This window comes from Anomaloglossus baeobatrachus, chromosome 1 (assembly GCF_048569485.1).
Source record: "Anomaloglossus baeobatrachus isolate aAnoBae1 chromosome 1, aAnoBae1.hap1, whole genome shotgun sequence".
In the NCBI taxonomy this organism is placed as follows: domain Eukaryota; kingdom Metazoa; phylum Chordata; class Amphibia; order Anura; family Aromobatidae; genus Anomaloglossus; species Anomaloglossus baeobatrachus.
The window spans coordinates 590,296,193-590,368,281 of NC_134353.1; the positions used below are offsets into that span (position 1 = coordinate 590,296,193).

The following is a 72,089-nucleotide window of genomic DNA, read 5'->3' on the forward strand; positions in this document are numbered from 1 at the left end:
ATCACCAACGCGGCAGGCATGGGACCATGGGGGACAGAGATCAACAAGGGCGCATGGTAGCAGGCGAAATGTTGAGGAAGGTGCAGGAGAACATGAAGCAATGGAGGACGAACTGTCCATGGACATGGAAGACTCAGCGGATGAGGGAGACCTTGGTCAAATTTCTGTTGAAAGAGGTTGGGGGGAGATGTCAGAGGAAGAAATAACGGTTAGCACGTCTATGAAACAAACACAGCGTGGACGTGGTCCGCATGGCTGCGCAAGACACATGAGCGCCTTCTTGCTGCACTACCTCCAACATGACCCTCGTATTGTCAAAATTAGAAGTGATGATGACTACTGGCTTGCCACACTATTAGATCCCCGGTACAAGTCCAAATTTTGTGACATAATTCCAGCCATAGAAAGGGATGCACGTATGCAGGAGTATCAGTAAAAGCTGTTACTCGTTCTTAGCTCGGCTTTTCCACCAAACAACCGTGGTGCAGAGAGTGAATCTCCCAGTTGTAACTTGACAAACATGGGACGGTCTCGTCATCTTCAACAGTCTACCCGTACCAGTAGCACCGTATCTGGTGCTGGTAACAGCAATTTTATTGAATCTTTTCATAATTTTTTTAGACCATCCTTTGCAAGGCCACCAGAGACAACAAGTCTGAAACATAGTCAACGGCTGGAGAGGATGATACAGGAGTATCTGCAAATGAACATCGATGCCATGACTTTGCAAATGGAGCCTTGCTCATTTTGGGCTTCAAATCTTGAAAAATGGCCAGAGCTCTCCACTTACGCCTTGGAGATTTTGTTGTGTCCAGCTGCCAGCATTGTCTCTGAATGTGTCTTCAGTGCTGCTGGGTGTGTGCTGACAGATAAGCGCACGCGTCTGTCCAGTGACAATGTGGACAGACTAACGTTCATCAAAATGAACAAGTCATGGATCCACAAGGAATTTTCTACCCCTGTGTCATCCTGGGGAGAGTAAATGCTTGTGGATTTTGAATGTGCTTGATGCAAATCTAGCTGTGAAGTGTACAACTGGGGCACAACTGCTGCCACTGAAGGGGTGGGTGTGTGTGTGGCTCAATTTTTGGAAAAAAACGGAGACTCCGCTTGGAGTAACCCTTGCTTACATTGTTTTTAAAAATGATCCAAGATGAACAGAGCTGGGATCAGGAAAGACTTAGCTACCTACCCTGGTATAATCCTGAGGACGGTTAAGGATGGCATATTTTTGAATGTGCTTGATGCAAATCTAGCTGTGAAGTGTACAACTGGGGCACAAGTGCTGCCACTGAAGGGGTGGGTGTGTGTGTGGCCCAATTTTTGGAAAAAAGGGAGACTCCGCTTGGAGTAACCTTGCGGTGTCTTACATGATTTTAGAAGGGAATGCCATGCCTATATCTGTGTCTCCTCCTCTTTTTCCTTGTCCAGCTGTTTTGTTTTCGCATGAGTATATGTCCTTGTCACTTTCCCATGTGTTTGTGTTGTGAGATGTTTGATACCTTTTGGACACCTTTGAGGGTGTTTTCTAGGTGTTTTTATGTGTTTGTGATTGCCTCCCATTGTGTCCTATTCGGTTCGAGTGGTTCGCCGAACCGGTTCGCCGAACCGAACTCGAACGAGACCTCCGTTTGGTGAAGCGAACTCGAGCCGAACCGCGACCAGTTCGCTCATCTCTAGTCTATTATCTCATTGGCTACAGACTGGTCACATGACTATGATGCGTCATGCTAGGACCTGTCATTGCCTCTCTCCTGTACACGGTGCACATTTGTGTATCGCCGTATACCGGCGACATGCTCTAGCACACGGTCGACTCCCCGTTCTGCTTCCCCATTCCCTTATTGACCGGCTGACACAGCCGGTCAATAACGGAGATCACCGTTGCCATAGCTTCCACACGCAGCGGCACCGGAATCATGTGATCGGAGCAGCGTTCCTATGGCAACCCGTCGCTTACAGCCGGGAGCCTGTGGTCACTCTCACAGAGTGATTTCTGCATGGAGCACAGCGTCCTTTCTCCCATGCTGTCTGATGGAGCAGAGCTGCATGTGTTGAAGGAGAAAGAAGACAGAAGAGCAGGATCGTGGAGGGCTGAGAGCGGGTAACAAAGATGGAGTCTCTAAGTGTGTCTGTGTATTTATTTCTATTAAAGTATTTTTTTTCTTTGTGGCGTTTTTTTTTTCCCTTTATTGGAGATTCTTAATGACCGGGTCAAACTAGCCTGACATTAAGAATCTCTGGCTTAATACTAGCTAGTAAAACAAAGCTAGTATTAACTCATGATTACCCAGCAAGCCACCCGGCTTCATAGCTGCTGGAAGAGTTGGATACAGCGCCAGATGATGGCGCTTCTATGAGAGCGCCATTTTCTGGGGCGGCTGCGGACTGCAATTCGCAGCAGAGGCACCCACAAACCTCAGGCTAACCTGTGCTGCGAATTCCAATCCCCAGCTGCCTAGTTGTACCCGGCTGGACACAAAAATGCAGCGAAGCCCACGTCGTTTTTTTTTTTAATTTCATAAAATTCATGAATTAATTAAAAAAGGGCTTCCCTATATTTTTAGTTCCCAGCCGGGTACAAATAGGCAGCTGGGGGTTGGGGGCAGCCGTACCTGCCTGCTGTGCCTGGCTAGCATACAAAAATATGGCGAAGCACACATCATTTTTTTTGTAGTTTTTTGCCAAAAAAAATAAAAAATGCTTCCCTGGATTTTCCATTGCCAGTGAAGGTAACACCAAGCAGTGGGGGTTAGCAGCCAGTAGCTGCTTGGATTACCCTTAGCTAGCAATACAAAAAATGCAGCGGGAGCCCATATATATATATATTTATTTATTTATTTATTTAAATAACTAAAAACAAAAAGGGCTTCCCTGTATTTTGATTGCCTGACATCACAGTGCTGTAAAAATAAATCTTTAAAAAAAATGACGTAGTGATCCGCGGTATTTTTGATTTTCAGCGCAGTTAAAGCAGACAGCTACAGGTTGCCACCCCCATCTGCTTGGTGTTACCTTGGCTGGGATTCAAAATACAGGGAAGCCCATTAATTTTTTTATTTAAAAAATAGTTAAAAAAAATGACATTGGGTCCCCCCATTTTTGATAGCCAGCTAGGGTAAAGCAGAAAGCTGTAGCCTGAAAACCACAGCTGGCAGCTTTACCGTGGTTGGGGATCCAATGTGGAGGTCACCCCAGGCTCTTTTTTATAATTATTTTATAAATATTAATAATTACAAAAAAAAGTAGGGACCCCCCAAATTGGATCCCCAGCCAAGGTAAAGCGGACAGCTGTGGTCTGGTATTCTCAGGGTGGGAAGGTCCATAGTTATTGGGCCTTCACAGCCTAAAAATAGCAGGCCGCAGCCGCCCCAGAAGTGGCGCATCCATTAGATGCGCCAATCCTGGTGCTTCGCCCCAGCTCATCCCGTGCCCTGGTGCAGTGGAATACGGGGTAATATATGGGGTTAATACCAGATGTGTAATGTCACCTGGCATCTAGCCCTGGGGTTGGGGAGGTCAGGCGTCTATCAGATACCTGACATCACCAACCCAGTTAGTAATAAAAAAAAAAATAGACGACAAACACATTTTTATTTGAAAAAACACTCCTCAACACATTCCCTCTTTCACCAATTTATTAGAAAGAAAAGCAAATCCAGGTCTGCTGTAATCCAAGGGGTTCCCATGACGATCCATACCATACTCACTGTCCCAGTCAATGAAGAGCAGGATGTTCCCCATTGGCTGGGAGAGCAATGAAGTGACCTAAGTAAACATCAATAGGTCAGCCCAGGTCACTGCAGGGCATGAGAAGTGGTGCTGTCAAGAGCGAGGTATATTACCTGCGGTGATGATCTCCTACACTGCTGATACTGCACACTGACTTCAATGACCACCGACTTCACAGCCAAGTATCGCAAGAGCCTGTGACGTCACCGCTAGAGACAATCTCGGGCCGCAGTGAGAGATGTGAAGTGGCAGCCATGAAGGACAGTGACAGCGCTGAGGTCGGGAGAGCGGGACTTCATCACCGCAGATAAGCTGAGCAGGGTAATGTGTGCGGAGTGCCAGGTGGGTGGAGCTAAGCGGGGTAATGTGTGCAGAGTGCCAGGTGGGTGGAGCTAAGTGGGGTAATGTGTGCGGAGTGCGAGGTCGGCGGAGCCGAGCGGGGTAATGTGTGCGGAGTGTGAGGTGGGTGGAGAGAATCGGGGTAATGTGTGTGGAGTGTCAGGTGGGTGGAGCCAAGCGGGGTAATGTGTGCGGAGTGTGAGGTGGGTGGAGCCAAGCAGGGTAATGTGTGCAGAGGGCCAGATGGGTGGAGCTAAGTGGGGTAATGTGTGCAGAGTGCCAGGTGGGTGGAGCTAAGCAGGGTAATGTGTGCAGAGTTCCAGGTGGATGGAGCCAAGCGGGGTAATGTGTGCAGAGTGCCAGGTGGGTTTAGCCAAGCGGGGTAATGTGTGCGGAGTACCAGGTGGGTGGAGCCAAGCGGGGTAATGTGTGTGGAGTGCGAGGTGGGTGGAGCTAAGTGGGGTAATGTGTGCAGAGTGCCAGGTAGGTGGAGCCAAGCAGGGTAATGTGTGCAGAGTGCAAGGTGGGTGGAGCCAAGCGGGGCCATGTGTGCGGGCGGCGGAGTGCAAAGTAGGTGTAGCCTAGCGGGGCCATGTGTGCGGGCGGCGTAGTGCGAAGTGGGTGTAGCCTAGCGGGGCCATGTGTGCGGGCGGCGGAGTGCGAAGTGGGTGGAGCCTAGCGGGGCAATGTGGCGTTGAAGACGTCAGTGCCGGGGACTGCATGGCTGGATACAGGTGAGTGTGAGTGTGTGTGTGTGTGTGTGTATACATGCCGAGTGCCGGAGGGGGGCGGAGCCGAGCGGGGAAGTGTCGGCTCCCTGCACACGTAACCAGGGTAAATATCGGGTTACTAACCAAAGCTTTGCTTGGATACCCGATATTTATCTTGGTTACCAGCTTACCGCAGGCTGCCAGCAATGGCTCCCTGCACACTGTAGCTGTAAAAAGCCACTCTTTTGCTGATAGAACCGTTCTCGAACGTAACTCGAACTGCCGAACTTTTAGCAAAAAGCTCGAGTTCGAGTTCTAACTAGAACACCCCCCAAAATCACTCGAACCACGAACTGGAGAACCACGAACCACGAACCGCACTCAACTCTACTCTCAAGGACAGTATAGTCAAGATATAGCTGGCACTAATGCAAGAGTCCATTCAGCAATTATAGGTGGGGAGTGAATAAGAATGGCTCTCTTATGGCATGTGATTAAAGAAAATAAACACGCAGTCCAGCAGAGACTTAAGGCTACTTTACACGCTGCGATATCGGTCCCGATATCGCTAGTGTGGGTACCCGCCCCCATCTGTTGTGCGACACGGGCAAATCGCTGCCCATGCCGCACAACATCGCGCAGACACGTCACACATACTTACCTGCCCGGCGACGTCACTGTGACCGACGAACTGCCTCCTTTCTAAGGGGGCGGTCCGTGCGGCGTCACAGCGACGTCACAGAGCCCAATAGAAGCGGAGGGGCGGAGATGAGTGGCCGGAACATCCCGCCCACCTCCTTCCTTCTTCATAGCGGCCGGGAGGCAGGTAAGGAGAGCTTCCTCATTCCTGCGGTGTCACACATAGCGATGTGTGCTGCCGCAGGAGCGCTGAACTACATCGGTACTGCTGCAGTAACGATAATCGAGAATGGACCCCCATGTCACCGATGAGCGATTTTGTACGTTTTTGCAACGATGCAAAATCGCTCATCGGTGTCACACACAGCAACATCGCTAAAGCGGCCGGATGTGCGTCACAAATTCCGTGACCCCAATGACTCCGCATTAGCGATGTCGCAGCGTGTAAAGCCCCCTTAAGGCTATGTGCTCATGCTGCGGAAAATGCGCGGAATTTGCGGCGGATTTTTTGCGGAAATTCCGCGGATATTTCAAACATCTGCAGCACAGCTACTCCCCAGCCATTTCTATGGCATTTGGGAACTGCTGTGCCGAAACTGCTTTTTTTTCCGCAGTGGAAATAATGCGGATTTCCCTGCGGAAAAATCAGGAGCATGGTAATTATTCCTGCGGACTTCTCCACAGGGTCCCATATACTTACCTGCCTTGATAGAAGACAACGATGTCACTTTCTCCGTCCGGTGCACAGGAGCGCGGTGGATCCAGGTACAGGAAGTAAGAGGTGGACGGGCCTGCACGAGTTCCGGTCATGTGACAGCCGGAGCTAGTGCAGGCCCGCCCACCTCCAGCACAGTGCACCAGACACTGACAGAGTGACCTGGCCACCGTAAAGCGAGGTGCTGCATGATGGAGGTAAGTAATATGAACGCCCTGATCACTGCAGCACTTGTTCTGCATTGAGGATGCAGTGCCGAAGCCATGGTACTGTATCCTCAATGCAGAATGACCGCACCATATCCGCAGGACATTCCGCTGTACATCCGCAGCATGGAAACAGACAGAAGTTTTGCTGCGGATTTCTGGGAGCACCTGCGGAATGTCCTGCGGATATAACCGCAGAGCACTGTCCCCGTGGGCACATAGCCTTAGGCGGGCTTTGCACACTACGACATCGCAGGTCAAATTGAAAGTGACGCACATCCGGCATCGCATGCGACATCGTAGTGTGTAAAGTCTAGATGATACGATTAATGAGCGCAAAATCGTCGTAATCGTATCATCGGTGCAGCGCCGGCGTAATCCATAATTACGCTGACGCGACGGTCTGATGTTGTTCCTTGCTCCTGCGGCAGCACACATCGCTGTGTGTGAAGCCGCAGGAGCGAGGAACATCTCCTACCGGCGTCAACGCGGCTTCCATAGGATATACGGAAGGAAGGAGGTGGGCGGGATGTTTACATCCTGCTCATCTCCGCCCCTCCGCCGCTATTGGCCGCCTGCCGTGTGACGTCGCTATGACGCCGCACGACCCGTCCCCTTAGGAAGGAGGCGGGTCGCCGGCCAGAGCGACGGTCGCAGGGCAGGTGAGTGCATGTGAAGCTGGCGTAGCGATAATTTTTGCTAAGCCAGCTATCACATAATATCGTACCTGCGACGGGGGCGGGGACTATCGCGTGCGACATCGCAGCATCGGCTTGCGATGTCGCAATGTGCAAAGCCGCCCTAACTCTTCCTAGCCTGCCTATGAACTACAGGTCTGTGAGTCGAAGCCCAACTCACCCTGTGCTGATCACAAACATCAGAGAAGGCAGAGTGCAAGAATCTGAAGTTTTTGCAAATCTTGACGCTGCCATGACAGTCGACGATGCCTGCAAAAACCTTCTTGTGACAGTATGCTATAAATTACAACCTGACCTAACATGCCCCAATAGCTAAATGTGTTATTACAGAGTTCCCCAACTTCAGTTCTAAAGGCCCACCAACAGTTCATGTTTTCAGGATTTCCTTAGTATTGCACAGCTTATAATTTAATCACATGCACAGGTGTTGATTCCAACACTTGTGCATTGCTAAGGAAATCCTAAAAACATGCATTGTTGGTGGGCCTTGAGGACTGGAGTGGGGGAACTCTGTGTCATTAGGTTGATTCTCAAATGAAAGGTCACACTGGTTCAAATCAAGGAGCAGCCATGAAATATATTTCTCAAAAAAGAGAAACAGCATAATCCAGCTAATCGATCGAAGTTTCTCTGTCAAGAACACTGCCAAACTGCATCATATGAGTTCCATTGAAGTTGTAAAAATACAAAATGAAGCCCATCAATCCATTCAAAAGGTAGTAGGTGGATATCCAGGCAAAATATTGATGTCAACAAGTTGGCTCATCAGAAGCTCTACCAGTAACAATGCAGTGACATGACAAGAATCTGAGAAGATTGAAACTCAAGAAATTGAGTTTTATTGCCTAAATCACAGTGCTTCATATTAGTCAAATGGAGATAAACTTGGAGAAAGTAATAACACATCAACTGAAGTTTATGTAGCCACTAGTGATGGGCCAGCGTGCTTGCCACTGCTTGATACTCAATTGAGCATCGGGATGCTTGGGCACACTCGATACTCGATTGTGTATTCATGGTGCTTGAGTCCCTGTCCCACATGTTTTGCATCTGTTTTTCAGCCACTAACCATGCAGGGATTGCTTCACAATCATAGTAATGTGGTAACCATGATTGCTAGTAGCATTATTGTGATTGGATGGAAGCATTGCATTATCAATTCTATATCAAACCCAGTGACACTCGGCTCGGCTCACACTACCATGGAAAAAGTGTAGGGAGAGCTGCTGTAGAAGGAATAGTGCATTAGCGTGATTATTGCCTTACAGTCCTAATTCTATTCTAATCAATAGTAATATCACTCTTAGCTGAATTTAATGCAGGGCTAACTGCTGGAGAAGGGATAGTCTATTAGAGACATCTAAGCAGGGATGATTACCTTATAGTCCTTGCTACTTCAAAGTAAAACCAAAAGTCCTTTAAAGGGCTAAGTGTAATCTATTCTATTCTCTAATAATACTGCTGTTAGCTGCATTTAGTGTAGGGAGAACTGCTGTAGAAAAGATAGTGTATTAGGAGCATCTAGGCAGAAATGATTGCCTTATAGTACTTGTTGCTGCAACATAAAAGCAAAGTCCTTTTCAGAGCTAAGTATAATCTATTCTAGTCCATATTATTATTGGTCTTATCTGCATACCTAATTTAAAATGATAGAAAAAGAAAATAAACCAGCTCACCCATCAGGAGATTCCTTTAGTCAGAACGGTGCACGGAAATTTAGGTAGTTAGACCTCACTACGGACAAGGTTAAGGAAAGAAAAAGTATCCAGCATCCAGTTCCGGTTGATATTAAAAAAAATGTCTTTATTCAAAAATCATTTAAAATTCCATTGTTCCTTATTTATAAAAAAACGCATCCTAGCAGTGTCTTTGGAGACACGTTTCGGACGAGTACGTCCTTAGACTGAAGCAACACTATACAAACTGAATTACCACTATAAAGAGAAGAACAGGAAGTGATGAAACAATCAAAATTTGTAACATTCACATGATTCCAGGAAGGGTGGGATAATTATAGGACATTTGCAATCTCATTTCTAACATTCATGCACGTCGGCATTCTAGTTTTAAGTAAAAACATCCATTTAGCATCCCGGCGAAGTAAAATTTCCCCCAAATCACCACCCCATTTTAGTAGAATAATTTTCTCGGCTGCATTAACCCTCAAAAATTCCAGATTGCCTCCATGTTGGTTCTGAAAATGTTTGGATACAGCTGACAGACTGTGTGTAGTAGTGTGACTGACATCATAAACGTGTTCGGATATGCGGCGTCTCAGTGTGCGCGATGTACTACCGATGTACTACCTACATATTGAATTTTCCATTAAGTGCAGGTTACAACATAAATTACACCACTGGATTCGCAATTTATTAATGTTTGAATTTTGTATTCCTGTTCAGACACACATGAGACAGCCTTAGGCCCCCTTCACACGCACGTGAAAAACATGTGCGTGTCTTACGTTCCGTTTTTAGGGTCCGTGTTCCGTATTTTGTGTCCGTTTCTCCAGTACGTGTGATATCCCTGTGATTGCGTATGCTAGCCGTGTGTGCGTTTGGAATGTCCGTGTGTGCGTGAGATACGTAAGTGACATGTCCGTGTGTTGCCCGTGTGAAATGTTCCGTGTGTGATGCACAATGACGTTGCTACATGCCGGCTGACAGCAGACAGCGAAGAGAATTAACTCGGGTGAACTTTACCTGACTTCATTGTCATCCCGCTGCTCTGTCTGTGTGTCGCGTACTGATTAGCGGTTACCCGTGAAGGACTCACCGGTGACCGCTAATCCCCTGAGTGACTGAAGTGAGCAGCGCGATTAGCGCTGCCGTCACTCAGGTTACCCGCGGCCAGCTGTAGTCCTCCACCGCAACTCACCTGTGACTTCATCGCTGTCACTCAGGCGACTTGCTGTCACAGTTGGAGGATCCAGCGGTGGCCGCGAGTAAGCTAAGTGACATCATCGCTGATTGCGCTACTCACTTCAGTTGCGGTCTGGAGCTGACAGGAGCGGCGGTGTTCTACTGCAGCTCTTGTCAGCTTCATGTAGCAGAGCTGAAAGCGTCGCAGGACCTCCATGGATTACGCCGGACCTGGAGGCGTTTTCAGGGCTTAATAAAGTGGTGAGCGAGGGTGTTTTTTTTTTTTATTATTTCAAATAAAGGATTTTTCATTGTGTGTGTTTATTTTCTTTAACTTACAGGTTAATCATGGAAGGTATCTCGGGGAGACGCCTGTCATGATTAATCTTGGACTTAGTGGCAGCTATCGGCTGCTGCCATTAACTCCTTATTACCCCGTTTGCCACCGCACCAGGGCAATTCGGAATGAGCCGGGTACAGTCCCGGGACTGTCGCATCTAATAGATGCGGCAATTCCGGGCGGCTGCAGGCTGATATTGTTAGGCTGAGGGGCTCCCCATAACGTGGAGCTCCCCATCCTGAGAATACCAGCCTTCAGCCATGTGGCTTTACCCTGGCTGGTATTAAAACTGGGGGGGAACGCACGACATTTTTTCTTAATTATTTATTTATTTTTTTACTGCTCGATATTGACACGCCCCCCGGCGGCTGTGATTGGTTGCAGTGAGACAGCTGTCACTCAGCATGGGGGCGTGTCTCACTGCAACCAATCATAGGTGCCGGTGGGCAGGGAAAGCAGGGAATGCGAGATTGAATAATGAGCAGCCGCCTTTTTCAAAATAGTAAAATCCGCCGGAGTTTTTTTAACAGCTGTGCAGTGCCGCGCCAGTGATCGGGGAACGGTTAGTATGAGAGAGGGGGGAGACTGACCAACAGACTGAAAGAGGGACAGACAAGAGAGAGAGACCGCCCGACAGACAGAGAGAGAGACCGACCGACGGACTGAGGGAGATTGACTGACAAACACAGAAAAAAAAGCTTGACCAACATCGCTTCAAAAAACCACAAAATATACACGGACCATACGGAGATGCATCTGTGTCATGTACGTGTGCTCACGGACCCATAGACTTTCATTGGGTGCGTGTGTGCGTGTTCCATGCGGGAAACGGACATGCATTCATGTAATACGGATACACATACGTATCACGCACACAGACACACAGACCTTATGAAAAAAGGCACGCGTAACTCCAAACATTGAATAACATTGGAGTACATGTGTTCGTGTCTCCGGTACATACGGAAACGGACCAAAAACGTACCGGAGACACGTGCCTTTGAAGGGGGCCTTAGTTGTATTAATCATGAATTTGCAGAGCCCGCAATTTTTTTGTCCACATTTGAAAGAACCCACAGTAGGCAACCAATCTTGTGGATTTTTATTGCTTCTGTTCTTAATACCTTTATTTTGGTGGTCGCTAGGGGCAACCATGTTAGCAATAGTGTTATTCCGTTTGAAAACAAACTTGACACCATTTTTTAGAATGTTCCTAAGTGTATCGTCTACATACAGGATTGGGAGATATTTTTTAATAATACTGACGATTCTATAGTAATCACTACTGAAATCAGTTGAGAAAATCAAAGATGAGCGATTTTTTAAGAGAGTTGGAACAACTTTTTTTGTTTGTAAATATTGTTCTCTAGTCTTCTCATCTGTTTTTTTCCTTTGCTTCAGCAATTGTTTTTGGCAAATAACCCCTTCTTTTAAATCCTCCACCTATGATTTTACATAGTTTTTCATATGCGTTTTGCGATGTACATGTTCTTTTTGCTCTAATGAATTCTCCCGTAGGGATGTTATTTATGACATGTCGTGAGTGGCAACTTGTCGCATAAAGTAACGCATTCCCTGCTGTAGATTTTCTATAGATGTCACAATCTACTACTCCATTTATCAAATTAGCGTTCAGATTGACATCCAAGAATGGAATAGTTTGTGCGTTAAATTGATATGTACCGCCTCGGGGCTCGGCCGGCTTACGAGCCACTTGGATCCGTGCTCGTCGGTGGGTGTCTCGAGCTCCTCCCGGACCCGGGGGTCACGTTGCTCTGAAGGGAAGCTGGCGCTACATGTAGGGATTTAGGTGGGGAAGGTTCACGGCCGAGGCTGTGGTGTTTAGGGATGTAAGTTCGTGACGCAACCCACGGGTTGTGGTGAATCTGGACACCACCACTGCCGTTAACTAGGTTCCCCTGGGGACGGTGTTATGCAGCCTGGTGTTGACCGCTCCATGGGCAGGGGTGATGGTCCCGGGGTAGTCTCTGGTAAACCAAAAAGGATGGTGGTCAGTGCCCGCAGCCGGCTGCGCTTTGCACCTTGCTCAGGTTGGTGGTTCCCGCCTTTCTCCTGCACCTCTGTGGTAGAACTTGACTACCTATGCTTCAGCTCCCCGGCTTTATGTGTGTCGGGGAACCCATTTGCCCGCAGGCGCTGGCCCGTGGGATCTCTCTGCCTGTGCGGTGGCTTTCTATCCCCCTCGGTGGGCTGTTGCCGTCTTTCGGGCCTTGGGATAGGAAAGGACCTAAGGTCCAGACCTCAATCAATGAATTTGACATGGTCCAGTGGCTTCTGGACCTCGTTCTGGGTCTGAGTACCCCTCCTGGTGCTCCGTGCTCCGGTTTCCAGTTGGTTCCCCGATTCGGTACTGGTGGGCCACTACCCTGTCCCGATCCCTTACGGTTCCACCAGCCATCTTCCCGGCTCCTGCAGGAGACAACCACCATCTGCCTCCTGGTTACAGGGTATCCAGGCTCCTACCCAGATCCCTGACAGACGTTGACACACTGCTACTGCTCTCCTTCACCTCCACAACTGATCTGCTTGTGTTTTTCCCGCCTCAGGCTATCCGAACTCCTCGGAGGGCATGGCCAACTGCCTGGCTCCGCCCCTGGGTGTGAACATCAAGACTTGAGAGGGGTGACTCAGGGTTCTTAGGTTGGCTGGTTACACCTTTTTAGGGGCTAGTGTTTGTGCAGGGGGTCTACCTGTGACTACCTGGCTAGTCCAGGGCGTCACAGATGCGTGAAATGCATGTTACAGGGATTGTTGTTTAAGTATGCAACACAATTTTCAATATTTTCAACTTTTCCATCTAATTTAAAATGTGCTAGGCTTTTGGTAAGGGAGGGTGAAGTAGATGTCCTCCTGATGGTGGTGCACCCAGAGGCCCTGGCCTGCGGGCCAGGGAAAACTGTGCCCAAAAAAAACACAAAGGGCAAATTGTTTACAACAAACACACTCATTATCTAGACCGAGTTTCCTCTCCCACTTTGCTGGAAGGCATGGGACACCACTGTTGAAGCCAGAACAGTGTGAACAGGTTGTGGGTTGGATGGCAAATAATGCTTTCAAACTATTTCCTGCACAACACAGTCTTCCACATGGTCTAGCCTCACTAGCACAGAATTTGGACCACATATTCCTCACCATGATCTTCCTTACTATTACCATGGTGAGTCCCAGAAGACAAGTGATCTCACGCTTCGACACTCCAAAGAGCTGTTTACATTTCCATTTATTACTACTGACCTCTCACTGTGCACGTTTGAAGAGGAACATGAGGAGATTGTGTGCAGTGCTGCCCAAATATTTGACTAGTTATTGTCAGGATAACACGATGGTGGGGAACGGTAATTACTGTCTCAAGAGGCTGATGATGATGAGACACAGTTCACAACAAGTCATATTAAGTCTGCAAATCAAAAGGAGGAACAGAGTGTTGAAGTGGAAGATGTGATGGTGGATGACGAAGTCACTGACCCAACCTAAGAAGTTGGCATGTAGAGCAAGGACAGCATTGGCATATCAGTGGTAAGCTAGAAGCACTGCAGCACTGCCTCAGTGAAGCAGCAACAGGCTCCTATGAAACAAATTTCTTTAGGTGACAAACAGTACACCGCCACAGAGTTGTTGAAAAGTCTAACAGACCAGACAGATCTGTGGCTCTCATTGCTGAACCTACAACCATACATGATCGTGTGTGATAATAGCTATAATCTGGTGGCAGCTCAGAAGCTTGGCAGCTCCCTTACATACCTTGCTTGGGCCACGTGCTCAACTTTATGGCTCAGCAGTTTCTGAAAACCTACCCAGATTTGCCTGAGCTATTTGTGAATGTATGACGAGTGTGTGCCCATTTCCATTAGTCAGTTACAGCTGTCACTGGTCTGGCAATGCTGCAGTCATGCTTGCAAGTGCCAGTTCATGGATTAGTCTGTGATGTGCCTATGCGCTTAAACTCAACATTACAAATGTCGTTCATGATTTCTTCTTTTTTCGTGTCCTCCATCTCTTCCTCCACCATATCAACAGGGTGATTGTGCAACCCCTCCTCTTAATTTTCATGGATGTGTATGATGCCCTTATTCATAATTATTAAGGGCATTCATCAAAAAAGACTCTTACACACATATATATATACATATATATATATATATATATATATATATTGTAGCGGGGTGGGGGTCCCCCAGGACGACAAAGAGGCAGTGACCCAAAAAGTCCAATTAACATTAGTTTATTTACCGCTGCCGCACAGGAATATACGTCTTTCAGGATACATCCAGGCTATACAGTCCATAGGTTACCACGTCACACAGGTACCCGCTGCCGTAGAAGTCGGTCTTACTGTACCCCGTACTGCTTTTCAGGGAGCCCCACAGACCTGTGTTATCACACCACACGGGTCTGAACTCCTCTCAGCTTTTTGCTCTGCAGCTTACAAAAGCAGCTCTGCCCCACCCAGGCCTTTGCAAAGAGCTTTTAAACGAGAACTGCGGCCATGAGCCACCTGCATAACCCGGCCTGGAGGTTACTGGACTGACCACTATGTAGGGTTCTAATATGTTTCTATACGCATTCTGGGAGATACGTACCGTCCGTCACATATCAATGGACCCACTATCTCACAATATATATATATATATATATATATAGGTATACCCCCCCAGGCTTTCTTAGTCTAGCAGTCCCACTCCTTAATGATTGGAAAAAAATGTTTTTCCGAGGCTCTAATCGATGTATTTTCCAGGGTGTATTGGTGTATCGCAGTCTAAATTTTGGCAGCTCTTGCACTTAGTGCATCAGCTTTCCCCGTACAGGAGTCCCACTCCTTAATAATAAGAAAAATTGTTTTCTGAGGCCCTCCTCTCTGTGTTTTCCAGGGTGTATTGCAGTCCCTCCTTTACATTTTTGCTCTGACAACATTGTTCCCAGCAGCGACCTGAGAGTCAGAGATGCATCCAGGTATCTTCCTGATGCTGTTTCCATTCAATTTGAGTACTGTTTCCATCCATTTCAGCAATTTTACTGCCCCCGAAAGACCTCCTGTTGTTCACTAGGGACTGTGTCACTGCTAGTTTAAAATCTCTTCTACCTACAAACTTTCTTATGACACCCCATGCAGCACTACAGCCTCTATATCGCAAGCATAAGGCTTTAGACTCTTTAAACATGTTTGCAGTGTATAGCATAGGAATATGTAAAAATATATACCATATCCCAATGTGTGTCAAACATTGCATTGTCTACTGACCCCATTATAAAAATAAAAATAAAAAACATTTTGGCAAGATGCTTCTGTATTGTACAGGTAATATTATAGTTTACCATGCTGTTTAATGTCAAATCATAACAACATGTGTCAAAATATCACATGTTTTGCATGTGTTGTTTAAATGACACACTTTGCTTCCTTCAAATGCAATGTTATCATTGGTCTACTGTGTTACCATAGGTAGCCCTACTATGTTAAGGCCACTTTAGATGCTGCAATATTGGTACCGATATCGCTAGCGTGGGTACCCGCCCCCATCTGTTGTGCGACACGGGCAAATCGCTGCCCGTGCCGCACAACATCGCCCAAACCTGTCACACATACTTACCTGCCCGGCGACGTCGCTGTGACCGGCGAACTGCCTCCTTTCTAAGGGGGCGGTTCGTTCAGCATCACAGCGACGTCACAGCTGCGTCACTGAACCACCGCCCAATAGAAGCGGAGGGGCGGAGATGAGCGGGACGTAACATCCCACCCACCTCCATCCTTCCGCATAGCAGCCGGGAGGCAGGTAAGGAGAGCTTCCTCGTTCCTGCGGTGTTACACGGAGCGATGTGTGCTGCAGTAACGATTTTTGAGAATTTACCCCCATGTCACCGATGAGCAATTTTGCACGTTTTTGCAACGATGCAAAATCGCTCATAGGTGTCACACGCAACGGCATCGCTAATGCGGCCGGATGTGCGTCAAAAATTCCGTGACCCCAACGAGTTCGCATTAGCGATGTCATAGCGTGTAAAGCCCCCTTTACTGTAGGAAAATACATTTCATCAAGCACCAATGTCACAGGGAGAGAAATATGCCAAAAAAATGGGGATTACGGCATTAAATATTCCTCCTAAAAATCTATTATGTGGAATCTACTCCCTCAGACTATAACAACAACATCAACAAATTGGAGTAACATATCCACTGAACATTTTTTGTTTTTATTAAAAAATACAGAAATGAATCAAGTATAGACAGCAATAATGTGGATGAATTAAGTATAGACAGCAATAATGTGGTAAGGTTTTTACATAGAGGAAGTGTCAGACGTAAATCCCACTGGTAGGGGAGGGGAATCTAGGGAGGAAGAAATCATCTAAACTATGGGACAAAGGGTAAGCGACATAATTAAGACACTAAGTGAGAGGTAACATTAATTAGATTATTCCAATATGTATTCATATTATAGTAAAGAGACATAAAAAAATCCCAATCAGTGAATATACAAAGAATCACAGTAGAAGCTTATCCATGGTGGATGAGAGAGTCCTCCCAGAGACCCCTAGTACGAGGCAGGGACATGTATGATATCTTCAAAGTATCCCACCAAGCAGGTGTGCGTCTCCTAATATAGCTAATACTGTATATACTCAATGGGAAAGTAAAGTTAATATGATTAGTATGAAATATACCTACCATTTCTATGAATGTGTGAAAATTTGTCATTGATTGCTTGCTACATGATTCATTTTATTGTTTTACAGAAAGAGCGTTATTTTCTTTATGAACATCAACTTTACTGTTATTTTTTAATTTCTTTGCAGTTGCCTATTATTTTTTGGGAGACCAACTCTCGTTTGAGTTGGTTGCTCTTCTCATTGTCTCCACTCTTTTAGTTTTATGGACATTATATAGAAAACGGAAAATGTCCCTGCCAGGTCCTTGGTCATTGCCTATTTTTGGAATTTTTTTTCAGATTGGAGGACAAGCCCATATATCTCTTACAGAAATGCGGAACACATATGGAGATGTTTTCCTGATTAAATTAGGCATGATGCCAGTTGTGGTTGTCAGTGGTTTTGAGACAGTAAAAAAAGTTCTTGGTAAACAAGGAGAACATTTTGCCAACAGACCCAACATGTATTCTTTTTCACTACTGGCTGATGGAAAAAGTATGACATTTTCAGAAAAGTATGGTGAAACCTGGAAAATTCATAAGAAGATTATGAGAAACGCTTTGAGAACTCTGTCCAACTTAGAAGCTGATTCCATGAATTGCCCTTGTCGTCTTGAAGAATATGTTTGCGCTGAAGCTGCAGACTTAGTTGACACAATGAAAGAAATGTCTAAAGAACATGGTAGCTTCAACCCATCCCCATTAATTGTTTTGACAGTTGCTAATGTAGTATGTGCCCTATGCTTTGGTAAAAGGTATAACCATAATGACAATGAATTTCTTCACATCATTGAGGTGAATAATGACGTTCAGGCAGTCTCAGGAGCAGGACTTTTGGCAGATTTTATTCCAGTATTCAAGTATTTACCATCATCAAGTTTAAACGAACTGAAAAAATTCACACGGTCATTTAATAATTTTATAGCTAAATCTGTACAGGATCACTATCGATCTCATGATGAGGTAAGGAACTAACAATAAGGATGTTTTGGTTTTTTTTCATTTGAAAGTGATATGTAATCTTTATGTATATCATAAGTTCTTAATGTTCTTGTAAATATATGTCAAATGTAAGGCAAATAATAGAACTTTATATTTTCCTTTTCAATACCTATGCATTGAATAAAGACAAGATATGTAACTCAAAACTATGAAGTTTTTAGTTACATACTTATGCATTGGAAATTAGCTTTTAGACATCATTCATTGTTTTTTTCAGTCTGATAGAAAAGAACCATTCTTCATTAGTGTGCTGAATTTACTTTTTAGTTACATTTTACCCACTTGTCTGCCTTCCTTATCCTGGGAATAAAGGGTGCCATACAGAGTATTGTAGGCCTGAATCTGAATGTGTCAACAGTAGAGGCGGCCAAACCCGCAGATGTTCGAGTTCGGCAGGTCCAGCCGGACATTAAAAAAAATAGTCTCGTTCGGGACCGGACTTCAACCCAAACATTAGCCCAGATGCCGAACCCCATAAGTCTATGGGGACTTGAACTTGTGTGCTGTAAATGGTGCTAATAAGCTAGGGGCTGCAAAAGGAAGCAAAATGGGGATTAGAGCAGGACAGTTATACTTACCGAGTCTTCGTGTGGATGCCACACTAGTTTCCACTCCTTAGCTCTCATACATATTCACTGCTTCCCCCGCCCACCCTCTGTGACAGTGTATGTGATTGGTTGTAGTCAGACTACCAGCGTGCCAAGGTCTGTGATTGGTTGTCGAGTGTACAAATAAATAAATAATTGGAAAAAATATGTAAAGTACCCCCGTATTTTTATGTGCACGTAATGCAGACAGCTATAGGCTGCAGCCCCCAGCTGTGTGCATATCTTTGCTGTGTATAAAAATATGAGGGACCCCATGTGGCTTTTTTAAAATTATTTAAATAAATAATAAAAAAAAGGCGTGCGTTCTCCTCCAATTTTGATATCCAGTCAGGGTAAAGTTAACAGCTGGAGGCTGGTAATCTCAGGCTGGAGAGGCCCATAGTTATTGGGCCCCACACCCAGCCAAAAAATAGCAGCCTGCATTTGATGCAACGCTTTACTTTATGGCGCTTTACCCTGATCATCCCGATTGCCCTGGTGCAGTGGTAATCAGGGTGATATAAGGGGTTAATGACAGCTGTGATTTGTCAAGGAATCACAACTGTCATCAACCCTGAGGTTAGTAATGAGGAGGGGTCTTTGAAACCACCAGTACGAACCCTGTAAGTAAAAAAAAATAAACACAAAACACAGAAAAATCCTTTATTTAAAAAAAAAATAATAAATACCCAATTTCTCCAATTTATTAACCTCCAAAACACCCTTGCAGGTCCGACGTAATCCACATGGGGTTCAGTACGATCCCAGCACTGCTACATCAGAGATTGCAGTGTGTGGTCCCATTAGAAAACGTAAGCGTTCACTGCGGTATCAGGGACACACTGAATGAGACACAGCTGTGAGTGATGTCACAAAGTTAACCTGAGGTCACAGCTGGAGGTTCTCACGGTACCCCAGCTTTGACCTTAGGTGAACTATTCTCTGGTGAAATCATTGAACTCAGTGACCTCACTTCAGCTGAAATAATTGAACTCAAAGCCGGATTAATGGATTAGCCATTGTGTATTTAGTTGCAGACATTTTTGCACTAAATCTGCATCTCCTGGCAAAAATAACACACCTATACCACATCAATAATGCATGCTGTTTCGCTAAATTTTTTGACAGAAGATGCAGTTTTTGTGCAAAAATGTCTGCAACTAAATACTCAATGTGCACACAATGGCTAATCTGGTAATCCGGCATTGAGTTCAATGCTTTCACCTGAGGTCACAGCTGACAGTTCCCACAGTACTTTAGCTGTGACCTCAGGTGAACCGACCTCTGATGAACTCATTGAGCTCAGTGACCTCACCTCAGGGTAAGTCATTGAACTCATTGCTTGATTACCGGATTAGGCAATGTATACAAATTGAGTATTTGGGTACAGACATTTCTGCACCAAATCTGCATTTCCTGGCAAATATATGCACTGATACTGCAGGCATTTTGATGCAGTTTTGGTTTATATTTTTGCCAGCAAATACAGATTTGCTGCAGAAATATCTGCAACCAAGTACTCAATGTGCACACATTGCCTAGTCCAGTAATCTGGCTTTGAGTTCAATTACTTCAGCTGAAGTGAGGACACTAAGTTCAATGAGTGCCCCAAAGGTCAGTTCACCTGAGGTCATACCTGTGGTACCATGAGAACCTCCAGCCATGACCTCAGGGAAATTTATTGATGTTACCGGTGACAGCTGTGGCTCCATCAGTGTGTCCCTGATGCCTCAATATTCAGTCACGTTTTCTTATGTAGTAAGTAATAATTACAGGGTCACTTCTTAGAAATAGGTGCTTGAGGGTAAAAAAGTGAACCTCGACTAGAGCAACACCAACGTTTCGGCGTTTATGCCTTTCTCAAGGTTGTTGCAGAAAAACAAGACTGCGTGGGTCACTTTGGACGACCATATCAGAGAGGAGGATGCGAGGTTTCTTCACATTTTGTAGAACGCACTTGCAGTGATGGTGAAGTGATGAGACAGAGTGGAGATCTGAAAGAGCGCCTGCAGGGATGCCCAGGGAGCACGGTATGAGTGGTAGTGACGGCAGCAGCGGCGATGCACTGCAATCTCAGATATAGCCAAGCTGGTATCATCGTTGAACCTTGTTTGAATACGCAAAGGACTATTATAGCAAAATCATTACTTTGCAGTGGCGTTCTGGGGGTTAATAATTTGGAGCGGAAGGGTGTTGTTTTGTTTTTTTTTTTAAATAAAGGATTTTTCTCTTTGTTTTGTGTTTTTATTTTTCCTTGAAGAGTTAGTTACTGGGGGTCTGACAAGCCTCTCCCTATTAATAATCTCAGGATTGATTACAGCTGTGGTTTTTTGACAAACACTGATTTTATCAAAACTACCACATGCAGTCTAAGGGTAAGTTTACACAGTGCGTTTTTCGCGGCATTTTTGCGCAGTTTTCGGGTGCGTTTTTGCTCAGAAAACTTCATGACTTTGCTTCCCCAGCAAAGTCTATGGGTTTTCATTTTTGCTGTCTGCACACAGCGTTTTTTTTCAGCTGCGTTTTTGTGGTGCCACAAAAACGCAGCATGTCAATTATTCCCGCGTTTTTCACTGCGCTTTTCATCCATTGAGTGCAATGGGATGTTGAAAGACGCAATGAGAAACGCAAATAGGTGCGTTTTGGTGCGTTTTAGTGCGTTTCTAAGACCAAAAACGCAGCTATAAACGCAGGAGGTGGGTAGTAAAGTGACATGTACAGGAAGAGGATTCCTTCTGTCAGTAAACACAGAAACGTGAATCCTCCCGGTACCGTCACCGCTGCCTCCACCTCCCGTCCTGTGCATGTATGCTGCCGTGCGGCGCCATGTCTGGGCGGGTGGTGGAAGCGACTGCAAAATCAAAAGTGAACAGCAAAAAAAAAAAAAAAAGTTATACTCACCTGTCTGCAGACTCCCGGTGCCATGCCGCTCCCATCTCCTCCCGTCCCACCGCTAAGGGTGTGTGCAGTGTACCCGGGTACGTATGCCTGCAGTATGCAGGACCTGGCGATGGATCACCTGATGCAGTCACCTGACGCATCAGCTGATCGTAAGTCTCGGGCTGACGCCAGCGGCCGGCTGGTTTAACCTGTCATCGGATACATCAGGAGACTTCATCCCTGATTACCGGCAGCTCCTGCAACGATCGGACGGGATCAGACTCCACTGCAGGAGCTGCCGGTAATCAGCACATAAGTGAGTATTTTTCTTTTTTTTTTTTTCTTTTGCACCGATGCATCTGCTGATTGTATAAACGGCTTTTATACAATCAGCTGATGTGTGATGTGATTCAGGCACTTGATCCTGACACATTATCTGATCGCTTTGCCTTCCAGCAAACCGATCAGATGATATTGGATCTGGATTGGACGGCGCGGGACCCTTGACCCAGGATTACTGCGGAGGGGATGTTCTTTATTTCAATAAAGATGGAGTCACTAATTGTGTTGTGTTTTATTTCTAATAAAAATATTTTTCTGTGTTGTAGTTTTTTTATCTTTACTAGAAATTCATGGTGGCCATGTCTAATATTGGCGTGACACCATGAATTTCGGGCTTAGGGCCAGCTGATAATATACAGCTAGCCCTAACCCCATTATTACCCAGTGAGCCACCCGGCATCAGGGCAGCTGGAGGAGAGTTGGATACAGCGCCAGAAGATGGCGCTTCTATGGGGTGGCTGCGGACTGCAATTCACAGCGGGGGTGCCCAGAAAGCATGGGCACCCTGCACTGTGGATTCCAATCCCCAGCTGCCTAGTTGTACCCGGCTGGACACAAAAATTAGGCGAAGCTCACGTCATTTTTTTTTTAAATTATTTCATGAAATTCATGAAATAATTAAAAAAAAAGGGCTTCTCTATATTTTTGGTTCCCAGTCGGGTACAAATAGGCAGCTGGGGGTTGGGGGCAGCCCGTACCTGCCTGACGTACCCGGCTAGCATACAAAAATATGGCGAAGCCCACGTCATTTTTTTTGTTTGGGGGGGGCAAAGAAATCCTGCATACAGTCCTGGAAGGAGGATGCTGAGCCTTGTAGTTCGACAGCTGCTGTCTGCTCTCCTGCATACACTATTGGATGGAGGATGCTGAGCCTTGTAGTTCGACAGCTGTTGTCTGCTCTCCTGCATGCACTATTGGATGGAGGATGCTGAGCCTTGTAGTTCTGCTCCCCCTGACTCTCCCTCCAGCATACAGTCCTGGATGGAGCATGCTGAGCCTTGTAGTTCTGCAGCTGCTGTCTGGTCTCCTGCATACACTATTGGATGGAGTATGCTGAGCCTTGTAGTTCTGCAGCTGTCTGCTCTCCTGCATACACTAGTGGAGAATGAAGAACATATTGAAGAAGGAAATTACATCAGACCTTTTTTTTTGTTCACTGATAAAAAACGCATAAAGACGCAGTGAGCAAAAAAGCAGCAAAACGCAGCAAAAACGCACCAAATCGCGGCAAAACGCGCGCGTTTTTTGCTGCGTTTTTTTGACGCGGGTGCGTTTTTGTGCGGTTTTTGCAGCAAAAAACGCACAAAAACACAGCGGCAAAAAAACGCAGTGTGTGAACCTAGCCTAATAAGTGACATATTGCTGAAATCATGGTCTTTGTCTCTGCATTATCCTGCTATCAGATTAGGTGGAAAAAACATGGCTACAGATTCCTATTAAAACAGTGAAAATGCATAATTTACTCATTGAAAGCCTGTGTACAACAACCTACAGCACGGGCGTACATAAACTTCATGTGGACCCATAGCAAGTGTCTGAATTCTCCCTCTAAAAAAATTATAAAGATATATATTCAGCTGAGTAGGCTGTCATATCATCCAACTTTTATAAACAGGAAGAGAGATGTATTGCTGCACTTACACAAGAATTATGCCCCTATATAAGCCCCTTAGTGCTTTCACTCACAAAAGTGCTTTCATAGCCATTATAAATTTTATGCTCTCAAAAACTGCCCCTCACATAGTGTAATACCCCCATAGCAGCCAGTATGATGTTCTATACAGCCCTCCCCTAAGTAAGATGTCCCTTGAGCCCCCAGTCAGTATGATGACCCCACAGACCCACACACAGAATGATATCCCCCACAGTCCTCCACACAGTATGATGCCCCCTCAGTTCATCACCCACTCAGTATGATGTCCCCACAGTCCATCACCCCACTCAGTATGATGTCCCCTACAGCCTCCACTCAGTACTGACAGTGTTATTTACAGCTACTGACATTAAAAAAACTCTACTGACCTCACCCCATTTCCCTAGCACGGTGCTTAAGTTGGCTATTAGCTTCCTAATCTACTATTCTGTTCAATGGTATCTGTGTACTGAGGATGCAGATACCACTGAAATTATGATAATGGGAGGGCAGATGGGCAGGTGCCAAGAGACACTGGGCCCCCCAGGTTTACAGGCCCCATAGTGACTGCATGGCCTGCCACTATGGGCAGTACAGTAAAGACCTACAGAGTTTTCTTGTGGCACAATACCAATGAGTGCAGATAAAACAATAGGTTAAATAGTGAAAACAGTCTGGTTAAAGCTTATTAAGAGCGGCCATGATTTGCATGGGACTTTTATAACCTATGATTAATATCCTGTAACTGGTAGACATGTCGGGTAGTAGGGCAACATTCAGACAACTTCAGTAGCAGCTGCTTGTTACTTACTCAGTTTCACTCTGGAGCTAACTACACAGTCACATCTACACTGTGATGTCCGAATGGGCTGAAGAATGGGTGTGTCGAATAAATGTTGGGAGATTTTCCCAGTGTTGAGCGCTGGTTGAGCAGTGGTTTTACAGCTGACACATAGTAAATACCACATTTTAAATATAGTTTATTCCTGGGATTTATTTATTTTTATGCTTTTCCTAGAACAACATCAGAGATATAACAGATGCCCTTATTAAATTGTGCAATGACAGAAACAACATTGATAAAAATTATAAACTAAGCAATGAGCAGACTATATCCACAGTGAATGACATCTTTGGTGCAGGTACAGTCTTACATTTTGTGTGCTTGTCCCCCTTATTAATAATAGTGTTCCCTACTGTCTCCATAATATTTCATACTTTACATTATATGTTCTTAACTATCATTAATCTTTATGTCTTTATACAAGAACTGGTAGATTGGTGCACCTCTGAGGGAGTTTACCATGAATGGTGTTGTAATAACTGTTAGCAAAAAGGGGTCTATACTGTATACTATTCTTTATCCGCTGGCCTTCTTTTCTTTATATCCACTACTGCACCTCAATACTACAAATGTGTAACCACTCATCTTCTCAGGATGACAGCTAATTTTCTTGAATTTCAGTAATCTATACTGCTAGATTATTAGAGAACTCCATCATTCTTACTGGATAAAAGTAATACAGTTTTTATTTATATGTAATAATACAATTTTTGTTTTATTGTCTGACGAATGTTATTTTTAATTTTAGGCTTTGACACTATCTCTTCTGCATTACTGTGGTGTATGTTGTATTTGTTAAAGTTTCCAGAAATGCAAGAAAAAATTCAGAAGGAAATTGGTAAGGCAATTACATAACTGTAATTTTAATGTAAGATTTTTGATTATGTGTTAGCACCTAATACAACACTTACTAAAACATATTCAACACAGTTGTATAATCAATAAAGTGAAGACTTTCAGATTTAATTTGAGGTATTCACATCCAAATTAATGGTCTTTAACATGTAGCTGCCTACATTTGGTGCCTTATAAAAGGGGCAGCTACATATTACAGTGAACCTGTTACCAGTTTTGTCCCTTATGACCTGCGGCCACCACCAGTAAGCTCTTATGTAGAGCATTCTAGATTGCTGTATATAAGAGCTCAGGCTGTTTTTATAACGTAAAAAAGACCTTTCAGTATACTCACATGTGGGACAGTTAGGTCCGATGGATGTCACTGGTCTTGATCTGGTGTCTCCTCTCTTCAGGCAATGGCCGATCTCCTTCCCAGTTCTGTGTGGATGACATGTCTTATGTAATCCACACAGTGTAATCCATTGCGCTCCTGCGCATGCGCACATCTTTCTGCCCTGCTGAGGGCAGATCAAAGTATTGTACTTTACAATTATATTTTAGTATTGTGGGCAATCTTTGACCTTTTCCCGTAACTGTGCATTACAGTACTTTGCTCTGCCCTCAACAGGGTAGAGAGAAGTGCATGTGCGCAGAAGCGCATTAAAAGTCTGTGTGGATGACATAGGATGCATCATCCACACAAAGCAAGAAGGAGGACAACAATCGCAAGAAGAGAGGAGGCACTGGACCGAGACCATCGACGCCAATCGGACCCGCCCGGCAGGTGAGTATAATAAAAGGTCTTTTTATGTCATACAAAGCGGCCTGGGCTATTACATACAGCACTCCAGAATGCTGTATTTAAGAGCTTATTGTTAATGCCTGGGACATGAAATTAGCTGGGTAATATTAAAATATAACTTTTATTAATATTATTTTAAAAGTACGGGGAAAAGAGACATGGACATACACAATAATAAAAAATAGAGAACCCTCCCAAAATGAGAGGATACAAAACCGATACCCTGATGTTAATTGTTGGGTAACAATAAAAGAAGCAGTGAAGATAATGTCAAAACGCTGATGTCCCCAATCACTAAGGTATAATATCTCTAAGGTCAACAATAACAGACCAAAAATCAGGGTAAACAATAGCACAGAAAAAAACAAAAAAGGTGATAATACACACCATATTGTACATGCTGATGGTCTCTAGGTCAGACTGTTGTTATACTAATAAACGCTTCTATATAAACCTGAGAGGATAAAGATATGGTATTTAAATCTAACAACTATAGTTAGAAAATGCATGAAGGCATCAAAATGCAAAAACAAAATATGGAACAGTCTCACCGGTGTTGCAGTTGTGGTCTAGTGAAATTAGACATAAAGTGATTGCTGGATCTCTGAGGGGGAGCTATAATAAATAACTACACCATACCCCTTAATGATGATCCGCAAGTAGTGTGCTCAGGAGTCTCCCTACGCATTTCGTATAGGACTCATCAAGGGAGCTTCACTAGAGCAGAGCACATAGAACACCTCCTAACTAGGGCTGTTTTCTCAGGAACAGATCAGTTCCGCGACAAACACATAACCAGATGGAGAATTACAGGTTGTAAACTTGTCCTCCAGATCACTTATCTATTGAAATGTGTTTACTTCGGAAAGGACTTTCATTTGTCCCTACCTCTGACTTTGATGTGTTTGATATGCTGAAAGATTTGCATTTATTTGCAAGAAAATTAAGATGGCATAAATTTCACAACAAGAACATAAACACACTAGTCGAGAATTGGGTGTACCTGACGATCTCTTACCAGACATCCACCTCCTGTATCACCTTTTGGATATTAATCCCAATCTGTTGGTAGAGAGTCCTTTCACCTCCCTCAAGAGTAAGAGCACATGGATATCTCTGCTATTGATGCATTTGTGGGGTTGGTTACAAAGGACTTTGAGAAACTGGGGCACAGCAAATCACACAAACATAATCTTTTAAGTGAGGAAATGCAGGCCTTACAATCGCTTGCAGGGCCGGCGTCAGCACCCGGCAAACCCGGGCAAATGCCGGGGCCCTGGAGAGCCGGGGGGGCCCACTCGGCCTCATCAGTTCTCCTGTCCCTTGGCCGGGGCCCACTCGCCTTTACAGTTCTGCTGCCCCCGGCCGAGTTCCGGGGACCGCAGTCCTCGGCAGCAATCTGCGGCGCCGTCACTTTAAGGCGCGCAGACATCCTGGTTTGAATTTCATCTGTGGGCGGAGCTACCGCCTTCTCAGTCCCACAGATGAAGGAGGCGAGCTTCTGTCCGGCGCTGTGTGGGCCCCCTCTCCACCGTGACCTAATCGGGTAAGTGCCCTCCCCGCCTCCCCATTATGGGCCCCGGTGAGCTGCTTCTAACCCCCCAGATGTATGCCCTGGCCCCTGCCAATCCCCCCCGCCGATTCCGCGGGTGCTGTACCCACCGAGCCGCGGGTGTGGGCCCCACAGAGCAGCAGAGTTGTGTGCATTTGTCTGAATGTAGCAGAGTTGTGTGTTTGTCTGTATGTAGCAGAGTTGTATGTGTTTGTCTGTATGTAGCAGAGTTGTATGTGTTTGTCTGTATGTAGCAGAGTTGTGTGTGTTTGTCTGTATGTAGCAGAGTTGTATGTGTTTGTATGTAGCAGAGTTGTGTGTGTTTGTCTGTATGTAGCAGAGTTGTATGTGTTTGTCTGTATGTAGCAGAGTTGTATGTGTTTGTCTGTATGTAGCAGAGTTGTGTGTGTTTGTCTGTATGTAGCAGAGTTGTGTGTGTTTGTCTGTATGTAGCAGAGTTGTATGTGTTTGTATGTAGCAGAGTTGTATGTGTTTGTCTGTATGTAGCAGAGTTGAGTGTGTTTGTCTGTATGTAGCAGAGTTGTATGTGTTTGTCTGTATGTAGCAGAGTTGTATGTGTTTGTATGTAGCAGAGTTGTGTGTGTTTGTCTGTATGTAGCAGAGTTGTATGTGTTTGTCTGTATGTAGCAGAGTTGTACGTGTTTGTCTGAATGTAGCAGAGTTGTATGTGTTTGTCTGTATGTAGTAGAGTTGTGTGTGTTTGTCTGTATGTAGCAGAGTTGTGTATGTGTTTGTCTGTATGTAGCAGAGTTGTATGTGTTTGTATGTAGCAGAGTTGTGTGTGTTTGTCTGTATGTAGCAGAGTTGTATGTGTTTGTCTGTATGTAGCAGAGTTGTACGTGTTTGTCTGTATGTAGCAGAGTTGTATGTGTTTGTCTGTATGTAGCAGAGTTGTATGTGTTTGTCTGTATGTAGCAGAGTTGTATGTGTTTGTCTGTATGTAGCAGAGTTGTGTGTGTTTGTCTGTATGTAGCAGAGTTGTATGTGTTTGTCTGTATGTAGCAGAGTTGAGTGTGTTTGTCTGTATGTAGCAGAGTTGTATGTGTTTGTCTGTATGTAGCAGAGTTGTATGTGTTTGTCTGTATGTAGTAGAGTTGTGTGTGTTTGTCTGTATGTAGCAGAGTTGTATGGGTTTGTCTGTATGTAGCAGAGTTGTGTATGTGTTTGTCTGTATGTAGCAGAGTTGTGTATGTGTTTGTCTGTATGTAGCAGAGTTGTGTATGTGTTTGTCTGTATGTAGCAGAGTTGTGTGTGTTTGTCTGTATGTAGCAGAGTTGTGTATGTGTTTGTCTGTATGTAGCAGAGTTGTATGTGTTTGTATGTAGCAGAGTTGTGTGTTTGTCTGTATGTAGTAGAGTTGTGTGTGTTTGTCTGTATGTAGCAGAGTTGTGTGTTTGTCTGTATGTAGCAGAGTTGTGTGTGTTTGTCTATATGTAGCAGAGTTGTATGTGTTTGTCTGTATGTAGCAGAGTTGTGTGTGTTTGTATGTAGCAGAGTTGTGTGTGTTTGTCTGTATGTAGCAGAGTTGTGTATGTGTTTGTCTGTATGTAGCAGAGTTGTATGTGTTTGTATGTAGCAGAGTTGTGTGTTTGTCTGTATGTAGTAGAGTTGTGTGTGTTTGTCTGTATGTAGCAGAGTTGTGTGTTTGTCTGTATGTAGCAGAGTTGTGTGTGTTTGTCTATATGTAGCAGAGTTGTATGTGTTTGTCTGTATGTAGCAGAGTTGTGTGTGTTTGTATGTAGCAGAGTTGTGTGTGTTTGTCTGTATGTAGCAGAGTTGTGTGTGTTTGTCTGTATGTAGCAGAGTTGTGTGTGTTTGTCTGTATGTAGCAGAGTTGTGTGTGTTTGTATGTAGCAGAGTTGTGTGTGTGTTTGTCTGTACGTAGCAGAGTTGTGTGTGTTTGTCTGTATGTAGCAGAGTTGTATGTGTTTGTCTGTATGTAGCAGAGTTGTATGTGTTTGTCTGTATGTAGCAGAGTTGTATGTGTTTGTCTGTATGTAGCAGAGTTGTATGTGTTTGTCTGTATGTAGTAGAGTTGTGTGTGTTTGTCTGTATGTAGCAGAGTTGTGTATGTGTTTGTCTGTATGTAGCAGAGTTGTGTATGTGTTTGTCTGTATGTAGCAGGGTTGTGTATGTGTTTGTCTGTATGTAGCAGAGTTGTATGTGTTTGTATGTAGCAGAGTTGTGTGTGTTTGTCTGTATGTAGCAGAGTTGTATGTGTTTGTCTGTATGTAGCAGAGTTGTATGTGTTTGTCTGTATGTAGCAGAGTTGTATGTGTTTGTCTGTATGTAGCAGAGTTGTATGTGTTTGTCTGTATGTAGTAGAGTTGTGTGTGTTTGTCTGTATGTAGCAGAGTTGTGTATGTGTTTGTCTGTATGTAGCAGAGTTGTGTATGTGTTTGTCTGTATGTAGCAGGGTTGTGTATGTGTTTGTCTGTATGTAGCAGAGTTGTGTGTGTTTGTCTGTATGTAGCAGAGTTGTGTATGTGTTTGTCTGTATGTAGCAGAGTTGTGTATGTGTTTGTCTGTATGTAGCAGAGTTGTATGTGTTTGTATGTAGCAGAGTTGTGTGTTTGTCTGTATGTAGTAGAGTTGTGTGTGTTTGTCTGTATGTAGCAGAGTTGTGTGTTTGTCTGTATGTAGCAGAGTTGTGTGTGTTTGTCTGTATGTAGCAGAGTTGTGTGTGTTTGTATGTAGCAGAGTTGTGTGTGTGTTTGTCTGTACGTAGCAGAGTTGTGTGTGTTTGTCTGTATGTAGCAGAGTTGTGTGTGTTTGTATGTAGTAGAGTTGTATGTGTTTGTCTGTATGTAGCAGAGTTGTATGTGTTTGTCTGTATGTAGCAGAGTTGTATGTGTTTGTCTGTATGTAGTAGAGTTGTGTGTGTTTGTCTGTATGTAGCAGAGTTGTGTATGTGTTTGTCTGTATGTAGCAGAGTTGTGTATGTGTTTGTCTGTATGTAGCAGAGTTGTGTGTGTTTGTCTGTATGTAGCAGAGTTGTGTGTGTTTGTCTGTATGTAGCAGAGTTGTGTATGTGTTTGTCTGTATGTAGCAGAGTTGTATGTGTTTGTATGTAGCAGAGTTGTGTGTTTGTCTGTATGTAGTAGAGTTGTGTGTGTTTGTCTGTATGTAGCAGAGTTGTGTGTTTGTCTGTATGTAGCAGAGTTGTATGTGTTTGTCTGTATGTAGCAGAGTTGAGTGTGTTTGTCTGTATGTAGTAGAGTTGTATGTGTTTGTCTGTATGTAGCAGAGTTGTATGTGTTTGTCTGTATGTAGTAGAGTTGTGTGTGTTTGTCTGTATGTAGCAGAGTTGTATGGGTTTGTCTGTATGTAGCAGAGTTGTGTATGTGTTTGTCTGTATGTAGCAGAGTTGTGTATGTGTTTGTCTGTATGTAGCAGAGTTGTGTATGTGTTTGTCTGTATGTAGCAGAGTTGTGTGTGTTTGTCTGTATGTAGCAGAGTTGTGTATGTGTTTGTCTGTATGTAGCAGAGTTGTATGTGTTTGTATGTAGCAGAGTTGTGTGTTTGTCTGTATGTAGTAGAGTTGTGTGTGTTTGTCTGTATGTAGCAGAGTTGTGTGTTTGTCTGTATGTAGCAGAGTTGTGTGTGTTTGTCTATATGTAGCAGAGTTGTATGTGTTTGTCTGTATGTAGCAGAGTTGTGTGTGTTTGTATGTAGCAGAGTTGTGTGTGTTTGTCTGTATGTAGCAGAGTTGTGTATGTGTTTGTCTGTATGTAGCAGAGTTGTATGTGTTTGTATGTAGCAGAGTTGTGTGTTTGTCTGTATGTAGTAGAGTTGTGTGTGTTTGTCTGTATGTAGCAGAGTTGTGTGTTTGTCTGTATGTAGCAGAGTTGTGTGTGTTTGTCTATATGTAGCAGAGTTGTATGTGTTTGTCTGTATGTAGCAGAGTTGTGTGTGTTTGTATGTAGCAGAGTTGTGTGTGTTTGTCTGTATGTAGCAGAGTTGTGTGTGTTTGTCTGTATGTAGCAGAGTTGTGTGTGTTTGTCTGTATGTAGCAGAGTTGTGTGTGTTTGTATGTAGCAGAGTTGTGTGTGTGTTTGTCTGTACGTAGCAGAGTTGTGTGTGTTTGTCTGTATGTAGCAGAGTTGTATGTGTTTGTCTGTATGTAGCAGAGTTGTATGTGTTTGTCTGTATGTAGCAGAGTTGTATGTGTTTGTCTGTATGTAGCAGAGTTGTATGTGTTTGTCTGTATGTAGTAGAGTTGTGTGTGTTTGTCTGTATGTAGCAGAGTTGTGTATGTGTTTGTCTGTATGTAGCAGAGTTGTGTATGTGTTTGTCTGTATGTAGCAGGGTTGTGTATGTGTTTGTCTGTATGTAGCAGAGTTGTATGTGTTTGTATGTAGCAGAGTTGTGTGTGTTTGTCTGTATGTAGCAGAGTTGTATGTGTTTGTCTGTATGTAGCAGAGTTGTATGTGTTTGTCTGTATGTAGCAGAGTTGTATGTGTTTGTCTGTATGTAGCAGAGTTGTATGTGTTTGTCTGTATGTAGTAGAGTTGTGTGTGTTTGTCTGTATGTAGCAGAGTTGTGTATGTGTTTGTCTGTATGTAGCAGAGTTGTGTATGTGTTTGTCTGTATGTAGCAGGGTTGTGTATGTGTTTGTCTGTATGTAGCAGAGTTGTGTGTGTTTGTCTGTATGTAGCAGAGTTGTGTGTGTTTGTCTGTATGTAGCAGAGTTGTATGTGTTTGTATGTAGCAGAGTTGTGTGTTTGTCTGTATGTAGTAGAGTTGTGTGTGTTTGTCTGTATGTAGCAGAGTTGTGTGTTTGTCTGTATGTAGCAGAGTTGTGTGTGTTTGTCTGTATGTAGCAGAGTTGTGTGTGTTTGTATGTAGCAGAGTTGTGTGTGTGTTTGTCTGTACGTAGCAGAGTTGTGTGTGTTTGTCTGTATGTAGCAGAGTTGTGTGTGTTTGTATGTAGTAGAGTTGTATGTGTTTGTCTGTATGTAGCAGAGTTGTATGTGTTTGTCTGTATGTAGCAGAGTTGTATGTGTTTGTCTGTATGTAGTAGAGTTGTGTGTGTTTGTCTGTATGTAGCAGAGTTGTGTATGTGTTTGTCTGTATGTAGCAGAGTTGTGTATGTGTTTGTCTGTATGTAGCAGAGTTGTGTGTGTTTGTCTGTATGTAGCAGAGTTGTGTGTGTTTGTCTGTATGTAGCAGAGTTGTGTATGTGTTTGTCTGTATGTAGCAGAGTTGTATGTGTTTGTATGTAGCAGAGTTGTGTGTTTGTCTGTATGTAGTAGAGTTGTGTGTGTTTGTCTGTATGTAGCAGAGTTGTGTGTTTGTCTGTATGTAGCAGAGTTGTGTGTGTTTGTCTGTATGTAGCAGAGTTGTATGTGTTTGTCTGTATGTAGCAGAGTTGTGTGTGTTTGTCTGTATGTAGCAGAGTTGTGTGTGTTTGTCTGTATGTAGCAGAGTTGTGTGTGTTTGTCTGTATGTAGCAGACTTGTGTGTGTGTGTCTGTCTGTATGCAGCAGACTTGTGTTTGTGTGTGTGTGTGTGTCTGTCTGTAAGTGTATATGACTGTATAGATTTGTCTGTTTATATGTATTTTTGTGAGTTTGTCTTTAAATATGTATATGTACGTGTTCGTATCGGTGTCTGTGTGTGGATGGGGCCCACTGGGACTCTTCCGCCCGGGGCCCACAAAAACCTGGAGCCGGCCCTGATCGCTTGCACAGGACCAAAAAATCATTATCAAGAGCTCACATAAGGGTAGTAACATAGTAATACTTGATGTTGAGCACTATCGTCAACTCTGCTTAGATATTCTATAAGTTGATTCCAACTACAAAATACTAAGTTCAAACCACTTATCTGAGTTCAAGACATAACTTTAATCCATCCTTTTGGGGGGTCTTAACAGCAAGTTAATTGACAAGAATGAATTTGATTTTCTGTTTCCCCTACATCCCATTCTGGCCACATTTTGTTGCCTCCCAAAAATACACAAAGGCCTTTTGCCACTCAAAGGCAGACCTATAGTGTTTGGGGTGGGGAGTCTTTGGCAAAACATAGGGATATATATAGATCACAGTCTACAGCCCTTTGTTACTGCTTTAATCTTATCATATAAAAACGTTTGGGCACCCCTATTAATGTTAACCTTTTTTCTTTATAACATTTTTGGGTTTTTGCAACAGCTATATCAGTTTCATATATCTAATAACTGATGGACTGAGTAATATTTCTGGATTGAAATGAGGTTTATTGTATCATAGTATCATAGTTTTTAAGGTTGAAGGGAGACTCTAAGTCCATCTAGTTCAACCCGTAGCCTAACATGTTGATCCAGAGGAAGGCAAAAAAAACCCCAATGTGGCAAACAAGTTCCAATGGGGAAAAAATTTCCTTCCTGACTCCACATCCGGCAATCAGACTAGTTCCCTGGATCAATACCTTGTCATAAAATCTAATATACATAACTGGTAATATTAAATTTTTCAAGAAAGGCATCCAGGCTCTGCTTAAATGTTAGTAGTGAATCACTCATTACAACATCATGCGGCAGAGAGTTCCATAGTCTCACTGCTCGTACAGTAAAGAATCCTCGTCTGTGATTATGATTAAACCTTCTTTCCTCAAGACGTAGCGGATGCCGCCGTGTTCCAGTCGCAGGCCTAGGTGTAAAAAGCTCTTTGGAAAGGTCTCTGTACTGTCCCCTCATATATTTATACATTGTGATTAGATCCCCCCTAAGCCTTAGTTTCTCCAAACTAAATAACCCCAAGTTTAATAACCTGTCTTGGTATTGCAGCCCACCCATTCCTCTAATAATCTTGGTCGCTCTTCTCTGCACCCTCTCCAGTTCAGCTATGTCCTTCTTATATATCGGTGATTGTACAAACAGAAAATGTGCAATCCGCATTTAAACAAAACTTGACCGGTGCAAAAGTATTGGTACCTTATCAATTTCTTGACTTGAACACTCCTAACTACTTTTTACTGAGTCCAAGAAGAGAGATGAGGGGAAGTCCAGCTCACCAAGGACTGACCTGCTGGTTGTAATCAGGATCCTGCGCACGGAACAAGGCTCAGCAACCATCCAATGTGAAAATAGAAAAAGGGAGTTTCCAACGCCAAGGATAAAGTGTAAAATCCTTTTTTATTGAATATAAAGCAATAAAAATCCAGCAAGTACCATGATAAGTGTCAGAAAAATTGCAGAACAACGCGTTTCGACGCTTCAGGTCTTAGTCATGTGACTAAGACCTGAAGCGTCGAAACGCGTTGTTCTGCAATTTTTCTGACACTTATCATGGTACTTGCTGGATTTTTATTGCTTTATATTCAATAAAAAAGGATTTTACACTTTATCCTTGGTGCTGGAAACTCCCTTTTTCTACTTTTTACTGACTTACTAAAGCACTAAATTGGTTTTGTCTCCTATGAAGAGTGGCATCATGGGCTCCTCAAAACAACTCTCAAATGGTCTGAAAACAAAGATTATTCAACATAGGTGTTCAGGGGAAGGATACAAAGAGTTGTCTCAGAGATTTAAACTGTCAGTTTCCACTGTGAGGAACATAGTAACGAAATGGAAGAACACAGGTACAGTTGTTGTTAAGCCCAGAAGTGGCAGGCCAAGAAAAATATCAGAAAGGCAGAGAAGAAGAATGGTGAGAACAGTCAAGGACAATCCACAGACCACCTCCAAAGACCTGCAGCTTCATCTTGCTGCAGATGGTGTCAATGTGCATCGGTCAACAATACAGCGCACGTTGCACAAGGAGAAGCTGTATGGGAGAGTGATGCAAAAGAAGCCGTTTCTGCAAGCACGCCACAAACAGAGTCGCCTGAGGTATGCAAAAGCACATTTGGACAAGCCAGTTATATTTTGGAAGAAGGTTCTGTGGACTGATGAAACAAAGATTGAGTTGTTTGGTCATACAAAAAGGCGTTATGCATGGAGGCAAAAAAACACGGCATTCCAAGAAAAGCACTTGCTACCCACAGAAAATTTGGTAGAGGTTCCATCATGCTTTGGGGCTGTGCGATCAATGCCGGCACCGTGAATTTTGTTAAAGTTGAGGGTCGCATGGATTCAACTCAGTATCAGCAGATTCTTGACAATAATGTGCAAGAATCAGTGACGAAGTTGAAGTTACGCAGGGGATGGATATTTCAGCAAGACAATGATCCAAAACACCGCTCCAAATCTACTCAGGCATTCATGCAGAGGAACAATTACAATGTTCTGGAATGGCCATCCCAGTTCCCAGACCTGAATATCATTGAAAATCTGTGGCATGATTTGAAGCGTGCTGTCCATGCTCGGCCACCATCAAACTTAACTGAACTGGAATTGTTTTGTAAACAAGAAAGGTCAAATATACCTTCATCCAGGATCCAGGAACTCATTAAAAGCTACAGGAAGCGACTACAGGCTGTTATTTTTGCAAAAGGAGGATCTACAAAATATTAATGTCACTTTTATGTTGAGGTGCCCATACTTTAGCACCGGTCAAATTTTGTTTAAATTTAGCCCAGAGAAACAAAATGGTATAACTACAATATAATTAAAAATATTTAATTTTATTTCAAATTTATAAAATCAAGACATAATAAAGACAAAAACAACATTCACAGCAGTAAATCCTCAATGGAAGGTGGGCTGGTATCATGCATAAGGAGTATATAGTATATGAAAAATTTCCAAACATATGTCAACACACAGTTAATAATGGTATTTCATCCCTAATCCAGAGGGAAAGGGAAAAGTATACTCAAACCACTACCGGGGTTTCAACAGTTAATCGCCCTCAAAGATGGTATAATCCCTATAAGTATTGACATCATGCATAAAGAGTATATGAAATATTTCCAAACATATGTCAGCAAACAGTTGGTAATGGTATTTGATCCCTACTTTTAAGGGGAAAGGTACACTCACACAATTACCGGGGTTTTAACAGTTAATCGCCCTCACGGATGATATAATCCCTGTAAGTATTGACATCAAAAACCAACCATATACTGACCAGTAGGATAGATACCGCGACACCTGCCTGTGGACAGGTGTCGCGATTTCTTGATTTTATAAATTTTAAATAAAATTAAATATTTTTAATTATATTGGAGTTATACCATTTTGTTTCTCTGGCCTAAATTGATGCAATGGTTATCCAACTCATGCTGTTTGTTTGATCTAAATTTTGTTTAAATGCAGATTGCACATTTTCTGTTAGTACAATAAACTTCATTTCAATCCAGAAATATTACTCAGTCCATCAGTTATTAGATATATGAAACTGAAATAGCTGTTGCAAAAACCCAAATTGTTATAAAGAAAAAAGGTTAATATTAATAGGGGTGCCCAAACTTTTTCATATGACTGTACCCATGACTCCATGGACTTCTTGAGAAAATGAAAGGGTATTTCCCTGGAGGATGGCATGATTATGGGCAGTATTAATTTAGAAGCATTATATTTTTCCATCTCCCATAAAGATGGTCTTGAGGCGGACAGATATGTCCTTGAGGGCAGGGGTTATCAATTTGGCAGTCACAATGATTGGGTCCACTCCTGAGACTTCTGCAATTCTGTCTGTCCAGCAACTTTTTTCTCTTTAATGGCTCATATTACCCCCAGCTCAGGGGCACCGCGATGGGCTGCCCTTGTGCGCCCCATACGCAAACTTGCGCCTGAGCTGGTGGGAGGAGACATTGATCTTTTGTGATGATTCCAGATTTGATACGGAAAAGATGGCTTTCTGGACTAGATATATCGATGATGTTTTTGTCATTTAGAGAGGAGTCTCTGAAAGCTTTTCATCCTTTGCAAATCTATTAAAAAACAACTCCCTTGGTCTGGGTTTTACCTCTCAATGTGATCCATATGAATTACTTTTTTTGGATATCATTGTAAGCAACAACATGGATGGTACATTGTCTACTAAGATCTTTAGAAAACCAACAAAGTCAACTGAAAAGTGGCATTCCCAAAGGCCTATATCTGCTTGTAAGACGCAATTGTTCTAATCCTGTTGATTTTAACATTCAGGCAAAAGATTTGAGATCCCATTTCAAGGATAGAGTCTCAACCCCTTAACGACCGTGTGCAGTAATATTACGTCCTAAGCAGTCACAGTCTAATCCTCGCTGGCTACTGCTGGCAGCCGTTGGGTCACAACACATGTCAGCTGATTTATACAGCTAACATATGCCTCACAGGTGTATCCGTATTCCGCCCGTGCCTGTTAACCCCTTAAATGGCACTGTCAAAATGTGAGAGAGCCATTTAAATCCCTGCCGCTGTAAATCTGTACTCACCATGCTCCAGCAGTGTCGCAGTGATGTGATCACTGTGAGACGATAGTTGTCATGGTAGTACAGGGTCATGTGATGACTCCTGTTGCAAATATGAGTCACTTCCTGTTTTACTCGGCCGGCTGCTGCCAGAGACAAGAAGTGTTTCTAGTGATCACAGCTGTGTAGCTGTGATCAAAAGAAGGGCACAGATAATCCTTATAGTTCCCTAGGGGAGGGGAACTAGGAAAATAAAAAAAGTAAAGAAAAAGTTTTAAAAAATAAAAAAAAAAAAAAATAAATAAAACTTCAAATCACTCCCCTTTTGCCCCATTGAAAATGAAAGGGTTAAAAAAAGAAAAAAATATACACATATTTATTATTGGCCCATTCAGAAATCCCCAATCTATCATAATATAAAATCAATCAATCTGATCGGTAAACAGCGTAGCGGTAAAAAAAAATCCAAAAGCCGAAATTACGTTTTTTCTTTGGCATAAACTTTGCGCAAAATGCATTAACAGGCAATCAAAACATAGCATCTTTGCAAAAAAGGTACCATTAAAAACCTCAGCTCAAGATGTAAAAAATAAGCCATCACTGAGCCATAGATCCAAAAAATGAGAACACTACAGTTTGTTGAAGATGGTGCAAAACGTGCACCACTTTTTTTTTTTGAGAAACTTCTGATTTTTGTTTGACCCCTTAATAGAGATGAGCGAACCGGTCGCGGTTCGGCTCGAGGTCGGTTCGCCGAACGGAGGTCCCGTTCGAGTTCGGTTCGTCGAACGTTCGACAAACCGAACTCGAACTGCATAGGAAACAATGGCAGGCAATCACAAACACATAAAAACACCTAGAAAACACCCTCAAAGGTGTCCAAAAGGTTACAAACAACTCACAACACAACACAAACACATGGGAAAGTGACAAGGACAAATTCTCATGTGAAAACAAAACAGCGTTATGAGGAAAAAGAGGATGAGACACAGATATAGGCATGGCATGCCCTTCTAAAATCATGTAAAACAACGCAAGGTGACTCCTTTTTTCCAAAAATTGGGCCACACAGACACCTTATCAGTGGCAGTACTTGTGCCCTAGTTGCAAACAGGATGTTTTGATTTGCATCAAGCACATTCAAAAATACGCCATACTTAACCGTCCCCAGGATGACACCGGGGTAGGTAGCAAAGTCTTTCCTGATCCCAGCTCGGTTCATCTTGGATCATTTTTAAAAAACACAGCAAGCAAGGGTTACTCCAAGCGGAGTCTCCCTTTTTTTCCAAAAATTGGGCCCCACACACACCCACCCATTCAGTGGCAGCACTTGTGCCCTAGTTGTACACTTCACAGCTAGATTTGCATCAAGCACATTCAAAAATACGCTACTCTTAACCGTCCCCAGGATGACTCCGGGGTAGGTAGCAAAGTCTTTCCTGATACCAGCTCTGTTCATCTTGGATCATTTTTAAAAAACACAGCAAGCAAGGGTTACTCCAAGCGGAGTCTCCCTTTTTTTTCCAAAAATTTGGCCACACAGACACCTTATCAGTGGCAGCACTTGTGCCCTAGTTGCAAACAGGATGTTTTGATTTGCATCAAGCACATTCCAAATCCACAAGCATTTACTCTCCCCAGGATGACACAGGGGTAGTAAATTCCTGGTGGATCTATGACTTGTTCATTTTGATGAACGTTAGTCTGTCCACATTGTCACTGGACAGACGCGTGCGCTTATCTGTCAGCACACATCCAGCAGCACTGAACACACGTTCAGAGACAACGCTGGCAGCTGGACACGACAAAATCTCCAAGGCGTAACTGGAGAGCTCTGGCCATTTTTCTAGATTTGAAGCCCAAAAGGAACAAGGCTCCATTTGCAAAGTCATGGCATCGATGTTCATTTGGAGATACTCCTGTATCATCTTCTCCAGCCGTTGACTATGTGTCAGACTTGTTGTCTCTGGTGGCCTTGCAAAGGAGGGTCTAAAAAAATTATGAAAAGATTCCATAAAATTGCTGTTACCAGCACCAGATACAGTCCTACTGGTACGTGTAGACTGTTGAAGATGACGAGACCGTCCCATGTTTGTCAAGTTACAACTGGGAGAATCACTCCCTGCACCTGCACGGTTGTTTGGTGGAAAAGCCGAGCTAAGATCGAGTAACAGCTTCTGCTGATACTCCTGCATACGTGCGTCCCTTTCTATGGCTGGAATTATGTCACAAAATTTGGACTTGTACCGGGGATCTAATAGTGTGGCAATCCAGTAGTCATCATCACTTCTAATTTTGACAATACGAGGGTCATGTTGGAGGTAGTGCAACAAGAAGGCACTCATGTGTCTTGCGCAGCCATGCGGACCAAGTCCACGCTGTGTTTGTGGCATAGAGGTGCTACCCGTTCTTTCTTCCTCTGACATCTCCCCCCAACCTCTTTCAACTGAAATTTGACCAAGGTCTCCCTCATCTGCTGAGTCTTCCATGTCTATGGACAGTTCGTCCTCCACTTCTTCATGTTCTCCTGCACCTTCCTCAACATTTCGTCTGCTACTATGCGCCCTTGTTGATCCCTGTCCCCCATGGTCCCATGCCTGCTGCGTTGGTGATGATGAACATCTGGACCTTGGTGATGTTGTTGTCCCTTGCGCATATGAATCCTCCTGTAGTTCCTCCCCTTTCTGTTGTCTCACCCCCTGACTCCGAATAGTGTTTAACGTGTGCTCCAGCATGTAAATTACTGGAATTGTCATGCTGATAATGGCATTGTCAGCGCTAAACATATTCTTCGCCATGTCAAAACTGTGCAGAAGGGTGCATAGGTCCTTGATCTGAGACCACTCCATCAGGGTGATCTTCCCCACCTCTGCATCTCGTTGGCCCAGGCTATATGTCATGACGTATTGCACCAGGGCTCGGCGGTGCTGCCACAGTCGCTGTAACATGTGGAGAGTCGAATTCCAGCGTGTCGCCACATCGCATTTCAGGCGATGAACTGGCAGGCCGAAAGACTTCTGGAGAGATGCAAGTCGCTCAGCTGCGGCGGTTGAACGGCGGAAGTGAGCAAACAGTTTTCGTGCCCTGGTCAGAAGGCCATCTAGGCCGGGATAGTGTGTTAAGTATTGCTGGACGACAAGGTTCAACACATGAGCCATACAAGGCACATGTGTCACCTTGCCCAGGCGAAGGGCTGCACCCAGGTTTCCAGCATTGTCGCACACGGCCTTACCAGGCGGTGTGGCCAACGGTGGTGGCCTGACCAGCCAGGCTTGGGGCGGAGGTGGAGGACCTAGATGAGGTGGAGGAGGCAGAAGCAGCGGCGGAACTTGGACAGACAGAGGATTGACACACAAGTTGTGGGGACGGCAAGACTTGTGCAGCAGACCCTTCACCATCTATCACCATAGTTACCCAGTGCCCAGTCAGCGACATGTAACGTCCCTGTCCATGCTTACTGGTCCAAGTATCGGTGGTGAAATGCACCCGTTCACACACAGAGTTTCTCAAGGAAGCGGTGATGTTGTGTGCGACATGCTGGTGTAGCGCGGGCACACCTTTCTTAGAGAAGTAGTGGCGACTAGGCATCTGGTACTGGGGCAAAGCGACAGACATAAGGTCTCTAAAATCCTGTGTGTCCACTAGGCGGAAAGGCAGCATTTCGGTAGCCAAGAGCTTACAGAGGGATAGAGTCAACCTCTTAGCTTTGTCATGGGTCGCAGGAAATGGCCTTTTATTTGACCACATCTGAGGGACAGAGATCTGGCTGCTGTGTGTAGACGGTGTTGAGTAGGGTGTCCCTGGAAAAATGCAGGTTTGTGAGGAAAGTGCAGGCGGAGACATGATGTTGCCTTCATCCAACGTTGGTGCTATCAATGTCTGAGAGAGCTGTACACACTCACTTGTTTCCCCTTCCAAACCAACTGACGACCTACCAAGCAAACTGCCTGTTGCGGTTACAGTGGTGGAAGTTGTGCGTGGAAAACCAGGTGTGACAGCTGTCCCCACAGTCCTAGAAGATGAAGAGCACGCGGATGCACTGGAAGGGGCAGGCCGTGGATGGTTCGCTCCGCTAGGCCGCATTGCAGCACGGTGAGCTTCCCACCGGGACCTATGATATTTATTCATGTGACGATTCATGGAAGAAGTTGTCAAACTGCTGAGGTTTTGACCTCTACTAACAGAATCACGACAACTTTTACACATCACATATTTTGGGCGATCTTTTTCTATGTCAAAAAATGACCAGGCTAGGCAAGGCTTAGAGGGCATGCGACCTGCTGAGCCCCCCCGACTAGTGCTCAGAGGCAGAGTGGTGGCTGAGGATGTAGTTGTAGACGTGCTACCAGTGCTCCGACTCTGTCCAGGAAGGCACAAGGTAACTTCGTCGTCGGTTGCATCCTCCTCCACCGCCTCTGTTTACCTCCTCGAGTGCCTGACTGGGGGTTGACAGTAGGTGGGATCTAGAACTTCATCATCAATTGTTGTGTTTGCACTCCCCTCCCCCTCAGACCGAGCCTCTTCTTGCCCTGACCGAATATTTAAGTTGTCATCCCAATCGGGTATCTGCGTCTTATCTTCATCAGTATGTTCCTTTTTGTCTATAACCACAGGTGTTACAGTTTGTGACAAAGGGTCAACATTATGCTCAGAAACTTGGTCCTCACGGCCTGAATCAGAGTCACAAAGGTTCTGGGCAACACTGCAGACCATTTCCTGGTCTGTACTCACTGTAGCTTGGGAGCAGACCTCTGATTCCCAGGCTATAGTGTGACTGAACAGCTCTGCAGACTCAGCCATCTCAGTTCCACCATACTGTGCAGGGCTGATGGAGACTTCAGAGCTGGGAGAAAGCAAGTTTGATTGGGATGACAAATCAGAGGACTGGTGTTTTTTGGATGCGGTACTTGAAGTGGCTGAGAGGGCACTTGTTGGACCACTTGAGATCCATTCAAGCATTTTCCTTTTTTGGCCATCATCTACCTTTGTTCCTGTTGTTCGTGTCCGTAAAAAAGGGAGCACATCGGATTGTCCACGGTAAGTAGTAGACATCTTACTTTTGCTGGTAGATGGTCTATCTTCAGCAGATGATAATGGAGCTTTGCCACCTTCCCCACAGACAAACCCTTTTTTTCCTTTTCCAGCACGCCTCTTCCCCTTTCCACCAGCATCTGTCATTTTGCCACTCATGTTGATTATGACAAGATTGTGCACTGAAAATGTGGTAGTAAAAATTGAGAGGTGGTGTAGATTGCAGCGGTGTTCTAACTTTATTAACAGCAGAATAATAAAGAATAAATATCCCTGATATGCAACTACGGCCCTTAAACTGGCAGCATAAATTACTAGTATAATGGCTTAGTTATAATGAGTTGGAGTGTGCAATGCAGGCAGACGTGCTGCAAATATCTGTGCACTACTGGGACTATACAGAAGTCCAACAGCCACGTTTAGGATGCCACTAGGTACACTCAGTGTTTGCTAGTATAATGGCTTAGTTATAATGAGTTGGAGTGTGCAATGCAGGCAGAGGTGCTGCAAATATCTGTGCACTAGTGGGACTATACAGAAGTCCAATAGCCACGTTTAGGATGACACTAGGTACACTCAGTGTTTGCTAGTATAATGGCTTAGTTATAATGAGTTGGAGTGTGCAATGCAGGCAGAGGTGCTGCAAATATCTGTGCACTAGTGGGACTATACAGAAGTCCAATAGCCACGTTTAGGATGAAACTAGGTACACTGAGTGTTTGCTAGTAAAATGGCTTAGTAACTATCAGTTGGAGTGTGCAATGCAGGCAGACGTGCTGAAAATATCTGTGCACTACTGGGACTATACAGAAGTCCAATAGCCACGTTTAGGATGACACTAGGTACACTCAGTGTTTGCTAGTATAATGGCTTAGTTATAATGAGTTGGAGTGTGCAGAGGACAGGAGGGTACAGTGCCAGGATTGTGGGGCTCTGGGTAGAGGAATGGAAGCCTGCCTTTCTATTCCCTCCTAATGGGGAAATGCAGCGAGGAAATCCCTGACCTTAGCTACACAGACGCTGTCTCTGTTTTCAGGACCTGTCACCTATGGCTCTGACCCTGCCGGTACGAGCCCTTAAAAGGACTGATAGAAAGTGCTATCCCTAAGCTGTCCAGCGCTGTGTATGGAGCGCATACAGCAGTATCGGCGATACGACTCAGGACGGAGCTGCGCCAGTGATGTCTGACACCAAGGACGCAGAAGAGATAATGGCGTCCGGACGGGCAGATACTCGTTTTTATAATGCTGGGACATGTGACATGTACATCCTATCACACATGCCGTTGCTTCTCTGGCTAAAAGTCCACTTAGCTGTGTGTGTGTCTGGGATTGGCTGACATGCTGGCCCTCCCCACTACACGCGCGCGCTTAGGGAAGGAAGACAAGGAAAAAAAAAAAAATGGCGATCGCCATTATCCACACAGCAGTGATCTGAAGGCGCTGTTCCCACACACTATACACTGAAATTTCATAATAGTGTGAGTCACAGAGTGACTTACACTATTACAGCGGAAAGCCAGCTGGGAATTAGCTGTTTTTTTGCTGCTAGAACCGTTCTCGAACGTATCTAGAACTATCGAGCTTTTGCAAAAAAGCTCGAGTTCTAGTTCGATCTAGAACAGGCCCCAAAATCACTCGAGCCACGAACTGGAGAACCACGAACCTAGAACCGCGCTCAACTCTACCACTTAAATAAGAGTAAACCTATACATGTTTGGTGTCAACAAACTCATACTGACCCGAGGCATCCCACTGACACATCAGTTTTACCATATAGTGAACAAGGTAAATAAAATATCTGAAAAACAATCATGGAATCGCACATTTTTTGCAATTTTTCCGTACTTGGAGGTTTTTTGCTTTTTCCAGTACTCTGTATGGCAAAATGTAAGGTTTCATTTAAAAGTACAACTCGTTCTGCAAAAAACAAGCCCTTATATGGCAAGATTGACTGAAAAATAAAAATTTACGGCTCTCGGAAGAAAAGGAGCAAAAAAAATCAAAACAAAAACAAAAATCGCCTAGGGTGAAGGGGAGAAAAATTAAGGCAGAAGCCATAAACAAGCAACTGAAGTCATCTGCAGTAAATACCTGGTAAAGCATCACAAAGGAGGAAACGCAGCATTTGATGATGTCCACGGTTTCTAAACTTCAGACAATCATTAACTGAAAATGATTCTATACAAAATATTAACAATGATCATATTATTAGTGTTGTCAAATAGTAACTAATGCTTACCGAATAATGATTACTATTCCAGTATTCTTCACTACAAGAAAAAGGCTTGGGTTCCCCTTTTACATGCATTAGGCTCGGTATTCATGACGAATATCAGAATAGTACTTTGGAATTAATTACGAATAATCCGAATACGAATAGTTACCATTCACACATTACATCACTACCGTACATATTATTAATGGTAAAGTATATTTGTCCAATTATTATTGGGATCCTGAAATGAGGAGGCTTTGTAGAAAAATGGTTACAATTCCCAAACGTTTCACAGGATATTTGTTCAACCACCAAATCTGAAAGTCTTTACTTCAATGGTTTCTCAGTTTTTTCATGTTAAATAAAAAATAGTGGCATACAGAGCCTAAATCACAAAGTCACTGTCCAAATATTTATGGACAACATAAAACCTATATGTATTTAATTTTATATTCATAAATAATTCTAAAAACAGCAGTGTGAACTTGATTGCCTTTCTCCTCAGATGAGATTATTGGAACAAGCAGACCACCCAGATTCGACGATAGAAAAGATTTGCATTACACTGAGGCATTTATCAATGAGGTTCTAAGACATTCATCTTTTGTACCCTTCACAATTCCACACTGGTATGTACTGTATGCAGGGCTGTATTTTGCCTTCGTGCTGCCCTAGGCACTTTAAGTGGTCGCGCCCCTTATTGACAACGTAAAACTGAGTTTTCGCACACGACATCTGTTTAAGGCAGATCTACTCTGTAAAACACTTGAAAAAGTATCAATGAGAAACGAAGGGCACTAACCCCCCCCCCCCCAATGGGGATCACCACAGGCACATCAAAACATAGCATGAGTATAAAATATTCCCACCACACCGTCCCCACTTATATACTGTGACTGTCACACTGCCCCTAATAAACTACACACTGCCCTCCCTTATAAATTATACCCACCACACCTTCCTCAATTATGAAATATGATCTGCACACTGTCCTCACATCATGCTGCCCCCTCCTCACAGTGTCCCATGCATGCTGCCCCCTCCTCACAATCTCCCATGCATGCTGCCCCCTCCTCACAATCTCCCATGCATGCTGCCCTCTCCTCACAGTGTCCCATGCATGCTGCCCACTCCTCAGTGTCCCATGCATGCTGCCCCCTCCTCACAGTGTCCCATGCATGCTGCCCCCTCCTCACAATCTCCCATGCATGCTGCCCCCTCCTCACAGTGTCCCATGCATGCTGCCCCCTCCTCACAGTGTCCCATGCATGCTGCCCCCTCCTCACAGTGTCCCATGCATGCTGCCCCCTCCTCACAGTGTCCCATGCATGATGCCCCCTCCTCACAGTGTCCCATGCATGCTGCCCCCTCCTCACAGTGTCCCATGCATGCTGCCCCCTCCTTACAGTGTCCCATGCATGCTGCCCCCTCCTCACAGTGTCCCATGCATGCTGCCCCCTCCTCACAGTGTCCCATGCATGCTTCCCCCTCCTCACAGTGTCCCATGCATGCTGCCCCCTCCTCACAGTGTCCCATGCATGCTGCCCCCTCCTCACAGTGTCCCATGCATACTGCCCCCTCCTCACAGTGTCCCATGCATGCTGCCCCCTCCTCACAGTGTCCCATGCATGCTGCCCCCTCCTCACAGTGTCCCATGCATGCTGCCCCCTCCTCACAGTGTCCCATGCATGCTGCCCCCTCCTCACAGTGTCCCATGCATGCTGCCCCCTCCTCACAGTGTCCCATGCATGCTGCCCCCTCCTGACAGTGTCCCATGCATGCTGTCCCCTCCTCACAATGTCCCATGCATGCTGCCCCCTCCTCAGTGTCCCGTGCATGCTGCCCCTCTCCATGAGCTCCTAATGCTGCCTTCCTCTTTTCCATAATGTCACCTCCATGCTGCCCCATTCATTTTAAGACCACCACACTAACGCTTATGCTGAGACCCCCCCCACACACACTACCCCACTCTTGATATTGACTCCCCTACATTGTTCCACTCCATACTGAGCCCAGACATGCTGCCCCTTCTCCATAATGAGCTCCCAATGCTGGCCCCCTCTTATTCTGAGCCCTTACACTCCCCCCCATCGATATTGTAATTGCTCTATCCCTCAACCCTTGTCCTCTGTCTCTAGCATTGGCCCCTCTCTCCCATTCCCCCAGCAGCAGCCGCTCTCTCCCGCCTTCACCAGCAGCCTCTCCCCCAGCATCAGCCTCTCTCTCCCCAGCCTCCCCCAGCATCAGCCTCTCTCCCCCCAGCCTCCCCCAGCTTCCCCCAGCTTCAGCCTCTCTCCCCCAGCCTCCCCCAGCATGAGCCTCCTCCAGCATCAGCCTCTCTCCTCCCAGTCTCCCCCAGCATGAGCCTCCTCCAGCATCAGCCTCTCTCCTCCCAGCCTCCCCCAGCATGAGCCTCCTCCAGCATCAGCCTCTCTCCTCCCAGCCTCCCCCAGCATGAGCCTCCTCCAGCATCAGCCTCTCTCCTCCCAGCCTCCCCCAGCATCAGCCTCCTCCAGCATCAGCCTCTCTCCTCCCAGCCTCCCCCAGCATCAGCCTCCTCCAGCATCAGCCTCTCTCCTCCCAGCCTCCCCCAGCATCAGCCTCCTCCAGCATCAGCCTCTCTCCTCCCAGCCTCCCCCAGCATCAGCCTCCTCTAGCATCAGCCTCTCTCCTCCCAGCCTCCCCCAGCATCAGCCTCCTCCAGCATCAGACTCTCTCCTCCCAGCCTCCCCCAGCATCAGCCTCCTCCAGCATCAGCCTCTCTCCTCCCAGCCTCCCCCAGCATCAGCCTCCCTGCTCCCAGCATCAGCCTCCCTCCTCCCAGCCTCCCCCAGCATCAGCCTCCCTCCTCCCAGCCTCACCTTCCCCCTCCCAGCCTCAGCCTCCCTCCTCCCAGCCTCAGCCTCCCTCCTCCCAGCCTCCCCCAGCCTCAGCCTCCCTCCTCCCAGCCTTCCCCAGCTTCAGCCTCCCTCCTCTCAACCTCCCCAAGCATCAGCCTCCCTCCTCCCAGCCTCCCCCAGCATCAGCCTCCCTCCTCCCAGCCTCCCCCAGCATCAGCCTTCCTCCTCCCAGCCTCCCCCAGCATCAGCCTTCCTCCTCCCAGCCTCCCCCAGCATCAGCCTTCCTCCTCCCAGCCTCCCCCAGCATCAGCCTTCCTCCTCCCAGCCTCCCCCAGCATCAGCCTTCCTCCTCCCAGCCTCCCCCAGCATCAGCCTCCCTCCTCCAAGCCTCACCTTCCCCCTCCCAGCATCAGCCTCTCTCCTCCCAGCCTCCCTCCTCCCAGCCTCCCCCAGCCTCAGCCTCCCTCCTCCCAGCCTCCCCCAGCCTCAGCCTCCCTCCTCCAAACCTCCCCAAGCATCAGCCTCCCTCCTCCCAGCCTCCCCCAGCATCAGCCTCCCTCCTCCCAGCCTCCCCCAGCATCAGCCTCCCTCCTCCCAGCCTCCCCCAGCATCAGCCTCCCTCCTCCCAGCCTCCCCCAACATCAGCTTCCCTCCTCCCAGCCTTCCCCAGCATCAGCCTCCCTCCTCCCAGCCTCCCCCAGCATCAGCCTCCCTCCTCCAAGCCTCACCTTCCCCCTCCCAGCCTCCCCCAGCATCAGCCTCTCTCCTCCCAGCCTCCCCCAGCATCAGCCTCCCCCAGCATCAGCCTCCCTCCTCCCAGCCTCCCCCAGCCTCAGCCTCCCTCCTCCCTCCCTCCTCCAAGTCTCCCTCAGCATCAGCTTCCCTCCTCCAAGCCTCACCCTCCCCCTCCCAGCCTCCCTCAGCATCAGCCTCCCTCAGCATCAGCCTCCCCCTCCCAGACTCCCCCAGAATCAGCCTCTCTCCTCCCAGCCTCCCCCAGCATCAGCCTCCCTGCTCCCAGCATCAGCCTCCCTCCTCCCAGCATCAGCCTCCCTCCTCCCAGCCTCCCCCAGCATCAGCCTCCCTCCTCCAAGCCTCACCTTCCCCCTCCCAGCCTCCCTCCTCCCAGCCTCCCTCCTCCCAGCCTCCCCCAGCCTCAGCCTCCCAGCCTCCCCCAGCCTCAGCCTCCCCCAGCCTCAGCCTCCCTCCTCCCAGCCTCCCCCAGCATCAGCCTCCCTCCTCCCAGCCTCCCCCAGCATCAGCCTCCCTCCTCCCTCCCTCCTCCAAGTCTCCCTCAGCATCAGCTTCCCTCCTCCAAGCCTCACCCTCCCCCTCCCAGCCTCCCTCAGCATCAGCCTCCCCCTCCCAGACTCCCCCAGAATCAGCCTCTCTCCTCCCAGCCTCCCCCAGCATCAGCCTCCCTGCTCCCAGCCTCAGCCTCCCTCCTCCCAGCATCAGCCTCCCTCCTCCCAGCCTCCCCCAGCATCAGCCTCCCTCCTCCAAGCCTCACCTTCCCCCTCCCAGCCTCCCTCCTCCCAGCCTCCCTCCTCCCAGCCTCAGCCTCCCCCAGCCTCAGCCTCCCTCCTCCCAGCCTTCCCCAGCTTCAGCCTCCCTCCTCCCAGCCTCCCCTAGCTTCAGCCTCCCTCCTCCCAACCTCCCCCAGCATCAGCCTCCCTCCTCCCAGCCTCCCCTAGCCTCAGCCTCCCTCCTCCCAACCTCCCCCAGCATCAGCCTCCCTCCTCCCAGCCTCCCCCAGCATCAGCCTCCCTCCTCCCAGCCTCCCCCAGCCTCAGCCTCCCTCCTCCCTCCCTCCTCCAAGTCTCCCTCAGCATCAGCTTCCCTCCTCCAAGCCTCACCCTCCCCCTCCCAGCCTCCCTCAGCATCAGCCTCCCTCAGCATCAGCCTCCCCCTCCCAGACTCCCCCAGAATCAGCCTCTCTCCTCCCAGCCTCCCCCAGCATCAGCCTCCCTGCTCCCAGCATCAGCCTCCCTCCTCCCAGCATCAGCCTCCCTCCTCCCAGCCTCCCCCAGCATCAGCCTCCATCCTCCAAGCCTCACCTTCCCCCTCCCAGCCTCCCTCCTCCCAGCCTCCCTCCTCCCAGCCTCCCCCAGCCTCAGCCTCCCAGCCTCCCCCAGCCTCAGCCTCCCCCAGCCTCAGCCTCCCTCCTCCCCCAGCATCAGCCTCCCTCCTCCCAGCCTCCCCCAGCATCAGCCTCCCTCCTCCCTCCCTCCTCCAAGTCTCCCTCAGCATCAGCTTCCCTCCTCCAAGCCTCACCCTCCCCCTCCCAGCCTCCCTCAGCATCAGCCTCCCTCAGTATCAGCCTCCCCCTCCCAGACTCCCCCAGAATCAGCCTCTCTCCTCCCAGCCTCCCCCAGCATCAGCCTCCCTGCTCCCAGCATCAGCCTCCCTCCTCCCAGCATCAGCCTCCCTCCTCCCAGCCTCCCCCAGCATCAGCCTACCTCCTCCAAGCCTCACCTTCCCCCTCCCAGCCTCCCTCCTCCCAGCCTCCCTCCTCCCAGCCTCAGCCTCCCCCAGCCTCAGCCTCCCTCCTCCCAGCCTTCCCCAGCTTCAGCCTCCCTCCTCCCAGCCTCCCCTAGCTTCAGCCTCCCTCCTCCCAACCTCCCCCAGCATCAGCCTCCCTCCTCCCAGCCTCCCCTAGCCTCAGCCTCCCTCCTCCCAACCTCCCCCAGCATCAGCCTCCCTCCTCCCAGCCTCCCCCAGCATCAGCCTCCCTCCTCCCAGCCTCCCCCAGCATCAGCCTCCCTCCTCCCTCCCTCCTCCAAGTCTCCCTCAGCATCAGCTTCCCTCCTCCAAGCCTCCCCCTCCCCCTCCCAGCCTCCCTCAGCATCAGCCATCAGCCTCCCTCAGCATCAGCCTCCCCCTCCCAGACTCCCCCAGAATCAGCCTCTCTTCTCCCAGCCTCCCCCCCCAGCTTCAGCCTCTCTCTCCCCCCAGCCTCAGCCTCTCTCTCCCCCCAGCCTCTCTCCCCCCAGCCTTAACCTCTCTCTCCCCCCATCCTCCCCCCAGCCTCAGCCTCTCCCCCCAGCCTCAGCCTCTCTTCCCAGCCTCAGCCTCTCTCTCTTCCCAGCCTCCCCCCAGCCTAAGCCTCTCTGTCTTCCCAGCCTCAGCCTCTCTCTCTCTTCCCAGACTCCCCCCAGCCTCAGCCTCTTTCTCTTCCCAGCCTCTCTCTCTTCCCAGCCTCCCCCAGCCTCAGCCTCTCTCTCTTCCCAGCCTCCCCCCAGTCTCAGTCTCTCTCTCTTCCCAGCCTCAGCCTCTCTCTCTTCCCAGCCTCCCCTCAGCCTCTCTCTTCTCAGCCTCTCTCTCTTCCCAGCCTCAGCCTCTCTCTCTCTCTTCCCAGCCTCCCCCCAGCCTCTCTCTCTTCCCAGCCTCACCCCAGCCTCTCTCTCTTCCCAGCCTCCCCCCAGCCTCTCTCTCTTCCCAGCCTCCCTCTCTTCCCAGCCTCCCCCAGCCTCAGCCTCTCTCCCCCCAGCCTCCCCTTGCATGATTACAGTGGACAAAAAGAGGCATCGCAATTTGCAACGATCATCAACTAACCTGTAAGGAGCCCATACATTCTAGGCTCTGCCTCTGCCTTACCTGCTCCGGTGCCCGCCGCCCTGCTCTGGCTGGCTCCTCTTCTGGCTGGCTCCAGCTTCAGACGCGTCCTCCTCCACGGCGTGTGTCATCTGCAGCATTGGACGCTGCAGCACGGGGCAGTCAGCTGAATGTCGCGCCCGCGCGCCTCTGACCCCGGAAGTGCAGGCCATGGAACTTCCGGGGTTAGTCAGCTCACTATGCCTGGCGCCCGCCATGTATTGAAATAGACAGCAGAAGTGCGCCTCCCCTCCCCCCCGGAACACAGCCGAGTGTAACGGAGGGAGGGACGGGGGCCGGGGATGTAAAAAAAAAAAAAAAAAAAAAATTTATAAAATTTTTTTTTTTTTGCTGCCAGAAAGTGCCGCCCCCCGCAACGTGCCGCCCTAGGCACGGGACCACGGGTGCCTAGTGGCAAATACGGCCCTGACTGTATATATGGATAATAGTCATCTGAAACCGAAAGTACAATGCAATTTCCATAAACTACAGGCTCAGATTAGACAGCAAACAATGTAGACTATGTATTACTGTAGGTATTTACACACCTGTTGTAATATATATACAAACAAATTTAAATAAATATATATACAGTGTGTATATATATATATATATATATATATATATATATATAAATATATATATATATACACACTGTATATGTATATGTAATATATAAAGCTTAGGGGCACTTTGCACACTGCGACATCGCAGGCCGATGCTGCGATGCCGAGTGCGATAGTGCCCGCCCCCGTCGCAGCAGCGATATGTGGTGATAGCTGGCGTAGCGAAAGTTATCGCTACGCCAGCTTCACACACACACTCACCTGCCGTGCGACGTCCCTGTGGCCGGCGACCTGCCTCCTTGTTAAGGGGGCGGGTCGTGCGGCGTCACTGCGACGTCACACGGCAGGCGGCCAATCAGAGCGGAGGGGCGGAGATGAGCAGGATGTCAACATCCTGCCCACCTCCTTCCTTCCGCATATCCTACGGAAGCCGCAGTGAGGCCGGTAGGAGACGTTCCTCGCTCCTGCGACTTCACACACAGCGATGTGTGCAGCCGCAGGAGCGAGGAACAACATTGGACCGTCGCGTCAGCGTAATCATGGATTACGCCGACGCTGCACCGATGATACGATTACGACGCTTTTGCGCTCGTTAATCGTATCATCCAGCCTTTACACACTGCGATGTCGCATGCGATGCCGGAAGTGCGTCATTTTCAATTTGACCCCACCAACATCGCACCTGCGATGTCGCAGTGTGCAAAGTGCCCCTTAGTGTATGTATATATGTGTGTGTGTGTGTCCGCTAAAGGAATCCGCACCGTTGCATTTACAATCATGAAATTTTGCACAGATGCCCCATGTGACCCAGGGAACGTCATAGACTATGTTTTGACGGGAAAAATTAACCCCGCGCTTTACAGTTACTCTCAAAAATCCTGCCTCCATTAATCTGAATGGAACTTGGAGATACGGCTACTAATAGCAACTGTCAGTGGCTGCTATAGGAACAAAATAAACTGTTAGTATAAGAAGCTTATGTGTGAGTGAGAGACAGAAAAAGACAGACAGAGACACAGACCGAGACAGACAGAAAAAGAGACAGAGAGATAGAGACAGAAATAGACGGGCAAAGAGACAGCTGGGCAAAGAGACAGCCGGGCAAAGAGACAGCCTTGGAAAGAAACAGCCTTAGAAAGAGACAGCCTTTGAAAGAGACAACCTTGGAAAGAGACAGCCGGGTAAAGAGACAGCCGGGTAAAGAGACAGCCGGGTAACGAGACAGCCGGGCAAAGAGACAGCCGGGCAAAGAGACAGCCCTGGAAAGAGACAGCCCTGGAAAGAGACAGACGGGCAAAGAGACAGACGGGGAAAGAGACAGCCCTGGAAAGAGACAGCCGTGGAAAGAGACAGCCCTGGAAAGAGACAGACGGGCAAAGAGAAAGCCGGGCAAAGAGACAGAAGGGGACAGAGACAGCCCTGGAAAGAGACAGCCCTGGAAAGAGACAGCCCTGGAAAGAGACAGCCCTGGAAAGAGACAGCTGGGCAAAGAGACAACTGGGCAAAGAGACAGCCGGGCTAAGAGACAGCCCTGGAAAGAGACAGCCCTGGAAAGAAACAGACGGGCAAAGAGACAGCAAGGCAAAGAGACAGCCGGGCAAAGAGACAGATGGGCAAAGAGACAGACCTGGAAAGAGACAGCCCTGGAAGAGACAGATGGGCAAAGAGACAGACGGTGAAAGAGACAGCCCTGGAAAGAGACAACCGGGCAAAGAGACAGCTGGGCAAAGAGACAGACTGGGAAAGAAGCAGCCTTGGAAAGAGACAGCCTTGGAAAGAGACAGCCTTGGAATGAGACAGCCGGGCAAATTGACAGCTGGGTAAAGAGACAGCCGGGTAACGAGACAGCCGGGCAAAGAGATAGCCCTGGAAAGAGACAGCCCTGGAAAGAGACAGATGGGCAAAGAGACAGCCCTGGAAAGAGACAGCCATGGAAAGAGACAGCCCTGGAAAGAGACAGCCCTGGAAAGAGACAGACGGGCAAAGAGAGAGCCCTGGAAAGAAACAGCCCTGGAAAGAAACAGACGGGCAAAGAGACAGCTGGGCAAAGAGACAGCCAGGCAAAGAGACAGACGGGCAAAGAGACAGACCTGGAAAGTGACAGCCCTGGAAGAGACAGAAAGGCAAAGAGACAGACAGTGAAAGAGACAGCCCTGGAAAGAGACAGCCGGGCAAAGACACAGCCAGCAAAGAGACAGCCGGGCAAAGAGACAGCCGGGCAAAGAGACAGCCGGGCGAAGAGACAGCCGGGCAAAGAGACAGAAGGGGAAAGAGAGAGAAGGGGAAAAAGACAGAAGGGGAAAGAGACAGACGGAGAAAGAGACAGTCGCGCAAAGAGACAGCCGTGCAAAGAGACAGACGGGGAACGAGACAGACAGATAGAGAGAGACAGACAGACACAGAGAAAGAGAGAGACACAGAGATAGAGACACAGAGATAGAGAGATACAGACAGAGACTGATACAAAGACAGACAGAGAAACTGATACAGACAGAGACAGACACACAGAGACAGACAGAAACTTGAAGAGAGATAGTTACTATCCCGGGCAACGCCTGGGTACTACAGCTAATATATATACATATATATATATATATATATATATATATATATATATATATATATATATATATATATATATATATATATATATATATATATATATATATATATATATATATATATATATATATATATATATATATACATACACTGCACAGTGGCTTAGTGGTTAGCACTGCAGTGTTGCAGCACTGGGGTCCTGGGTTTAAATCCTACCAACATCTACAAGGAGTTTGTATGTTCTCTGTGATATATATATATATATATATATATATATATATATACTGTATATATCATATCCACTAGCTAGTGTGACAGTTCTATTGTTTTTACTCCGCTTGAAGAAGATGCCCCCAAGCTTAATTTTGATTGTCATGCCTTACAGCTTTGCGTGCTGGGCAGGATTATAATTCTTGTGTTGTGGACTCCACAACCACAGCGAATCACTGTCTTTTTTTGGTGCTGTTTCCTTATTACACAGGTACAACTCTCACTAGTGATATCGTTGACAGTATGGTGGCAGCTATACCAAATTCCTTGGTTTTGGCTTGCACTGGAGCTCTCTTTCACCCAGGACTAGTACACTGACCACGTCAGTTATCTGTGGCCACTGAATGGGATCCCTGTCAACCACGTTTACCTGATGGCATCCCTGGATCCTCTTTTGATTAGCTAACCTGGGGCACCAAATTTTCGTTAGAGCATGACACACATTATGTCACACTAGGATGACTAAAATCAAAAGAAGAGCAGTGCCGTAAGAAAGATTCAATTCTCAGGAGTGCCATACAGTGACCACAGATTATTTACATGTCCTAGTGACCGGATTCTGCAAATTATTTCACACCAATTCTAATCTCTCATTGTCCAGGTACATTTATACCTTCTGCTAGTTTAAAACTATTCTATTTTTGTCTTTGGCACACCAACAAACAAACTAAGCTTTTACTCACCTTCCAGGGATGCAGCACTGCTTCTCACCACAGCTCCAGTCTTTGTTGTTTGGCTGCAATGGTGATGTCACATTAATAGCATTGCAGCTAATCACTGAGCATAGTGGCTATTGATTTCTACATCAGCAAGGCTGTTGAGATCAATGATTGACTGCAGCTCTGTCCTGTTGATGTGACATTGACGCACCCACTGGGTCTTAGGGATTAAGACTGCCCAGTGTCGGTTTGGGTTGTCACAGTGGCTAAGCCCGGTTCCGTGACTCTGGAGATGTCAATAAATGGGGGATGATGAGGATAGGGGTTTTAGTTATTCATGACGCCACCTGTGGTGTGCGGCTAAATATGGGAACCAGCGCTGCGGGAGGTCTTCTCTGGGGCGGATGATAACACAGCTCGGATGGTACAGCTCTTCACAGGCAGAGCTCAGGCCCCAGGGAGGATGTTGGGAGTAGTAGTCGCCTATGGCGCAGGGACACGATGATGGGAGCGCCAGCAATGATAAATCGAGCCAGAGGTTGCAGTTCAAGTTCTTTACTCACTGAAATACACCACCTTTGGAATGCCGTGTTCCACTGTGATGGGCTCTAGCCGATCCCGGATAGTTCAGAGGTCAAGGCCGGTGTTTCCTTCTGTGTGTCCTTTCAAGTAGTCTTCCCTCCACCCCAGATCCTGGGCTGTGGAACGGGTCACAGATGCCTGCTGCACTCCCCGCAAACCCTGCGGAAACTTTGTTTAAATGAGGAGTCAAGATGGAGATGGGAGTCTCCACTCCTTGGCTGTCACTAGTCTCAAAACAGCAGGGAGATGTCCATGACAATGTCTGATACTTTCCAAGGCTAGCAGATAAGGAATCTGTAGTTCTTCCAAGCAATTTTAGAAAAGTACATTGCTGAGCCTTGCATTAATAACTTTAGTTTTCTACTATTTGTTCAGAGAAGAAAATCATACATACATCAGTAGATATAATAATGAATACAGACAATTCGAATTATTTAGAATATTCAGTTATTAAAAAACGAATGTTAGGCTAAAATTCTTATAACAATTACATGTCATTGTAACAGTCCAGTAATATATTTTTTATGCTAAATTTTACATTGCCATTTTCTTGATGCTTAGTACTACTATGGATACCATCTTGAATGAATTTTGGATTCCAAAAGACACCTCCGTGTTTATAAACATGTACCAAGTAAATCATGACCAGTAAGTGCTATCTTATTACTAAAATCCTTAATACAACTCAAATACTCAAAAGCTCAAAATGGAATAGCATAGATCCTTTACAATGAGGACTTATACACATGACTCTCATTACAAAGACCATTTTACTATCCTATTATTCATTTACATTATTTGGTTCAAAATTCTGTATTTATTAATTTGATCATTTAGCTGATGCTGAAATTGCAATCACCTGCTTTTGTGAACATGCTGACATTCGGTTGTTCTGCAGCCACCATTAGAAGGGGTCATTGATATAGTACATATAGATTTATTGTTGGGAATTGTATATTAAGGACCAGGGGGCATACACTGCAAGTGGAAGAAAAGCGATTCCGGCAAATAAATAGGAAAGGGTTCTTTACAGTTAGAGCGGTCAGACTGTGGAATGCCCTACCACAAGAGGTAGTAATGGCAAATACTATAACAGCTTTTAAAACAGGGCTGGATGATTTCCTCAGTACACACAACATTGCTGGTTATAAGTGACTTAGGGACAAAATATACAACTGGTGGAGGAAGGTTGAACTAGATGGACCTAGGTCTTTTTTCAATCTATGTAATTATGTAATTACGTATACATTCGTATGAAGTAAGATTCCACTTTTTGGATCTGTACATTTCCAAATAGTTTGAGCTAATTGCAGCGTATTGTTTTTCATGAATTTATATGTTTGTTACATTGCTTCATTTATAGGACAGTGTGGAGAGATGCTGACACCTTCCTCCCAGAAAGGTTTCTTGACCAGAGTGGACATGTTGATAAAAGTTTGATGGACAAGGTGTTCATTTTTGGCATGGGAGTCAGGAAATGTGTAGGAGAAGATGTTGCTCGAAGTGAAATGTTTATTTTTCTCACAACCATATTGCAGCATGTTAAATTACTGAAGGACTCTGAACTTGATGTGGATCTAACTCCAGTCTATGGACTGATTATGAAACCAAAACCTTATAATCTCAGAATTGAAATTAGGGTATAGTTTTAATGCCTGCCACAGCTATTCAAACTGTTCCCAGGAGAAAGAAAGAGTTAAATTTGGATATGTAAATTCCCAAACATATTTACTACAGGATCCAATGCAGATACTCAGACTTCTGCAACTGGTGTAGTTTGCATTGTTACAGGCTCACACAAGTATTAGCCTTGTTTAATGGGGTGTATCCAAGTACAACTAATTCATTGGTCTTTATTAGTGATGAGCGAGTACTAAAAAGCTCGAGTGCTCGAAGCTCGGGCCGAGCCTCCCAAGATACTCGTGTACTCGGCCCGAGCACCGAGCCCAATGTTATCCAATGGGAGACCCGAGTATTTTTGTGAAATGACCCTCCGGCAGCATGTAGAAACCCTAAAAATGTCACAAAAGTCTCAGAAGAGTGCTCAAATGACATGGCATCAGCATGGGGAAGACCCCTTGAAGCATTTATCACTCAAAAGTCACAGCTGTGAACAATTTTGTCCAAGTTTTACGCCATTTTTACGGACTCACCAGAAAACCTTCCAAAATGACACCAAAATGAATTTTCATGGCGGAAATGTTAAGGGCACATACCCAATAGTGAGATAGAGCTGGTGTATGTTACTTTTTGAGATTAATACATGAAAGATTTTACATGAAAACCTTGTGTGGCACTCCGATGTCCAAAACGCACGTTTTGTGCTTTTTACTAGCGATGTCGGTCATTTTTTTTTTTTATTCTATCTCCCTCAGTCCGTCGGTCTGTCTCTCTCTGTCTTGTCTGTCCCCCTCTCACAGTCTGTCGGTCAGTTCCCCCCCCTCTCTCTTACTTACCGTTCCCCGATCACTGCCGCGGCGCTGCACAGCTGTTCAAACTCCGGTGGCTTTTCCTCTTTTAAAAAAGCCGGCCGCTCATTAATCAATCTCCTATTCCCTGCTTTCCTGCTTTTCGGCGCCTATGATTGGTTGCAGTGAGACACGCTCCCACACTGAGTGACAGCTGTCTCACTGCACCCAATCACAGCAGCCGGTGTGTGTATACTGTGCAGTGAAATAAATAATTAAATAATTAAAAAAAACGGCGTGCGGTCCCCCCAATTTTAATACCAGCCAGATAAAGCCATACGGCTGAAGGCTGGTATTCTCAGGATGGGGAGCTCCACGTTATGGGGAGCCCCCCACCCTAACAATATCAGTCAGCAGCCGCCCAGAATTGCCGCATACATTAGATGCGACAGTTCTGGGGCTGTACCCGGCTCTTCCCGATTTACCCTAGTGCGTTGGCAAATCGGGGTAATAAGGAGTTAATGGCAGCCCATAGCTGCCACTAAATCCTAGATTAATCATGTCAGGTGTCTCCCCGAGATTCCTTCCATGATTAATCTGTAAATTACAGTTAAAAAACACACACACCCGAAAAATCCTTTATTAGAAATAAAAAACACTAACAAAGTCCCTCATTACCAATTTATTAACCCCGACAAACCCTCCATGTCCGGCGTACTCCACAGTCCTCCAGCGTCGCATCCAGCTCTGCTGCATGGAAGTGACAGGAGCTGCAGAATACACCGCCGCTCCGGTCACCTCCACGCAGCTAATGAGATGAGTATAGCGATCAGCTGAGCTGTCACTGAGGTTACCTGGATCCAGCGGTGGATGCAGCGGTGGCCGCGGGTAACCTCAGTGACAGCTCAGCTGATCGCGCTACTCACCGCCGCTCCAGTCAGCTCCATGCACCAACTGAGGTGAGTATAGCGATCAGCTGCTGTCACTGAGGTTAATCGCGGCCACCGCTGGATCCAGCGGTGGCCGGGAGTTACCTGACTGACAGCAGCTGATCGCGCTATTCCCTTCATTAGCTGCGTGGAGGTGACCGGAGCGGCGGTGTCTTCTGCAGCTCCTGTCACTTCCATGCAGCAGAGCTGGACGCGACGCCGGAGTCCGTGGAGTACGCCGGACATGGAGGGTTTGTCGGGGTTAATAAATTGGTAATGAGGGACTTTGTTAGTGTTTTTTATTTCTAATAAAGGATTTTTCGGGTGTGTGTGTTTTTTAACTGTAATTTACAGATTAATCATGGAAGGAATCTCGGGGAGACGCCTGACATGATTAATCTAGGATTTAGTGGCAGCTATGGGCTGCCATTAACTCCTTATTACCCCGATTTGCCAACGCACTAGGGTAAATCGGGAAGAGCCGGGTACAGCCCCAGAACTGTCGCATATAATGTATGCGGCAATTCTGGGCAGCTGCTGACTGATATTGTTAGGGTGGGGGGCTCCCCATAACGTGGAGCTCCCCATCCTGAGAATACCAGCCTTCAGCTGTATGGCTTTATCTGGCTGGTATTAAAATTGGGGGGACCGCACGCCGTTTTTTTAAATTATTTATTTATTTATTTTACTGCACAGTATAGACCCGCCCACCGGCTGCTGTGATTGGGTGCAGTGTGACACCTGTCACTCAGCGTGGGGGCGTGTCTCACTGCAACCAATCATAGGCGCCTGTGGGCGTGGAAAGCAGGGAATATGAGATGGCTGTGTACAGAGCACAGCGCGCCGGCCGGTATAAAGGCTCGGTCACGCTGTGCAGGCCGGCCAATCACTGCAATTCCACAACTAACAGGGCTGTGGCATTGCAGTGGTCTGCCAGCCAATCCCTGCATGAGGGCTGGCTCTCAAAAGAGCGCCAACATGCAGGGATGAAGACCACGAGTAAAGCACGAGTATTGCAAAATTACTCGGTACCCGCCGAGTAGCCCGAGTACAGTGATACTCGTGCGAGTACCGAGTAGTAACAAGCATACTCGCTCATCACTAGTCTTTATATGTAGATTGCTACTTATTCTTGCGGATTTTTTATCCATGTCCAGAAATTTTCTATGTGAACAGCTTTGCAGAACTTCAATTCACATGTATAGGTTGTGGAAGGCTTAGTTATTTTTTTTTATCATGCTTGTATATATATATCACCAACATATTTTAGAGTGCTTTTGTAGGGGAGCGCAGTCCCTACTGAGGATGTTGCTTCACTACTTTCTGTGATATTTTACACTGTAGCTGCTTCCTGTATGTGTTGCAATACAGCTTTAAGGGACTGGCTCATAAGCAGGGGATAATGGTTTGGCCCGAACTTCCCCTGCTGCTGGAGCTAACTTGGTCTGATCGGGCTCTGGAATAAGAAACAGGAAATGACTAGGGGGATTTTCCAGTTCTTGCTGAGAGTAGGCAGAGAAAGGAGAGACAGAATCTGGCCTGCTAGAACTCTGTGCCTGATGAGCCCAGCTGTCCATTGTGATTGAGAGGAGAGTCCTTCACCACCCTTCTACAGCGGAGAGAGGACCTCCGGACTGATTATGAGTGCAGCGGACGGATACGTGTGTGAGTACCCGGGTACGACGGTGAGGGAACCAGGATAGACCGCTATAGTAAGAGTGCGGTATCCGCACGGCCCCTTTTAGTGGAGGCCAGTCAGGTAGTGAATAGAGCAGGTTGTGTATAACGTTGTAATGCTGGTTGTATTTTCATTGTTCATTGTACTAGTTGTGGCAACGTGACCTTGCTGCCTCAGCTAAAATAAACAAGACTGTAATTTAAGTTTTCGTTTTTATACTTGTTTCCCTACTCTACTTATCTTCAGCCGCGCGGCAAAGTATATTTGCTTCTCTGTTTAATAAACGTCCTTCTCTGGTTTACCCGTTAAGTCCATCTGATTTCGTGACTTGCTCGGCAAAGCGAGGGCCCTCGGTGCATCGCTTCATTCTATATACAATGTCATCATTGTCCCCACTGGGGCTCACAATCTAAATTCCATTTCAGTATGTCTGAAGTGTGTGCCTTGTTTGTCTTTAGGCATGAATGGTACATATCTTTTCTATATTAACCATAGCTCACATATAGTAGTTTAGCAGTTAGTCCTGGGTTTCTTGAGTTAAATCCAAGCAAAAACAACATCTTCATGAATTTTGTACGTACAGACCTCCTCTATTTCTCCTGCATTCTAAAAACATCAGGCCCAAATATTTTGCGCACATTTTGTTTTTGGTATTTTTTTCCTGTTGTTTATTTCAGTCCAATTCTTTTATTTGTGCTTTTTTAACATTTTATATGTTTGTCTTTTTCCTTTTTTGTCCACCATTGTGGGCAGGGCTTTTGTTTTCAAGATGTTTTCAGGTGATTCCACAATTGACTTTAAAAAGCTGCTAACAATGATTAGTGATTAATATTTTTGTCAATTAGAAAGGAACGTGGGTTTGTTGTGGCACAATCACTCGGAGGTCATTTAAAATCCAATGGTTTATTTAAAAAAAGTTAGAAACTGAACAATGTCATCGTGAAAAATCATGAAAATCTGACGCGTTTCTGGCCCATCTGGCGCCTTTAGTTATAGTATTTTAACTGTTTAAATAAAATATTGGATTATAAATTACCTCCGAGTGATTGTGCCGCTACAAACACACGTTCCTTTCTGTTTTCGGCTGGACAGCACCAGCGGAAGCGAGCACAATCGGGGTGTGTATAGTGGATGGACATACTCAGTACAAGCTTAGGTGAGCTCCTTATTTTTTTGTTTTTAATTTAATATGTGAATCAGCTAACTAGGAAAAGGAAGCCAATAGTAAAAAATACCATTACACAGTCCTGAAAATATGCTATGAAGACGTTGTTTATGTTTAATGTTTTTCTACTAAGTTTTTGAACTATATATAAGGCCTGCGCCACACATCCGTGCCTCCGGTACGTTTTTGGCATTTTTTACACGTACCGGAGACACGTGCTGATGTTGACACAGTATTTTTAATATAAAAAGCCTCACGTCAGTGTTTGCGCACGGAGCGTGTGTCCGTTCCGTGCGTACGTTTGAGCGTGCCGAAAAAGCGCTGACATGTCCGTTTTCCACCGGCATAACGTCCTCACGGATCCATTAAATCCTATGGGTCCGTGTTTACACGTACGTGATACGGATGGCCTCCGTATGCTATCCGTGTGGTCCGTGTCCGTGTTTTCATTAGAAAGGTTGTTACAATCTCAAATACTTTCAGGTGGCGTAGCTAACATATTTTTTTTGCACAAAACTAACTATGCATTTGCAGAAGGAGTGAGCAAGCAAGCAGTTGTAGTTCTGTGTATTGAAAGATATATTTTGAGCACAATTTCGGCTTCGAAATATAATAATGGCACCACGGGTGGACACGGAGAAACTGATAACAGCTGTCGAGACTCACCCACCATTATGGGATACACGTGTTGATGGTTACCATGACCGACTGACAGTTGACCGCCATTGGAATCAAGTAGCTGAGGAAGTGTACCCCAATAATGCATGGGCTAGATGTTCGCCTGCAAAGCGTGCTAAATATGGTAAGTTGTTGTATGTTTTTATATTTATTTATTTAATATATATATTAGGATTTTTCAAATAATTACAAACTGTGAATGTTTTGTTATAGTTATGTTGTCTTTTAGTTAAAAAATCTTTGTGAATAATTGGTATATGTACTACTCTATATATTGAGTTCATGTTAAATTTTTAAAAAGTTAACCAAACATTTCATAACTAACAAAAATCAAAGTATACTTATTTTTGTAATCTGACTTTGAATTCTTCATGAAGTTAATTAATTACCTGATTAAACTGTCATGTGTTTTTAAATTCCCTGTTTTATTAGTCTAATTTCAGTATCACAATTTCAATTCATGTTTTTTTATTTTTAATATTTTTTTTTAATTTAGTTAAATAACATTTCAATATCATGACCTACATGAATAAAATAATATTTCTAATAATTTTTTGCCAAATGATATTGCTCTAAAAAAAAAAAGGAAAATTTAAATATATATGACAATTACTTCAAAGATAATTTATCAGAAATATTATTTTGTTATGTGTGAATGTCTAAAAATGCTTTTGAATGAAGAATATATAAAAAAATGTTTTTTCCTCAAAAGTATTTGGCCAACATTATTTTGTTAAATTGTATATTACATTTAGCAAACATTATTTTAATTAATGTGTGCAGATTTATGGTGAATGTTGCAAGTGACATATTTATTTAAATTACACAGTTGACTTGGTCAAAAGGCGTTGGCGTTCAGCACGTGATCAGTACCGAAGGGAGTACAACCCTATACCATCCTCATCCAGCCAAGGCCGCAAACGCAGATATGTTTATTATGAACAAATAAGCTTCCTAGCACCCATCTTAGAAGTAACACAGTAAGTTGTTTTTTTTTAGAAAAAAAAAAAAAAAATGCAACATTCATTTACTTCATTAAGATAATTGTACAAATATAAATGTTAAGATTGTAATATGTTGTCTCATTTCTTATAGAACGGAGGATAATCTAGACGATTCAGATGATCAACCGACAGCAGGTCCCTCTGCTACAGCCACCTCAGCATCAGAACAAGAACCTGGCAGAGAAGACAGTGAAAATCCAGAGATTCAACAAGATGCAGCAACTGAATCACATGAGGGTGGGACAGAGAGTGCACAAACCAACACCCAAGGCTCATCCACACAACAAACAACCACACCAGCTACACAATCAACACAAACAAATGTACTTCCACATTTTGCACCACAACCTCTACGTGCAAGAAGAATCCGCAGACCTGAGGAAATGAGATCCTTACCGGAAATAATTGACACACGCATTATTCACATAATGAACACTCTAATTCCAGAAACAGATGCCGAGCGCTTTTGTCGGTCTTTATCTTCTAGCTTAACCAAAATTCCATCCGATAGGCAGGAACGTGTACGTGCTGCTATACTGACCCTACTGTCAGCTAGTCAGGCAGAACAGGAACCAGTGAGAGTATATGAGGCCATAGAAAATTGGCGTACCATTATGCAACAACATACAGTCCCAAACACAACAGACAATCAAAATACAATTTCAACACAAACAACAATGGCAACTGTAATAGTCAATAATCCAGTATTACAACAATCTGGTCAACCTTCAATTGCTTCAAGTACGTTATTCCCAACACCAATTAGACAAGGGTATGTTGCAACCAATACTGGTGCCTTAAGCACTGTACAAAGTGCTACCTCACAGCAACCCATGAACTATATGAATTTACAACCCACTCCAAGTACTAGTTACTTTACTCAACCCACAAATATTGGTGGTTTACCTAACTTGTTTCTTGGTTCAACATACCCACAATCATTCATGATGCCTCATTATCCAATCTCAACTATGTTACCTACACCACACTTACAAACATCAGTCAACTATCCTCAAGGTCAACAACATACACACACACAATACCCAATTACCCATGTAGATCCACAGGTGTACTCAACAACAGGCAATGTGTTGGGACAAACAAGCATGCAACAGACTGTTCCACACACTACTGTAGTTAGTAATAGGAATGTTGTTCAGCAAACAACTGCTTCCATTCCTGAAAATACCATTTCTGAGGCCACACAAAACAACATACTCAGCAACACTCAGGTTACTTCACTAGAAGATCTTGTTGACTTATGATACACATTTTTGGTAATCTTTACATTCAAACAACAAATATGATGAATGTGTCAAAATTTAAAAAAAAAAGGATTTCCAAAAATGTGTAAACTCTGAGTTTTAAAAAAAAAAAAAACATGTGTGATTATATTTAGTGACGGATCACATATATGTTTGATGGCATGGTTTTTTTTTTATTTTAGGAACACATTTGTACCCAACCAATTTGATGGTTAGATTACTTCTTATATTCTCAAAACACAGTTTACATTTATTATGTCTATGTCAATGTCCAACATGAGACCAACTTAATTGGTCGACAATTTTTCAACATTGTAAGCAATGCACACATTTTTGAAAATGTACTCTTGTAAGTAAAGTATAATTTTAATTTTAGAAAGAATACCATAAAAATTTACATTTTGAAAAATTTAACAGAAGATGAACAATATGTTCATTTTTTATTTTGATGTGAAAAAATAACAGCATTACTTTATGGATTAATATGCTTATTATTAATAAAAAAATATGTTTGTGAAAAAAACTATCATCTTTATTATTTAAATTTTTAAATAATATTGCATTTTTTCAATAGACGTTTAACATTATTAATGTTGTAAGTTTAAAATAACAAAAAAAACATGATAGTAACACAGAAATTTACAAAAACATACATACAACATTCAGAAATCCATGTTGTTAACAGAAATGTCAGTTGATGATTAACGCATTTTCACTTTAATACAAGTAAGATTTAAGCTCTTAGATGTTCAGAAAAAATTACACATTTTCGTATAAGAAAAAATAATACATTTTTATCTAAATAAATCCATGACAACCTTAACAAACATCACTATTATTATTATCATCAAAAAAATTAAAGTAATCTATATATATAATTGCCTTATTCTGTCTGTCTGTCTGTCTGTCTGTCTGTCTGTCTATCTGTCTGTCTGTCTGTCATGCTCCGAAATTGTGTCCTTACGGTGACACAAAGCTGATTGGCCGCTGGGCTCGCCATGGCCCCGCCCCCCCACACGGATTGGCCTCTCTCCCCGGCTCTCTGCAGGCCCCGCCCCCCTCACGCAATGCACGCTCGCTCTGGCCCAACTGACACGGAGCCGCGACTCCCAGGTGAGTACACACACACGCATCAGATCACACTCACTCTCACACTCACTCTCACACACACCTCCCACATCACAACATGCTGGGATATCACTTGCTTCTACACCGGCTCCGTCAGGATCCCGGCAGCGCCAGACATAACCTTGCGATGCTGGGATCTTCACGGAGGCCGTGAAAGCTGGTAACCATTATACACATCGGGTAACTAAGGTCCCTTAGTTACCCGATGTGTATCATAGTTACCAGTGTACACCGGCTCACACTCACTCACACATCACACACACATCACATCGCATCCACACATCAAGGTCCTGCAGCTGCGGAAAATACAGACACATAACAGCACACACACATAACAGCACACACATACACACAAATCAGATCACACTCACACACACCTCACACATCACATCGCATCCACATACTCACAACATCCTGGGATATCGCTTGCTTCTCGGCGGCGGTACTGTGCTGTTAGCTTCCAGGACCTGCGGGAGGATCACATGGCCAGAAGCATGTGATACCTCCGGATGTTGTGAGTATAAGCGCGTATGTGCGATATCGTCAGTGTCTGTGTGTGTGAGTGGATGCGATCGGGTGTGTGTGAGTGGATGCGATCGGGTGTGTGTGAGTGGATGCGATCGGGTGTGTGTGAGTGGATGCGATCGGGTGTGTGTGAGTGGATGCGATCGGGTGTGTGTGAGTGGATGCGATCGGGTGTGTGAGTGTCGGCAGAGGAGCACGGCGTGCTGGAGGAGGCTGGCAGCAGAGAGGCTGATCATGGGGAAGGCTGGGAGGAGAGAGGCTGATGCTGGGGGAGGCTGGGAGGGGGAGGCTGGGACGAGGGAGGCTGATGCTGGTGGAGGCTGATGCTTGGGGAGGCTGATGCTGGGGGAGGCTGGAAGGAGAGAGGCTAATGCTGGTGGAGGCTAATGCTGGTGGAGGCTGATGCTTGGGGAGGCTGATGCTGGGGGAGACTGGGAGGGGAAGGCTGATGCTGAGGGAGGCTGGGAGGAAGGAGGCTGGGAGGAGAGAGGATGATCCTGGGGAAGGCTGGGAACAGGAGGCTGATGCTGAGGGAGGCTGGAAGGAGAGAGGCTGATGCTGGGGGAGGCTGGAAGGAGAGAGGCTGATGCTGGTGGAGGCTGATGCTTGGGGAGGCTGATGCTGGGGGAGACTGGGAGCGGAAGGCTGATGCTGAGGGAGGCTGGGAGGGGGAGGCTGGGAGGAAGGAGGCTGGGAGGAGAGAGGCTGATCCTGGGGAAGGCTGGGAAGGGGAGGCTGATGCTGGGGGAGGCTGGAAGGAGAGAGGCTGATGCATGGGGAGGCTGATGCTGGGGGAGACTGGGAGCGGAAGGCTGATGCTGAGGGAGGCTGAGAGGGGGAGGCTGGGAGGAAGGAGGCTGGGAGGAGAGAGGCTGATCCTGGGGAAGGCTGGGAAGGGGAGGCTGATGCTGAGGGAAGCTGGAAGGAGAGAGGCTGATGCTGGGGGAAGCTGGAAGGAGAGAGGCTGAGGCTGGGAGGAGAGAGGCTGATGCTGGGGAAGGCTGATGCTGAGGGAGGCTGGGAGGGGAAAGCTGATGCTGGGGAAGGCTGGGAGGACGGAGGCTGGGAGGAGAGAGGCTGATCCTGGGGAAGGCTGGGAGAGGGAGGCTGATGCTGGAGGAGGCTGGAAGGAGAGAGGCTGATGCTGGCGGAGGCTGATGCTGGGGGAGGCTGGAAGGAGAGAGGCTGATGCTGGTGGAGGCTGATGCTTGGGGAGGCTGGGAGAGGGAGGCTGATGCTGAGGGAGGCTGGGAGGAGGGAGGCTGGGAGAGGTAGGCTGAGAGAAGAGAGGCTGATGCACACACACACACACACACACACACACACACACACGCGCGCGCGCACTGCACAACACACCACACACACACACACACACACTGGGAACCACAAACAACTGCCCTACACAGACACCCACACATACAGACAACGCTGCACACACACAACACCCAACACACAAACACCGCGGCACACACAAATATACGCACATACCGCACAGCACACACATTGCACAAAACATACCTCCCCCCAAAACACACCACACACACACAAACCGCGCAACACACACACACAACGCTACAGACACACAGCGCTCCACAAACAACGCAACACACGCAACACACATACAACACCGCTCTCACCCCCCGCCACACCCAGAGAACACCCAGAACATGTACAGCGCCTACACAAACACTTGGTAACTACACACAACAACATCTCTATATATATATATAACAAAAATCATACATGAACTACACAATATGTAAATTCTAGAATACCCGATGCGTAGAATCGGGCCACCTTCTAGTCAGTAAATAAATTTCTAATTTGTAAACCAGATGTCACGGAATTATGAGACATAGGTTCACCTGTTGGATTAACAACATGGTTTATCTGAAATTCATCATCCACATAAGTTCCTCCTTCATGTATCCGACAGAAATTGTGAAGCACTATGGTAGCCTTGAGGACAGATGTCACAAAGTTTGGCTGCAACTGAATAGTTGTCTGATAAATGCGCCATTTGTTAGCTAAAATACCAAATGCACACTCCACATAACGTCTTGCTTTAGTTAGCCGATTATTAAAGTACTGTTTCCTGTCATCAATGGATCTCCTTGGATATGGTCGCATAACATGTTTGGATAATGCAAATCCTGCATCTGCTACCATCACATATGGTGCCAACGGTCCAGATGTACCAGGTAGGGCAACTGGTGGGGGGATCAATAATGCATTTTCTTGCAGGCGTTGGGCTAATCTTGATGAACGGAAAATACGGGCATCTGAGGCACTACCATAGGCCCCAATGTCTGCATAAATAAAACGGTATTCTGTGTCAACCAATGCCAAAATAACAACGGAAAAAAACTTATGAAAATTGAAATAACGTGACCCAGAGTTTGGTGGCTTTTTAACTCTGAAATGCTTGCCATCCAAAGCTCCTATGCAGTTAGGAAAGTCAACAGAGTCCTTGAAGCCCTTAGAGATTTTCAACCAATCTTCTCTGTTTGGCTGAGGCATCATTTGTTCTTTTAAATGTTGCCATATCATGTCGCATGTGTGACGTACTATAACGGCAATGGTTGATCTCCCCAACAAAAAATCAAAATGTAAAGCACTAAAAGATTGACCAGTCGCCAAGAATCTATGAAAACAAGACAAACAATGATTCACAAATAACAATATGTTATTTTAAATGAAAGCAATCAAAATAAAAAACAAACATTGATTCAAAACAGATATTACATCAATAAAGATCAATTACACATTTCAATGTGAAATATAACACATTTACAAATAATTATAAAAAAAAACAAATACCTCAGAGTCACCATAAATCTCTCCTCTGGGGAAATGGAAAGCCGCATCCAAGTGTCCTGATGTTGCAAATGAGGTCGTAAAATATTTAGTAAGTAATCAAAACTCTCAACTGACAAACGGCAGTATGAAAAAAACTTATCTGGGAAATTCCGTAACTCAAAAAATAAAGTATGGAAATGACCATGCATAGGCCGCATCATCATTAGTGGATGCACCCACAATCTGGTTCTTCTTACATTATCATATTGCAACATGTGCCGTCTAACGCCAAAACGACGAGATATAATCCAACATAAAAACACTAAGGCCTCCGTGGATAATGGCATTGCGAAAATTTTGTCACAACACATAGGTGCTCCAAGGCAAAATACAAGCAGGAAACAGTTTATAGTTAACTTATATTTATGTCCTAATCACATACACCTATGTGTCATTTAGTTCCAAGTAATCACCATTATCTCAATGTGTGAAACATGTTAAACACGCACAAAAAACGGACTGCACACGGAACACACACTGACGTATTTCACGCACAGGAAAACGCACACACGTACACACGTATGACACACGATATGCATACGGACACTACACGGAGGGGAAAAACGGACTGCAAATACGGAACACGGATACAAAAAACGGACTACAGCAAACGTACGTTTTTTACACGTGAGTGTGGCAGAGGCCTAAGGAAAATGTGGTGAATGCAATAAAAAAAACGAGAAAATCCTCCAAATAAATAACAAAGTTGAAATAATTAAGTAATACAATACCAAAGTGAACACATTTTAAACAATGAATAAGGATCCTTGAGAAATCATTTCATAAAACATATTTGCTTACAGTTTCTAGTAAAAACATGATAGGAGACAAGATTTAAGTAAAGATTAGAGAATCTTTGGAAATTCCAATTTGCCGACTACAGAATTTTCCCAAAAAATTTGATTTGCGATAAATTTGGGCGGATTTTGGTACTGGAAAGGAAAGACATAGTGACAGCTCTGTTGACCCTTATGTTGACCACCAAGCTACAAGGTATGATAATATGGTACAAAGTTCACCAATACACTAATGTACAAGATATGTAACAGCTGCAGGGAAGCTAGCATGAACACGCAGAATGACTTTAGCCTGCTCACTGACTCTTCAGCATTGTGGTAAGTAGGGCTGGGTAACTTTTTTTTATTATGGAATCTCAAAGTGTTCAAATTTGTGTGGAAACTGGAATTTCAGAAAATTAGACTAACTCCCTCATTTGGAGATTGATCTGTTCATCTCTAGATGAAATGTTTTCCAAAAATAAGACCTCCTCCAAAAATAAGCCCTAGAAGGAGTTTTCAGCATTTTCATTGTAAGGTGGGAGGCCCTGCAGTGGAATGCACACCCACACACATCAAAACGCACACCCATATTAGATGACACACCCACACACATCAGATCGCACACCCACACACATCAGATTGCACACCCACACACATTAGATCGCGTACACAATCAGATTACACATCCACGCAAATCAGATCACACACACACACAAATATCAGATCGCACACACACACAATCACACATCAGATCGTGAGGCGCCCCTGACTTTCAGGTGCCACAGGGTACTACATCCAACCCCGGATTCCTGGAAGACCAGTGCTGGTAAAACCCCACAACACACACACACCATCCACACCTTTTCCCCAGACTATGTAATAGGCTAGAGATGGACTTGACGGGTGGTCATTTATAGGCTGGGACGCATCCAATCCACTAGTCAGAAACCTGAGAGAGGGGAGCCAGCACAAACTGAAAATGGCATGCATCATATAAAAAGTGCAAATTCACAGATTTATTCCAACTGTACTATAATATAAATTGAAATTTGTAGCAAATAATTGATCAATTCTTTGAGCCACTTCTGCCATGTCACAGCAAATCTCGATAGGGGGGTCCTACTCTATATTCTGTATTTCATGTGCCATGCGGCCTCCTAGATAAAGTTAAAAGCAGAACCATAATGGAGCACACATACCTGTAACCTGTATATAGCTGCTTCCATGTTGCAAAAGAGGCAATTGTGGATAGAGGCCAGCCCAGGTCCCAGCATTTGGAGCAAGCTCTACACATACCAGGACTATATCAGAACTGACCCTCCCAGAGCCAGACAGCAACCATTGATAGAGGTGGACCAGATCCAAGTATGGTGCTTAATTAGCAATGCCTGTGGAAAGGGTGAGGCAACTGAATGTGAACAGCTACCAACAGGAGGAATATATTGCAAACCAAGATCAGGCGTGCATAGCATGGTGGTGACCAGCCACCAGACATTTGTAGCATAACTACTACAACCAAATAATGAGAGAGGAGCCAGCACGATCTGAAAATGGCATGCATCACAACAAAATTGCAAATTCAGATTTATTTCAACTCTACTGTAATATACCGTATTTTTCGCTTTATAAGATGCACCTGATTATAAGATGCATCCCCAAATTTGGTGAAGGAAAAGAGAATTTAT

The 72,089-nt window shown here is 45.6% G+C and overlaps 1 protein-coding gene across 1 annotated transcript; it reads left to right on the plus strand.

Moving 5' to 3' along the window:
• The first annotated feature begins 13,583 nt into the window (after positions 1 to 13,583).
• Positions 13,584 to 57,632, plus strand: LOC142313996 (cytochrome P450 1A1-like). The gene is made up of 7 exons (XM_075352439.1): positions 13,584 to 13,596; positions 17,054 to 17,868; positions 24,368 to 24,491; positions 24,942 to 25,031; positions 45,419 to 45,542; positions 56,548 to 56,634; positions 57,350 to 57,632. The coding sequence occupies exons 1-7, from the start codon at positions 13,584 to 13,586 to the stop codon at positions 57,630 to 57,632; spliced, it is 1,536 nt and encodes a 511-aa protein (XP_075208554.1).
• The last annotated feature ends 14,457 nt before the right edge of the window (positions 57,633 to 72,089 follow it).

Coding starts and splice junctions, on each gene's coding strand:
- LOC142313996 (XM_075352439.1), top strand. Junction 17,869..24,367: donor ACTATCGATCTCATGATGAG/GTAAGGAACTAA, acceptor TGCTTTTCCTAG/AACAACATCAGAGATATAAC. Junction 56,635..57,349: donor TACCAAGTAAATCATGACCA/GTAAGTGCTATC, acceptor CTTCATTTATAG/GACAGTGTGGAGAGATGCTG.